The sequence below is a fragment of the Chenopodium album genome, chromosome 27 (genome assembly GCF_948465745.1).
Source record: "Chenopodium album chromosome 27, dcCheAlbu1.1, whole genome shotgun sequence".
Lineage (NCBI taxonomy): Eukaryota > Viridiplantae > Streptophyta > Magnoliopsida > Caryophyllales > Amaranthaceae > Chenopodium > Chenopodium album.
Window position 1 is genome coordinate 22211066 of NC_137860.1, and position 60948 is coordinate 22272013.

The 60948-nt window shown below is 37.0% G+C and overlaps 3 protein-coding genes across 4 annotated transcripts; 2 read left to right on the forward strand and 1 right to left on the reverse strand.

Moving 5' to 3' along the window:
• The first annotated feature begins 28291 nt into the window (after positions 1-28291).
• LOC145619399 (G-type lectin S-receptor-like serine/threonine-protein kinase At1g11330) lies at positions 28292-31578 on the forward strand. Of its 2 annotated transcripts, XM_081674083.1 has the most exons (7): positions 28292-29604; positions 29685-29795; positions 29876-30030; positions 30118-30328; positions 30538-30775; positions 30855-31002; positions 31102-31578. In XM_081674083.1, exons 1-7 carry the CDS (start codon positions 28329-28331, stop codon positions 31531-31533), a joined length of 2571 nt encoding a protein of 856 aa, XP_081530209.1. In that variant the 5' UTR covers positions 28292-28328; the 3' UTR covers positions 31534-31578. The 2 variants fall into 2 exon arrangements, with proteins under 2 accessions (XP_081530209.1, XP_081530210.1); XM_081674084.1 differs by lacking the exon at positions 29685-29795.
• A 1719-nt stretch (positions 31579-33297) lies between these two features.
• On the reverse strand, positions 33298-39704 carry LOC145620273 (uncharacterized). The gene is made up of 3 exons (XM_081674918.1): positions 39627-39704; positions 38758-39000; positions 33298-33847 (listed from the first exon to the last, which is right to left on the reverse strand). The coding sequence occupies exons 1-3, from the start codon at positions 39693-39695 to the stop codon at positions 33587-33589; spliced, it is 573 nt and encodes a 190-aa protein (XP_081531044.1). The 5' UTR covers positions 39696-39704; the 3' UTR covers positions 33298-33586.
• Positions 39705-45218: 5514 nt separating this feature from the next.
• On the forward strand, positions 45219-47391 carry LOC145619785 (uncharacterized). Its single transcript, XM_081674479.1, is given in 6 exon segments — positions 45219-45434; positions 45525-45750; positions 45833-45913; positions 45916-46277; positions 46466-46471; positions 46678-47391. Coding segments are annotated over 6 exon segments (1605 nt in total).
• The last annotated feature ends 13557 nt before the right edge of the window (positions 47392-60948 follow it).

Here is a 60948-nt window from a genome sequence, read left to right on the forward strand (position 1 = left end):
AAAGGACGGAGAGAGTACAACCAAACTACTTTAATGTACAAACTTTTTTTTATTACTAGGGCAGCTAACGCGCGCGATGCGCACGTTATAGCTAGCCATATCTTGAAGGTTTTTTTGGTTTGGCTTTTAAATTACAAAATTAGTTAAATTAACATAAGAGAAATTTTTCCTAAAAAAAAAACAAAAAGGGAAAATATTAATCAACTATATGTAGGTGGTATAAATATTCAAGACAACTAACATTTATGAAAGCATAAAAGTACATAAATATTTTAGAGGGTATAGTTGTCTAAACACTATTCAACACTATTCATTAAAATAGCATCTACATATTAATGAGGGTATGTATGTAAATACACATTTTGAAGGGTATAATCGGCATTACACTATTCATAAGAGTATGTTTCTACTTTTTATAAGGTAGGGAAGTCTTAAAACTTAATATGACTTATGCCACGTCTTTCCATATTAGCAAATACTTACCTCCATGTTTTTTAGTTGACACTTATTTCATTTTAGAAAGTTTATTTTTAGTTGACACATTTTCTTTTTTGGCAAGTTTTATACCTTGTATTTCCTAATATATGTCACTTGTTTTATCAATTTCTCTCCTCTTCTTAATAATTGTCTAAATTAAACGCGTCAATTAAGGGTATGTTCACATTTACCAAACTGAGATGAATTGAACTGAGCTAAATTGAACTGATTGAAACTGAATTGAACTAATTGGAGCTCAACTGAACTGAACTGAGCTGAATTAAATACTTAATGAGAGAAGGAAATTAGGAGCTAAACTAAACGGAACTGAACTGATTGGAGCTTAATTAACTGAACTGAACTGAAATTAAATAAATGTGAACAAGCCCTAAATTAAAAAATGGAAGAAATATAAATCTAAAGGTCAAGGGTTAATCAACTTGATGATGCACGTCCGTACAATGCGTTAAATTGGTCAGATAAGGCAACTAGAGTGTTGCCAGCAAGAGACGTGGAGTTGTGACTTGTGAGTCGTGAGTGGTGACGTTAGCAACCCATGTGATTATCCTTTTCCTACGGAGTATAACAAATTCTAGCAATCCATGTGATTATTAATTATATTATTGGAATCTCTCAACAAATTATTTTGCTAGAAATTGATTTTATGTCTCTTCCCAAACAGTATTTAATCGCCAACAAATAAGCAGCGTAATTGACTAATCTAATCTAGTATATCAATACGCCGGTTTCAGAAACTTCGTGCTTGAGACGGATAATATTAAGCTTTACCACCATTTGAAGAAAGGAGTCACGCCAAAGAATGCTTTTGGCAAAGTGGTGAAAGACATTCTTCATCTCTCTATTGATTGTCTTTCGATCTCTTTCTCTTTTGTTAAGAGGAAGGAAAATTTTGTTGCTCATAGCTTAGCTTCTTTAAGTAATTCTTTTAGTGAGTTTCGTGTTTGGTTAGAGGAGTACCCCCAGAAATTCATGGGGTGGTTTGTAATGACATTGATCTTTTGATTTAATAAATGCTAAGCTTGGAGTTGTGTCAAAAAAAAAAAAAAAAAAAAAAAAAAAAAAAAAAAAAGTAATCCCCATAGTTATCCCCTAAGTTCACGTGTCATCACCATATAAAAAATTTTCCCGCCAAAATATTTTGTTACTTTATTTTTTATTTTTATTTTTATTTTTTTTATTTTTGTTATTGATATAAGTTTGTTACTAAATCTAAAGGAGAAGTTTTTGCCTTAAATTTAGGGAGTGATATCAAACAATAATAATTTAAATAAAATTAAAAATATAGTGGTATTGAATGAAATGTTAGGTAAAATTATAAAATACGAGTACTATAAGGATATCATCAAAAAGTTTTTTTTTTTGGTTATCAACCAGAATAACATGAAAAATTAGTACTTTTTTCCCTACCTTATAAAAAGTAGAAACTTACTCTTATGAATAGTGTAATGCCAATTATACCCCTTTAAAATGTGCATTTACATATATACCCTCATTAATATGTACAATTTTTTTTAATGAATAGTGTTTGGACAATTATACCCTAATTACGTACTTATTTGCTTTCATGCATTAATGTTAGTTGTCTTGGATATTTATACTCATAAACATAGTTGTGTACATATTTTTTTGTCACTAATTTTGCCAATAAATAAATTTGTGATTTTAAGACCAAGCCGAAAGAGTAACTAGATATGACTAGCTATGCGCGCTCATCGCTCGCGTTAGCTGCCCTAGTATTAAGAAAAGAGTAGCTTTCATATTACGAATACTAAAATCTAATTAATTCTTCCGTCTCAGAATGAGATTAATCTTATGGTATTTCACAATGTTTATTGTACATTTTTATACAACGTTTTTTTTTTTTTTTTGTACTTCTAATGATTCGTTTTGTACAGTTTCTAATAAACAAATACTCCCTCCGTGTTTTTTTAAGTGACACACTTTCCTTAAACGGCCGTGTTTTTTTAAGTGACACACTTCCTCTTTTAGAAATTCCTTACATTTTAATAATATATCTTCACCCCACTATATTTTACTTTATCATTTCTCACTCCTTTCATGGTCCCCACTTCCTCTCACATTCTTTTACTTTATTATTTCTCACTCCTTCGACCTACCCTACTAAAATCTTATTTTATTAAAGTCAATAAAATCTCTTAAAACTACGTGCCGGTCAAACTGTGTCACTTAAAAAAAACACGGAGGGAGTAGTAAAATATTATTGTAAAATAGTGCATAGCACGGGTTTTGAACTAGTCATATAACTAATACTACCTCCGTAAATAGTTTTTGCAACAAAGGGGTCTACGCGGACTCCTAGACAAAAGTTTTTAAGTATGATTATTAAAAAAAAAAAGGATATATGCTTAAGGCCTTAAGTATTAATCCTACTACTACTACCAAAAAAAAAAAAAAAAAAAAAAAAATTAAACACAGTTACCCAAAAACCCAGAACCACCTAACCCAAAACCACCAACTACCAGAACCACCAAAGAAATCGAAACCCAGAACCCAAAACCACCACCGGAATCCAACCACGAACCCAGAATAACCACCGACGAACCCCTTAAACTCTTCGACGATCCATCAAAGCTACCCCCACCGAAACCTTTTAACGACCCACCAAAAACCATCCCTGACTGCTTCCCTTTGATGAACCACCAAAACCACCCCCCACAAACCACCAAAATCAACGAAGAACCACCGAAACCCTTTGACTACCACCAAAACCAACCCCACGAACTCAGTGAACCCACCCGCAAACCCAACCACGAAAATCACCCCTACGAACCACAAACCCAGATCCCAAACCCGCAAAACCAAGATCATTTTTCCAGATCTTAATTGAGTGTGTTTCTTCTCCAATTCATGAAAAGTGGTTGATGGAGGACAGAGAAAGTTAATGTTGAAGAGGATAAAGATGGAGATATTAGATTATGGAGAGGAAGAAGATGATGAAGGAGGAAAGAGAAAGATAATGGGGAAGATGATGAAGAGACGAATATGAATTGATGATTATTGAAAGATAAAATAAGCTTAATTAGATTAGATTAGTTTTTAATCAATTATTTTTTAAGTATGTAATTGATGTTATAAAGTTTTAAGTAAGGTTGTTTTTGTAATTTCATCTAAAAAAGATTTCTGAAAATGGAAAGATTTGGGAATGTTGCAAATAATAGTTAGCACCCTTTTTAGTAAATTTTGCAAATAACCGTTAACGGAGGTAGTATATAAAGCTATAATCAGGTCACGAGACAATGACACTTGGCGTTTTAATTTTTTGCCAAGTGTCGTGCGATGTTGGATAAATCTAGATAGGCTATGATCATGAAGTTGGTTTAGAATTCTATTTGCAATCAAATTTGGATAGAATTTTAAGATAAAATTGTTAAATTAGAGTTTTATTTTCGATAAAATACCAATATTTAATATGTACAATTGAATTATAATTTTATTCAAAAAAAATATACTTCTCCGTTTCTTTATAGTTGCAACACACACTTTATTACAATGTTTAAGAAAAGTGGACCTCATATGTTATAGTACACTTAAAATGGGGTTAAAAGATTGTTAGGAGTTTAATCAAGTGAGCCATGTGCTTTGATTAAAGGTAATAATACAATTTTCACCATAGAAACCTTCCTTTTATGGTGTGTTGCAACTATTGTGACATTTTCATTTTAGAGAAGTTTTAAAGCTATAAAAAAACGGAGGAAGTATTAGATTTCAACTCTCAATAATAATCATATAAATTTAGTTTTTGTTTAGGGTAAAAATACCCCAAGTACGTGGCCCAATCTCATAGTGACACGTGGCCCAATAAGAAGGCGACACGTGCCCCTATGAGAGGGTGACACGTGTCCTCCTGACAGGGTGACACATGTCAGCTACCTTTAAATACACAATACAACATCAGAAAAGAGAAAAAGGCCTTGATTACATCAGGCCCAAATCCCGAGAAAACCTTGAATGCCGTAAAACGGCGCCCCCCATGACACGTGGCGACCCCTGATTGCACAGCCAATCACGTCACGAAATTCTAGGGTATAAACCCTAGAAGGGCACATGTTCCCACCCCTATAAATACCTCAATCATTTATGATGGGAGGGGTGGATTGTGACATAACATAAAAATAGAGCATTAAATAGCTCCAACTTCTCTCTACTTTCTCTCTCTAGCTTTTCCGATTTCCGATCTCTAACTTGATCGTCGGAGGTGAATATTCCGATAAACGAAATATTCGTTGTTTTGCAGGTGTCCACGTCTCATTGCCAGGAGAACGCGACCAGTATCCAAGGAGTTCACAAAAAACCCCGAAACATTTGGCGCCGTCTGTGGGGATACTCGTCCGTTATGGCAATAGATGATCAGACACCTAATACTGGTCCTCGCCCAGGCGAGGACGGATATGTAGAAGACATACGTACTACCATACATTCAAGCAATCCTTTGACTGCCTCATTTCAAGAGGCCGAACAACCTCCTGTTACCCCAGCTACCCTAATGGCCGAGCTGACTAAGCTCCGCAAAGAGTTGGCCTCCAACCAATCTTTCTCTCAATACACCAACACGGTCGTCTCCAGCAGAAGTCAAGCCGCTCATACCATTACTCCCAGACCAATTCAGCCATCACAATATCAGCCCCCTCAAGTACTCAATGGGTTGATACAACCAACTCCCCAAGTCTTTGGGCAATATGGGTTGTATGGCCAGGTGTTCGGTCAGGCTCCCTACTTGGCTGGAACGTCCGCGCAGCCTCAGCCCATCGATTGGCAGATGCGTTTGTTGAATTTGGGATATAAACCGCCTCCGTTTTCGCAAGAGATACTAACGTCCTCTCAACCAGCAAAAGTGAAGAGTGTATTAGTGGGTGCCTATGATGGTACGGGCAACCCAGAGGAACATATTACCTCGTACAGGAATTTGATGTACTTGCAAAGTGTAGATGATGCTACATGGTGCAGATGCTTCCCGGCCACTCTTAAGGGGGTGGCCCAGGATTGGTTTAACAGCCTTCCGGCCGGATGCATAAATTGCTTTACTACCCTCAGTTTGTTGTTTGTGGGAAATTTCTCATACAACATCCCACCAAGAAAGACAAGTCTCAACTTGGCAACAATTGTCCAAGGAAAGAATGAAGGACTACGCTCGTACGTCCAAAGATTTAACCAAGAAAAAGCCTAAATTCATAATCTTCCGGATGAAATGGCATACTCAGAATTTCTCCGGGGATTAAGGCATAATGGTTTTAAGTTTGATTTGGTAAGGAAAAAGATTCGGTCATACGGAGGTGTATTGCGGGAAGCCGAAGCCTATATTGAGGCCGCGGACTTTTGTTCGCTCACCAAATCAGAACAGCCGGCCAAGGGGGCTGAGAAGAAGCAATCTTCTCAGCAAGACTCGGCCGGCCGAAAGAGAGAAGGAGGCAAAAGAAAAGAAATCTGGGTAGCCGATGACAAGCAACCCAAGTCAAAGAAAAGCAAGACGTACGAGCCTCAGTATGAGTTCAACAAGGATGGCTACTCCATTTTGATGGAGATAAAAGACAAGTTTGAGTTTGAGAAGCCTCAGCCTTTGAGAGGCTCGGCCCAGTACAGAAACAAGAACAAGTATTGTCATTACCACAAGGATGTAGGTCATGACACGAACGATTGTATCAATCTGAAGAGGCTGTTGGATAAGTTGGCTGACAAGGGTCTGCTGAAACCCTATGTGACCAAGTCCAAGTTCACCTACAAACGGACAGACAACACGTCCGAGAAAAAGCAACAAAGTGATAAGAAAAGTGACAAGGAAGATGATGGGAATAACACTGATTCAGGTTTTGTGGTCGTGATATCAGGAGGCTTTGCTTCAGGCGGCCCTACCATGAAAGGAATCAAGCAGGACGCTCAAAATTTGTCAAATGTGATGCAAACGGACGCCGTTAAGGCCGAGCCATTTCCTGAAGTGATCATAAGTGAGGCTGACCGTGGAGAGGTCAGGGCTTTGCACAATGATCCCATGGTCTTTGTCATGAAGATAGCAAATTTGAAGGTGGGACGAATATTGATTGATACGGGCAGTTCGGCCGACATCATCACCCTGTCCGCCCTAAAGAATTTAAGATTCCCAGAAGATGCTCTCCAGGACATCACCCACCCCTTGGTAGGATTTGGGGGGAATATCATTCATCCTGTCGGACGGATCGATCTTCCGATCCGTTTCGGGCAAAAGGGAGAGGGAAGAGACATGGTCGTCTGCTTCCTTGTTGTCAAAGAGTTGACCGGGTACAACGTCATCCTTGACCGCCCCACTCTGAATGCAGCCAAGGCGGTCATAGTGCCCCACTTAATGTTGTTGAAGTTTGAAAGGTCGGACGGAAAAATTGGAACAATTCAAGGAAGTCAGAAAATGGCTAAGGAATGTAATCAGCTGGCTGTGAAGCCAACAGCGCGCGGCCCAAAATTGTCCGAGCCAAAGGAAGAAGGAACCTCACTCCTAGCATACCAGGTCGGCCAGAAGCGTAAGGCGACCAGGGCAGAAGAAGCCTAGCAATTAATGACTGTCGGTCGGCCAGATGAGTTGAGGCCCCAGCCGGCCGGCAGCCACCAGGATAAAGTGCTTGACTCCAACCACCCAGAACGGACAGTTAGTGTTGGCACTATAGCTTTGGGATTGCTTGGGGATGAGTTAGTTCAGCTGCTAAGAGAATTCAAAGATGTGTTTGCATTTGAAGTTGGTGAAGTGCCAGGGATAAGTCCTGGCCTGGCCGTGCACAAGTTGGCCGTGAACCCTTTGATAAAGCCTGTCCGCCAGAAGAAGAGGAATCACGGAGAAGAGAGGAATCAGGCGGCCGCAACAGAGGTGAAAAAGCTGCTAGACGCCGGTTTCATTCGGCAATGCTTCTACCCAGATTGGGTGGCTAATGTAGTTCTTGTGAAAAAGCCGAATGGGACTTGGAGGATGTGCGTGGACTACACGGACGAACAAGGCGTGTCCTAAGGATAGCTTCCCCTTGCCTAAGATTGGCCGTTTGGTTGACTCTACGGCCGGACACGCCCTAATGAGCTTTATGGACGCATACTCCGGATTCCATCAAATTCCTTTGTGGGAAGAAGATCAAGAAAAGACAGCATTTGTGACCGAGCAGGGGCTGTACTGTTACAAAGTCATGCCATTCGGCCTCAAGAATGCCCCTGCCACATTTCAGAGGCTTGTTAACACAGTCTTTAGAGACCAGCTCGGCCGGAACATGGAGGCGTACATTGATGACATGATTGTCAAGTCAAAAGAGTCGGCCGACCATCTCAAGGATCTTCGAGAAACGTTCACCGAACTCAGGCGGCATAAGATGATGTTAAATCCAAAGAAGTGTGTATTTGGTGTTGAGTCCGGCAAGTTTCTCGGATTTTTGATTGATCAACATGGAATTGAGGCCAACCCTGAAAAAATTCAAGCCGTCCTTGACATGAAGTCTCCAAGAACAATTAAGGAGGTGCAAAGACTGACCGGCTGTTTAGTAGCCCTTGGAAGATTTTTGTCAAGGTCAGAGGATAAGTGCCGTTACTTTTTTCAAACCATTAAGAAGAAAGCCATGTTCGAGTGGACAGAGGAGGCCGAGGAAGCATTCGTACAGTTGAAAAGTCACTTGCATACATTGCCTCGTCTCGTCAGTCCGCTCAGGAATGAGAAGCTATATATCTATCTTGCCATCTCTGAACATTCCCTAAGTACCGTCCTCCTTGCTGAGAGGGACGACCATCAGGTCCCGGTGTATTTTATCAGCCATGTACTTCACAATGCTGAGCTTAAGTACCCCCATAAGATGATGTTAAATCCAAAGAAGTGTGTATTTGGTGTTGAGTCCGGCAAGTTTCTCGGATTTTTGATTGATCAACGTGGAATTGAGGCCAACCCTGAAAAAATTCAAGCCGCCCTTGACATGAAGTCTCCAAGAACAATTAAGGAGGTGCAAAGACTGACCGGCTGTTTAGCAGCCCTTGGAAGATTTTTGTCAAGGTCAGGGGATAAGTGCCGTTACTTTTTTCAAACCATTAAGAAGAAAGCCATGTTCGAGTGGACAGAGGAGGCCGAGGAAGCATTCGTACAGTTGAAAAGTCACTTGCATACATTGCCTCGCCTCGTCAGTCCGCTCAGGAATGAGAAGCTATATATCTATCTTGCCATCTCTGAACATTCCCTAAGTGCCGTCCTCCTTGCTGAGAGGGACGGCCATCAGGTCCCGGTGTATTTTATTAGCCATGTACTTCACAATGCTGAGCTTAAGTACCCCCCAATTGAAAAATTTGGCTTGGCCTTGTACATGGCATCAAAGAAGCTGCGGCCGTACTTTTTGGCACATTCAATTGTGGTCTACACAGACCAACCCTTGAAGAAGTCGTTCTCAACGTTAGAAGCAAGTGGCCGCATGCTCAAGTGGGCCTTGGAACTCAGGGGCTTTGACCTTGTGTTTGAACCAAGGAAGGCAATCAAGGGGCAAGCTTTTGCGGATTTCTTGGCTGAAATGACACAGCCTGATCTTCAGCCGGCCGGGGACCAAGTCTGGAAAGTGTTTGTGGATGGTAGTGCAACAGCGACCGGGTGTGGTGCTGGTATTATATGTGAGTCTCCTGAGGGAGACAAGTATGAGTACGCATTGAGATTTCAGTTCCAAGCGTCAAACAATGAAGCTGAGTACGAAGCATTGTTGGCTGGCCTAAGGATGTGTAAAGCGGCCGGGGCAACCAAAGTTGAAGTATGCTCGGACTCCCGGCTAATAGTCCACCAAGTCAATGGTGGCTTCGAAGCCAGGGAGCTGGCCATGATGAAGTACATGCAGCCAGTGAAGGATGAGGCCGAGTGCCTAGAACATTTCTCTCTCAGACAAGTTCCTCGTTCAGAAAATCATCAAGCGGACGCGCTCTCCAAATTGGCTTCCTCGGCATCATGTGATACTCCAAGATCAGTGTTTTGGGAAGTAAAGGAGAAAAGGAGTATTGATGCCGAGCCCGTTCAGATAATAGATAGAAGTTCAACCTGGATGGACGGAATTATTTCCTATCTGAGGGATGGAATACTTCCGGACGACCCAAAAGAGAGTTGGCTAATGAAGAGGAGGGCGGCCTGGTTCGAGATGAAGGATGGGGAGCTATTCAAAAAAGCCTTTGTGAAGCCTTACCTTAAATGTATAACTCCTGAAAGAGGGCATGATGTGTTGGACGACCTCCATCAGGGACATTGTGGCTCACATATTGGAGGACGAGCCTTAGCTGAAAAAGCGACACATTTGGGATATTACTGGCCGAGCTTGAATACGGACGCCATGCAAATGGTGAAAAAATGTGACAAGTGCCAGAGGTTTTCAACCCTTATTCATCGTCCAGCAAATAGTCTATCAGCCATCAGTAGTCCGCTTCCTTTTGCTAAATGGGGCATGGACATTTTGGGGCCGTATACTCCTGCATCCGGCCAGAGACGATATGTACTAGTGGCAGTAGACTACTTTACTAAATGGGTTGAAGCTGAGGCCGTCCGGGGCATCAAATGGACGGATGTGTAAGCCTTCATTTGGAAGAGCATAATCACTCGGTATGGGGTACCTCAGTCAATGGTGTTCGACAATGGACCTCAGTTTGAGACGCGCCAACTCAAGGAATGGTTGGGGGACCAAGGCATAATTCATTGTTTTGCCTCAGTCGGCCGACCAGAAGCCAATGGCCAAGTTGAGGCCTATAACAAGTTGATTTCAAATGGGATCAAGCGCAAGCTTGAAAAGGCAGGCGGCCTATGGGCAGATGAGTTGGTTAATGTGCTATGGTCCATACGGACAACAGCAAAGAGTTCAACAGGGAAGACTCCATTCTTTTTGGTCTATGGAGCTGAGGCTGTACTTCCAATTGAAATGTACGGGCCCACTTTGCGAGTAATGCTCTATGATGAATCAGCCAATTGGGAGGCCATGAAGACCGCTCTAGACTTTCTTCAAGAAGCTAGGGGCAATGCGGCGCTTAGGCATGAAATTTATCGCTTAAGGATGGCAAGGGCATATAACCGCCGAGTGTCTAAGCGGCCACTCAAAATGGGGGATCTAGTGTTGAGGAAAATGGAAGCTGTTGGCCGTGCCAATGAGGACGGCAAGTTGACCCCAAACTGGGAGGGGCCGTACCGAATCAGGGAAGAAGTCCGAGACGGCACATATCGCCTCGAAGCAATTGATGGCCGTCAGATCCCACGGACTTGGAACACTGACAATCTGAAGAAATATCATGTCTAAGTTTTTATTTCTCTAAGTACTTAGCCAAAAAGCTGTGTATACAGCTAGGTCTACTGACCAAGCCATGTAATCAAAGCCATACGGCCGCAACAATGTACTTTTGACAAAATTAAGAAAAGTCAAGCATTGTTAAACTATTTTGCTGTTCTACTTATATTTATTTGCATATTATGATTTGTGATTAAAGGCCGAGTGAAATGACTTACTAAGTTGCTTCTAATATAGCAACACGGCTTATCAGAGTCTTACTGAGTGGCCGAAGTAAAAAGGAAGCAAGATTGCTTCCAATGGAGCAATTCGGCCATAAAAAAAAAAAAAAAAAAAAAAAAAAAAAAAAAAAAAAACTAATTCAATTCAGAAAACAATGCGTCCGCACCAATTCAAGGCGGACGATTGAGGCAAGGTATTCTAAACTTGTTTAAAAAGCAAGTGTCCTTTACAAATAGGGCAAGGGCATACCTAGGCGTTTAGCCCGGCCGAGCCAGGAATCTCTAAGTTGAGATAATACTTGGGATTTCTAGAGTACGTCCGAGCGATAGATTCAACGAACTACTCGTACAAAGATAGCTGAATGGCCAATTAAATTGATTCGGTGCTTCACCTAGTCCAAGGGAAATCATTACTATGATTTGATTAACTTGCTAGTTGTCATACCCTTTAAGGCATAAAAGCTACCAAGTTAATCAAACCCCCTAGAGTATGGACTAGGCGAACACCGAATAAAGGGGCATACCCCTAGGATCGTACGAAAGAGCATAATATTGAGACGTACGAAAAGTATTCAAAAAAGACAACATTGCAAAAGTATGAAACATAATTAAAAGAACCGCTCAACGGGCGGACAAAATTTCCATTAAACTGACCGCGCAAAAGGCGGCCGAAATGTTTACAAAACCACTCAAATAGGCGGCCTCAAAATAAGAACAAAAAAAAAGAGTACAATATAAGCTAAGTAAAAAGAAAGCTGCATATAGAAAAAGAAGGAAAGCTTGAAAGCTGAGCAGACGGCTGCTGGAGGACTTGAGCTCTACTTAGCCGTATCATCTTTGGCAGGCTCCTCCGCGCTTTTGGCGTCCTTGACCGGGGCAGCCTTGTCGTCCTCCTCCTCCTCATCATCATCTCCTTCTCCCTCGTCCTCTCCGGACTCGGGATAAGTAACTACCAGCTCTAGAGGAGGCTGGCCGGCCTTCTTCGCCTCTTCTCTGAGGCAGACATAGTTCAGCCGCTTCTTAAAGCGTTCTTCATAGTTAGTGGCCTCACCATCATCCACCATCAGCTCGAAGGCATCGAAGAAGTATGCCTTAAGCTTGTCTTCGGCGTTCTGCTCAATGCGGACAATCTCTTCCGCGCTGGGTGGCCGAGGAGCTTTTAGCTGCTCAGCATAGTCCGCAACGGACTTCTTCAAGGTCTCAACCTCGACCTTCAGCGCGTCCGCTTCGTCCAAAGAAGACTTAAGGTTGGCTTGGGCCAACTTCAGCTCACTCTTCAAGGCCTCAGACGCCTCGAAGCCCAGCCTCCACTTTTCCTTCTCTAGGACGGCCTCGTCCCTTTCGACCCTCATGGCCTTCCTGGCCAAGGACTCTTGTTCGAGTGCCTTGCCCAATTTGACCAGGTCCTCTGTTTGCCGCGCCGCTTTGTCGGACAACGCGGTTATCTAGGTCTCGAAATGCACCCTTTGGACGGCGGCCGTCCCAGTCACAGCATCCTCGGCCTTTCTAATTTCTAGCCAAGCTTGCTTCAACCGCTCATTCTCTTTATCCTTCCAGTCAAGGAAGGCGTTTAAGCGGAGGAAAAGCTGCGGACAAAAGAAAGAAAATTAGTCAAATAACAAGAAAATACGCTAAGTGTTGGAAAGGAAAAAGTAATGAAACAGAAGCGTACCTCGGCACTACAGTTAAGCATGGGGCCGAGGAACCCCTCATTTATTCTCCGTAGCTTGTCTCGCTGCGCTTGGGGAACTGCGCGGACCATGGCCTCGCGCATTGCCTTTCTGTCCGCACCCGTAAGTGACTGGCCGGGCAGTCTCATCTGCAACTCCTCTGAGATATCTGCGGACGACCGTGCAAAAATTTCCCGAAGGAGGGGCGTTGCGAATAGGCAGGTCGGACGGTTCCCTAATAGAGATACCCGTCCTAGGTCTGTCCACTCTGCCCAGTTGGAGCGGAGGTTGAGAGGAAGAGGGGACAGACGAACCAGCAGCGTCCGCCCCAGATTGAATAGGATGGTCTTGACAGGCTACCAGCTCGGCCTCATCCATGACAGAGCTGGCAAATTGAGGGAACCTAAGTTCCGGGATTGGAGCGGACGAGGCGCCCTGAGCTCGTTGGCGCTCCTCGAACGAAGAAGTAACCTCCACGGCCAAATGATGGGAGCCAGTGGAGGCGGTTGTTGTTTGAGTGGTGGAGGTAGTCTCCACCTCCATTGTATTGGGGTTGTTCGGGTCATAAGGGACCCTAGGGTGAACCAGACTTCCGTCTGGGTTCCTGGCCGCATGAAGTTCACGCGTACGCATTGTCCTTGCCATTGCCTGTGGGGACAAAGAAGAATAAGTGGGGGTGAGTACGTACGCACTAGACATAGACTCACTCCAAGGAGGAGAAAACTCTTCTCCGTCCACTCTAGACTCCTCAGTCCCAGGCGAACGGCCGGCCTCATGAGGAGAGTCGGACGAAGCCGAGTATGGATCCAGAATTGAAATGAAAGAAAAAATACAAGTAAAGAAAAGAGAAAAAATGTAGACGGCCTACCTTTGTACGTTCTGAAAACTCTGAAGGTGTTCTTGGAGTTCTTGAAGATTGACCGGAAAACTCAAACTCACGGCGGCGCTCTTGAAGATTAAGGGAAAAATTACTTTCTCTCACTAGAACGCTCTGACTTCTCTCTAGAATTCACAATTGGGTAAAGTGTGAAAATGCGAATTCACTTCCCATATTTATAGAATGAACTTATGGGGGCAAAATGGTAAAACCACCTTTCCCGCCTAAACATTCAAACGGTAATTTTTTGAGAAATTACTCGAAGAAAGGGACAGAATGACGTTAGGGTTCTGTTAACTTATGAAGAAATCAGACGGACGATTGACGGCACGTCTAAGTGAGTTGAATCACAAATTCAAGAGATTTGCACCTTCAACACTTAGTCTCCAGAACTTAAAAATATCTAAGAGGAAAATGCGTCCGCCCGGTTCCCAGACGTTTAGTCCAAAGGGGAGAGTTCAGACGTACGCAGCATGATGAAAGAAACAGAGAGTATGCCTGAAAACAAGGAAGCCCAATCCATTTCAAACACAGTGGACGCTCTGGGTAGCTAGGAAACAAGCTCCTCCCAGAGTATCAGAACGTCCAGACCAAAATAGGAGGACGTCCAGTCCCACTGCTGTGGCCGCTCTGGGTGGCTGGGAGATAAGCTCCTCCCAGAGTACGAGAGCGTCCAGACTAAAAAGCAAGGATGTTCATTTTAAATGCTGTGGGCGCTCTGGGTAGTTAGGAGATAAGCTCCTCCCAGAGTATGAGGACGTCCAGTCCAAAATATGCGGACGTCCCGATGAGCTAGGAGATAAGCTCCTCCCAGAGTATGAAGACGTCCAGTCCAAAGTATGTGGACGTCCAAATGAACCAGGGGTTAAGCCTCTCTCAGAGTACGAGAACGTCCAGTACAAAGTATGGACGTCCAAATGAGCAAGAAGACAAGCTCACTCCAGACTACGAGGACGTTCAGAACAAAATATACGGACGTCCAGGTAGCAAAAAGAGCTTTGAGTCCAAAGTATATGGACGTCCAGGGCAGATGGGAGGTAAACCCAACCCAGAGTACATGGACGTCCAGAATGGAAGATCAGAGGAGGCGGCCAGTAAGTGTACAAGCCACCCCCTCTGAGGGGCAAATGTTTAGGGTAAAAATACCCCAAGTACGTGGCCCAATCTCATAGTGACACGTGGCCCAATAAGAAGGCTACACGTGGCCCTATGAGAGGGTGACACGTGTCCTCCTGACAGGGTGACACATGTCAGCTACCTTTAAATACACAATACAACATCAGAAAAGAGAAAAAGGCCTTGATTACATCAGGCTCAAATCCCGAGAAAACCTTGAATGCCGTAAAACGGCGCCCCCCATGACACGTGGCGACCCCTGATTGCACATCCAATCACGTCACGAAATTCTAGGGTATAAACCCTAGAATGGCACATGTTCCCACCCCTATAAATACCCCAATCATTTATGATGGGAGGGGTGGATTGTGACATAACATAAAAATAGAGCATTAAATAGCTCCAACTTCTCTCTACTTTCTCTCTCTAGCTTTTCCGATTTCCGATCTCTAACTTGATCGTCGGAGGCGAATATTCCGATAAACGGAATATTCGTTGTTTTGCAGGTGTCCACGTCTCGTTGCCAGGAGAACGCGACTATTATCCAAGGAGTTCACAAAAAACCCCGAAACAGTTTTTATATAGAATATTTTTTAGAGCGAATGGAGTAGTTCAAAATGTATAACATCTATTTATAATATATTCTAATCGATTTTTTTAGTATACTTCACAATTAGGCCTGTCAATTAGGTACGGTCACGAGTCATTTCGGATCGGGTCATTTCAGGTGACAAATCAAGATATGTTCAACCCTATCCCAAAGTTTTAGATTGAGTCAACCCAATGGGATTAGAACAATTTTTTATAGAATTTATTTTTGGCTAATTTTTTTTTAAAAAAAATTCATATATTTCATGCTTATTTTGTTTTTTTTATATGTATTTAATCAAACACTTTCACCAATATTATTATTAGTCATTACATGCCTACTATATAGTTTAAATAGTCATAAAAGCACATCAATTCCTAACTAATTTTGTATCAATGATATGTTTTAAAATTTTACATATAGATTAAAAATTCTTAGATTTCAATAAACAACCCGGGCATCGCACGAGCACAAAACTAATAACTAAGGGTCTGTTCACATTTACTGAAGTGAGCTGAACTGAACTGAACTGAACTGAACTGATTATTGGAGCTGAACTGAACTGAATAGAGCTGAAATGAATATTTTATGAGAGAAGGAAATTAGGAACTGAAATAAACTGAACTGAACTGATTGGAGCTTAACTGAACTGAACTGAAATGAACTGAACTGAACTAATTGGAGCTGAACTGAACTGAAATTAAGGTGAAGTGAAAATGCCCTAATATATAAAGCTAAACTTTTAGCCAGGTCACGAAACAACGACACTTGACATTCCAATTTTTCTCCAAGTGTCGCGCCACGTAGGAGACAAATTAGCTTGAATGCGACACCTATGATGTTAGATAAGCAAATTTAAGATAGAAATTTTAAGATAAGAAATTTATTTTAGAGTTTTATCTATGATAGGACTTCTAATACTGTATAAAATAGATTATAACTTTTAAAAATAGGAAAAATTGCCCAGAATAATCCCACCTTTCGCCCGTCCGCTAAAAATAATCCCACCTTTGGATTATTTTTAAATAATCCCACCTTTATACCCACTCCGCTATAAATGGTCCCAACCGGTTAAATAACTTGTTATAACAAGTTGCTTCCATGTGTCGATTTATGATTCGTTAAAAAAAAATAAAAATAAAATAAAATAAATTTAAAAATAAGTTAAAATTTTTTTTAAAGAAAAAAAATAAATAAATCAATAATTATATAAAAACACCACCAGCCCAAGCTTTCCCGCCGCCCCAGCACCGTGGCTCCGGCAGCTCAGACCCCAACACCAGTGCCGGCATTAGCGGCGCGCCTGAAACCCCTCCCCTGAACCAACTCCGTCCCTCACGAAACCAAGCGCGCAACCACCGTCGAACCCCCTCCCCAGCTCCCCTGGCCCTCCACACCCAACCCGGCCTGCCTGCCTCCCTCCCCGGCATCGACGCGCCAAGATCCCATCCCCAAACCTTGCTCCGGCGCGCGACTTACCCCCTCCCCCTCCCCTGAACCACCAACCCTCTCCTCACTCCTTCCCCGCGAAAGCCCATGCGAGCCACCACGATTTAACTCCCTTAAACACAGCTCCGGCGCGCCGACCTCCTCCATCCCCAGATCTGTCCGCGTCGATCTCCACCGTCCACCGTTTCCAGCCGCGTCGTCGAACTCCCCTGCCCCGATTTGCTTGGGATAATCGAGCTTTGGGTTGGGTTAAATGGCTAATGGGGTTAAAGGGTTGGTTAATGGGTAATTGGGGTTGGGTTGGGTTGGCTTGGTGGGATTCCGGTCACCGGTGCAGTGGTTTCAGCTTTCAGGTGTGGGTGGGATGGTGGTTTAAGGGTTTAGGTTGGCTGGTGGTGGTGGTTTTTTACTACTTTTTTATTTTTATTTTTTTGACTAATCAAGAAGCGACACGTGTTAATTCAACTTAAAAAAAAAAAATTACCTGCTCAACCGATTTCAAGTAAAATGGGACCATTTATAGCAGAGTGGGTATAAAGGCGGGATTATTTAAAAATAATCCAAAGGTGGGATTATTTTTAGCGGACGGGCCAAAGGTGGGATTATTCCGGGCAATTTTTCCTTAAAAAAATATATCTTATATATGTTATTTTTATATCATAAATTTCGTTTTAAAAAGTTGTGCTAAACAAATCCATTTATGATATATTAATCAGCTAATATGATACATTATTGAAATTTCACATTTAAGCTTTTATTGTCCATCATGTAGACTATGAGCATCATACATACCGCTTATGTACAAAGTGTAAGACTTCCTCATATATAAACGGAGTAAGTTGTCAAAAAAAAAAAAAAGTTTAACACTTAAAAACGGCTCTAAAAGAAAAGTACGTGTACCATTTATTTAAAGGATGTATTAAGTGAAAAAAAAACATTTCATATGAATAAATTATTTTTTGCTAACCCAAACTCTTTCCTTAAATCACTCATATCTTAATGAGCAATAGTACGATATATATTTTTTATTTTATTTTACAAGTATGATTTTCAAGTGATTTCCATGAGTAAAAATTCAAATAACGTAGAAGATATTTTACATGAAAAGTTTTATCTTAAAATTTAATAAACTACCCGGGCATCGCATGGGGCACAAAACTAGTCTAATATATACAAATAAAGTAGGTATTTTTCGAGAGCATTTGCGGCGTCACATAAGCAAAGGTAATTATTTCGACCAATGAAAAATTAGATTTGTTTTTTATTTTAGATTTAAAAAATTCACTTGCCACGTAAGCAAAAGTGACGAATAAGATTTAAGAATTTTCCCATGTAGATAAATAACGAATAGTAATTTATTAGGATTAATTTATATAAAAAAAACTAAATGTATCTTTTTAAAAGAGGTAAAAATATATTTAGATATTAAAATTTATATTATTTTTTAAATAAATTAATGATAAAATTTTATCAACATTTTAAATTCACCAATTTTCAATTCTATATAAATTAATCTATCTGATATCTCAGTATCTCACACAAATCTAATATATATATATAAAGGGGAGTTTTTTCCCGAGTTTTTAGAGAGCCACGTAGGATCTAATTTTCTTAGCGCGCCACGTAGGATTATAAATCTTAGTAATAGTCAATTAAATAAGAGATTATTAATTTCTTTTAGAATTAAATAATTCAAATGTCACGTAAGCAAAATTTGCGAATGGGATTTTTAAGTTTAAAATAATTAAATATTATCTTTTAATATTAGGAATTTTATCTAAATATATAACAAATTTTAGCTAATAAATACAAAAAAAAAAAAAAAAAAAAAAAAAAATCAAACAAACCATGCATCGCACGGGCTTCATCTAGTAAATGTATAAATTTTGTACTTTGGTAGGCAAAGAAACGTTTATAAGTTCAACATCTTGAATTGAAATTCTTGAATGCGATGAACAACGGTGATCAAGTCAGTCAAAGGATAGTGGAAGGTCGATCATGTTTTTCATCGTGTATTCAATTTGAAAAAAGTTAGGTTCACATAGTTTATTTTCTTTCTATTTTTTCTATAAGAATTGGTTTGTTTTGTTTTTTAAAAGAAAATTTTACAAAATATGTAGGGCTTATATGTGCTAATTTTAATTGTATAAGATTAATAAAAATTGAATATTAAATGTTAAATTTAAATAATTAATAGAGATTGTGCATCGCACATGCTTAATTTGGTATATATGAGATTTAAGAATTTAAATTCAATTGTCAAGTAGTTAAATAACAAAGAATAGTGTTTGAGAATTCAAATAATTAAAAAAAAAATTATCTTTTGAAATTAGAGACTTTAACTTATCTAAATATTTGATAAATATAATGTAGAAACTAATACTTTAATTACAAAAAAATCTTGGGAATTTCTCAATGGTAGCTATAAAGAATTGCACATTTTCTACGGTAGTATTTTTTTTTTAAATCTCTTAAATAGAATTAGTAATCTAATTGCTCTCTAATATAGCATTATCTTACTAAATCTGACATAAGTAAGTTGAATTGACTAACCATGGTTACATATTTGAAATTGACTAAACTACCACCTTTTAAATTTTATAAATGCACCCCCATTGATCATTCATTAAAGGCGCATTCAATTGAAGACGTTCGAACTTCTGCTGCTGCGTTGATGAACTTCGAGGATCGCTAAAACAATAATCATCAATCTATGAATTTCGATCCAAATCTCCCCAAGGTGCTGAATTTCGACTTTTGCAAGGTATTTTATCCTATCTTAACCCTAAATTTCCTATTTTTCGAATTTAAATGGATTGTTGTTATGATTGCCTCGTTTTTTGAATGGATGATTGTTTGAATAATCGGGGGTTTAATGTGCTGAAATTTTTAATCTTTCATGAAATGTAGGGTCTATTTTATTGTTAATTGGTGTGTGGTTTGTTTTGGGTTTGTAAATGTAAATGCAAATGCGTGTTGTTGTAATGGAGAAATTCTTGTGTTTTTCTAGGGTTGTTAGTTTTGAGAGAATAAGTTGAATGTTACGAATTTATTGACTTAATGTTGCAAGTTGAATTGAGATGTGTATTTGGTATTTAATTGCAGAATGGGTGATGAGATTTTGTTGAAGTTTCAATTTAGAAGTGGTAATGTTGATGTAGTTGTAGAGGTTGATAAGATAAGCCTTATTGATGTGATCATTGATTACTAGGATAATTCATAAACATTGCACCAAATAAAAGAAAAAATATTCAATCATAAAACCTATACAAAACCCATGCATTATTGCGCACACACATTTGCCAATACATATCACTGAATTGCTAATGTTGGAAATTGCCAAGCCCATCAAGCCTTGTTCAATACAGCCATAAGCCCAATACAGCCATAAGCCCAAAACAACCATAATAGTGTTCAAACTTATAAGTACTTGGCCTCAAAAAGTAGACGGCATCCATGCCATCTAAGTTTTTTTCCAAATTTATAAAATAAAAAAATAAAAATAAAAATAAAAATAAATAAAAAGGACCACATATCCGAGTATTAAAGTATAGGATGAGTTCATTTCTTCGTGAGTCCATCCACTAAAATATATATATATGTCCAATAACTTGTACTCCGTATGAAATATTCAAAAACTTATACGCTTATGAATTTATATCTAGTTTTAATAGTCGAGATGTTCAAACATTTACTTGGACTTTATTTGTCTCACCGTGAGTTTGGACTCACACAATACCTTTACTCACACAATATAAACCATTGACCAATTGATTTAGCTTATGTGCAAATGCTACCTTATTATATTCTATATAATTGACACAATTTTTCTTTTTACACTATTCATGTACTAACCTTAACTATAGATTTTGCTAATGTGTTAAAAATAATTATTATCAATGACAATGTTATCAAATAGTAAGCTGTAAGACCAGTCTTAATGTAAAATGAGAAAATTCATTCGCTTGATTTTCAATTGCACGAACTGAGTAAATTGGTCAAGTATATATACGTAATAAATGCAAAACGAAATCATTCATGCAAATAAGCAAAACTAATTGGCTCATTCGTGCTAATAAGTAATAGGTCAAGTATATACGTAATAAATGCAAAACGAAATCATTCATGCAAATAAGCAAAACTAATTGGCTCATTCGTGCTAATAAGTAATAAGCTAAATGGGCAATTGGTTGTAGCTTATAAGGCACAACTAAATATACAGTATACAGTGGCGGAACCAGAATTTTTAGGTGAGGGGAGCCAAGATATATCTATGTATATATGTGTAATTTTGCAACTATTATTGAATTCGTTGATTACATTCACTAAATTCAAAAAAAAAAAATGTTAGTTTTAAGATTTGAACTCTTGATCTCTTGTCCACTATCATATAACAAAAATCAACTCCTCTACACTAAAACTTATAATAAGGGTCTGTTCTCTTACGTTGAAATTCAGTTCATTTCAGTTCAGTTCAGTTCAGCTGAGTTCAGTTCAGTTCAATTCAGTTCAGTTCAGTTCAGCTCCTAATTTCCTTCTCTTATAAAATATTCATTTCAGTTCAGTTCAGTTCAATTCAGTTCAGTTCAGTTCAGCTGAGTTCAGTTCAGTTCAGTCAATGAGAACAGGCCCTAAGTATAAGAAAATTTAATATATATCTTGAGCCAAGGGGGTGGCCATTAGGGGTGATCACGGATCGGATATCCGATCCGAAATTGGATTTCGGATCGGATATCCGAATCCTAAAATTCCTAAATCCAATATCCGTATCCGATCCGAAATTTTCGGATATCCGAGATCCGGATATCCGAAAGTTTTCGGATCGGATAGTTCGGATATCAAATACCCAATCATTTTTTAAAAGGTAGTAACAATGAACAAGATTAATTGAGAGTTGAGACCAAGAAAATACAGTAGGAATAATAATAAAAATAAATTAATAATAAGTCAATGTTACATTATCATTAAACATTCAAACCAAAATTAAAACGACAGTTCTTAAGCCGATTAGAACGGCCAACTGCTCATCAACTTATTTACAAATTCAACCAAAAAGCAATCCCAACTTTTAAGTAAAATCAAAACACAACAAAATTACAACCAGCAATAATAAATTTACAATGATACACTAAAATCTCTAAAGTAGATTAATTGGAAAAAAAAAAAAAAAAAAAAAAAAAAAAAAAAACTACTACTCAAAAAGTTCGAGAAATGTAAACTGATTGAAGCCCCGCTCGTAATTTGCTATGAGGAGGAGAGAGGGAAGCTGCCGTGAGGAGATCTGAGAGGAGAGAGTCGATTGTCAGTGAGGAGGGAAGCCGCCGTGAGGAGATCTGACAGAAGGACTACCCGTGAGTATGAGCTCTGAAATGAGGAGAGAGAGTTAGAGAGATATGGAAAGGAACAAGGAAGAGTGAAAGAAAGTGGCTGAATGAGAGTGAATTGTTTTGTTTATATTTTAGGGTTTGGGTGGGTATTGGGCCTATTGGGCTGTTGGGCATTAAGTATGTGTTACGAAGTAATTAATAAAGCAGTTGTATATTTCGGATTTCGGATCGGATATCCGATCCGATATCCGATATCCGAATTTTTTTCGGATATTCGGATATCCGAAATCAGAAATTCCGATATCCGATATCCGATCCGATATCCGAAATTTACGGATCGGATATCCGATCCGAAAATTATTTCGGATCGGTTACCCCAAAATTTTCGGATCGGATGCGGATCGGATTATCGGATTTTCGGATTATCAGATAGTTTTGCTCAGCCCTAGTGGCCATGGCCCACCCTAGCCCCCCCTTGACTCCGCCCCTGACGGTATAGATTTATGTATTCCACAAGGTTTTTCACGTCTAACCTTTATATATACAATTAATGTACTCCATTTGTTGTAAAATAATGTCCCAATTTGACAGAAATATTTGCCAACATCATACTTTGACTGACATAACGATACCTAAATACTACTCACGCAAGGGTTAATCCATTAGTATGTATTACTCAGCATTTAGGTATCTTTGTACCAAGAGGTGATCACGCACCTGGAATTTTCCCCAAAATTTGGTGCATTTTGGGCCAAGTCGTCAAGTGCACAATAAATTTTAAAATGTTCCTAATTCGCAAAATTGATGGTGCATTCGAGTGCACAATGCTTATAGTACACCTATGTGCTATTTGGGTTTTGAAATTTATGTTCGTACTTGTTCTTTTCAATAAAGTCTTGTTCTTTTGATTATGAGTTATTTGTATTAAACATTATTGAAAATTAAGGAGAAAATCCTCGTTCACAAGCCATATGAACGAATTTCGTTTATAAGAGGCTATTCGTGTCATTTTGCCAGGTATAGTAAGGGTAAAGTCGTCCAAATGAAATTTGTCTCTTAACTTCAAACTAGCGCCATTAGTGAACGTCAGTTTTGGAAATATAACATCCCGTTATTGGAGAATTATGATCCCGTAGCTCACCCCATCCTACTTCAGTAAGCTTTAGCAAGCTTCTGCAACTGAGGGGACTGTCAATTGGAGTTTGTCTGAAATTTCTTGGCCTTTACACATGTGTTGTATACGGATGATAAAGTGTGGAGGAGGTGGTGGCGACGCGTCGACTTGGCGGCGACTATAATCCCATTAATAAATGCATTTAAGTTGACCGCGAATGAGGAATGTATACTGAATTCCAATTACAAGAAGTTCAAGCAATAAAAACCCCAATTAACCCCATCAAGCAATTGCCTTTTCCAGTTATTTTGAATAAAATTCAATAAAAACAACTTCAATTCAACCAAACAATAACCCTTTACATGCATATATTTACCAATTGCAACAAATGAGATCACCAATTTCACAAATTAACACCAATTAAACGAATTGAGGTTTTTATTGCTGATCAATGGTTTTTACTTCTGGAAGAGGGAAGAAAGATAAGTTCATGGTGGAAGCTTCTAGAAAGCTTGATACTACTAAAACTCGTCTTGCTATTATTGAAAATGAAGCTTGATTCTAAACCTGCTTATCTTGAAAGTGTCGCCATTGGTGTTACATCTGCTGTTGCCTTTCGCGGTGTGGCTGTTGTTTGGCCTCAGCTTGTTTCTGCTGCTTTAAGTCTTTGGAACTCTGTTAGATGCAAAGGACATCAATTCGGAATCTCGCTATCTTCAAACCTTGAAAAAAATGGAGTGCAGAAGTAGAGAAGCCAGCTTGATGATCGTATTCTCCAAAGTCTAGACGACTGGTGAGGCAGAGCTTAGCCAAAAAGAAGACAAAACGGGATAGGATTGGAGAATTGTTAACCATGCTCTAACGACCAAGTTAAGTGCCATGTCAGCTAAAAAGAACGAAAACAATAAAATAATGAAAGATGTTTCAATATTTTCGAAAATGCCATCTTATGAACGAATTTCGTTCATAACTTCATATGGTTTATGAACTGGGGGAAGCCCAAAATTAAGGTTAGGTCAATGTTGTTCTCTATTATCTAGGAATGGCAACGGATCGGATTCGGGTCGGATGTGGCTAAATCCGAATCCGATCCATTTAGTAAACGGACCCTGGACTTGGATCCGAATCCGAGTCCGAATCCGAAAAATCCGAGTCCGAATCCGATCCGACTCGTAATTTTCGGATCCGAATCCGGTCCGTTTATTCGGACCTCCGAAATGGTCCGAATTTTTTTTTTTTTTTTTTTTTTTTTTTTTTTTGTAATGTCATATACCTATAATTGCTTGTATTGTCATACCAATTAAAGTATAAACATAACATATTTAAATTATAAACTAAGTTACATAACAAAATTTTGCTACAAAACAAGCAAATAATTGTCCCAAGTTATAGAGCATATGCTTATACTCTCGGATTCGGACTCGGATCGGACTCCGTCGGACTTTGCGTAGGGTCCAAGTCCGATCCACCTCCTATTCGGATTCGGATCTATTTTATCGGATTCGGATTCGGACTAATTTTAAACGGATTCGAATCGGATTTTTTCCTTCGGATCGGATCGGATTCGAATCGAACTCGGATTAAATTGCCATCCCTACTATTATCGTTCAAATATAATCAAGGTGCCATGTGTCACTATCCCTCCATGTCATCCATATCCTTTTGATCTCATCATGACCTCAAAAATACACAAATTACGTCAAATTCTTAACTATTAAGCTTTTCAATATTTCATGTTATTCGTACAATTGTACGTCAAATTCTTAACTATTAAGCTTTTCAATATTTCATGTTATTCGTACAATCGTACATATAAAATAGTTGTACTTGTATAGTTGTATAGTACTTCATATTAATAAGTGAATACAAAAACATGTTAACCCATGGAAATGCATGGACCTATAAACTATTTCTAAATTAATTGGTGTGGCAAGTTTCATTTAAAATGAATGCAGATAAGTTAGTGAAGAATGGGACCAACCTTAGCTTGCTGCAAATACTAGAGGCCATGTAACAGTAAAGTCAAAGCAGAGGTGAATGAGATTCATACCATATGCTAGCTCCTCTAATGGTCTAACAGACGGCCCTCAATGCTTGGTTATATGCAATTAGGATTGGAAGATTCTCCAAATTTATGGATGGTTAAAATTGGACTTTTCAACATGCCTTGTACGTTGTTATCTTGAAAGAAATCTCAAAGTTTACATGCATCATCATCATCAATGTTTAAGAAAACTAGCACCTAGTGTTTAAACTTTAATGCCACATTAAATCTCTCTATAAAATTGATTGCATTTTTTTTAATTGTATACATTATAAGAAATACAGTTTCATCTCCGCATGTTCTTACTGTTTTGACTTTATCCAACCTATTACTTTGACTTATAGAGCCAAAGGACGATAAGGTTAAATAACATTACATAATCCTAAAATAATACTATGTATATATAACCATTTTAAAAAATCAAAAGAACCATGTTTCAAACAATAGGTTGTAAGTAAACAACATTTATTCACAGTATAAGAATAATTTTTTATTTTCCTTCAAGTTTGGACAAAATTACAATTATTTTAGAAATTTCAAAAGGAAATAGATAGACAGCTCCTATATGGTACCAAGAGACAGCGGTTCAAATCTCATTCACTTCATTTTTAAGTGAATATTTACACTGGGTATAAAAGCCTCATGTTGCATGTGAGGAGGTGTGATATAATATATACTTCGCATATACAAATTTACGAAAAATATCATGTTATATGCACTATTCATCATATTAATAATTTATGATAGAAAATCAATATCACCAAACTGTCCACAATGATTAAGTACTTTATATTCTGAAAGGCAAATGATTAAATACTTGAGACTATTTGAATTGAAGCCTAAGTGGGCATGTTGTCACGTGCTAACTTATTTGCCTAAGTCCCCTTGCACACGGTCCACTAGTCGACAACACCCGTTAGTCTCCTAGTCAGGACTCCCCTTGTTTTGCTAGGCTAAGTGTGCTACGAATTTGGCTAAGTAAGATAAGTATGTTGCTCACAAGAGAATTCAAAGGAAAGCTTTGATTACTTGAGAGAACTTTAATTACACTTGTGTTGGCTGAAATGTACAAATGAATGGGATGGCCTATTTATAGGCATTCAAGCTAACCCCTAAATTTCTAGAGAGTTCCTAACCTCCTCAAATGGAGGGTTCTAGACTACCACTCTCTACACTACTCTAGAACGTTCCCACCTCCAAAGGAACACAGATACAAGGAGGTTTCTACATCCTTCCCTAGCTAGAATGTTCAAGACCACCCTAGAACATTCTAGAACACTACAACTTTTATGTACATACAAGAAGACCCTAGATCCTTCTACTATGTACATGATGACCCTTGAATATTCTAGAGACATCTCCTCTAGAATACTCCATCAAAAGACTTCTCTAGACAAGCCCGGAACCTTCTAGAAGCATCTCACGTATTCTGGGCTGCCCGCTGCCCAAACTCATACTTCGGGACCTCCATTTGGAAAACCGACACCTCCATGGTCTTCCTTGGCCCAAAATATGGTGGACCCCAAAATTTGAGCCCATTAGCCCGTCCAAATGACCCATTATTGTGTTACTGTCAAGTGGGTGTTCATTAAGATTTTAAGCAAGGTAGTATATAAAGCTCTATAGGGGGGGTGCTTAGCTGAGCACCAAGGCAAGCCCCCTAGCCCCGATTGTTGCCTTGTTGCCTAGTGACCCTCTTGACGCCCATCCTTGGTGTGGGAGACGACCCGTGACAATGTGCTTCACCCTACCAAAAACATAATTGTAAATTTGTAAGTATGTGACAAAATAAAATAAAAAATCCATAAAAAAATTATAAAAAATAAAAATAAATAAATAAAAAACCCCACTAATTTAATGCCACTAGATATTTGATTGGGAAAAAGGTGGCTCTCAGTCGGACTTATGGGGCAACTACACGCTTAGATTGCATTCAAACAAGGTTGCTGAGTGTACTACTTCGCTAAGCCAATATGACAGCCCATTGTACTAGGAAATTCATAACAATTTCCAACAAACTTCTAAATATAAACAAAAAACACGAATAGAAATATAGAATGCTTTGAAGGGTCCAAAATTAGTCATGAAATGAGGAAAATTATGTGAGAACAAAAGGTCAACTGGTCAACTATAATTAACTTATTTTGCATTGGGTGGGAAGTGGGAACACTAGGAATTAATCAGCAACAAGAATTTAGTCTTAAATCATAATTCAGGATGATTATGACTTTTTGTAAGTTTTTAGTTTTTTTACTACTTATGTTTAGAGGTGTTAAATATGACCGGACTGACTCGACTTAAAATCGGCCCAAAAAATATCCGATTTAGATATCGACTTGTATAGACACAATTAATTTAACATGACTTAAGTTTAAAAATAAACCTAAACCGAAGCCACCTTACCAAACCCGACTCCAACACCCGAATTGACACCCCTACTTTCTAGAATAGGAATACTTTTTTTTGTTAACGGTTTTTTGTTTTAACTAGTTAATGGGGATACTTACGTGATTGTTTTCGTTGTTGTAGTCAATTATTCTAAATTTCTTTTCTCTAAAAAAAATTATCCTAAATTTCTAATAATTTTTTTGGGTAACAATGCGATCAAACCGATTGTGATAATGGTTACAATGGTTATTTGGAGAGAGAGAAAAAAAATTACAAAAACAAAAAACAAAACAAAAAATTGTCGAACATAACGTTAAAACACGTATAAGCATTTTATAGGTAGTTCAAATTTTCATTTTAGAGTCTTTTCTGATAACTGATCTGAATTGAAATGATTGGAGCTGAACTAAATGAATTGTTTATGAAAGAAGGAAATTGGAAACTAGACTAAAGTGAACTGAATGGAGCTGAACTGAACTGAAATTAAGCTGAAGAGAACAGCCCTTAGTTTTGATTTCATATCAAAGAAAGGTAAAATTTATACATAACCATAACCTTAAGAGCAATAGTTAGTGTTTTCCATCAAAGAAAGAAACTGGGGCGAAATCTAGGAAGTAGGGCTGCCCATCAATTTCATTATTGACTCCAATAATAATAAAGAATGTACCTATTGTCAACATCAGACTTAATCACTGAGACTAATTAAAGGAATAATGTTTATGAATGATCATATAAAATCATACAAATCCATGAATTAGGTAAAAAGAACTGAGCTACCAAAAGCATCTTCAATGGCTTCTCTTAGTTGGCTTTTTTTCTTTGTTCTACACTATTTTTGCTGTCATTTTTGCTCTGCTGTCGACAATCACAGCATCACCACCACTCAATTTCTGCAGGATTCTCAATCTTTAGTATCAAGAAATGGTACTTTCAAGCTTGGGTTTTTCAGCCCTCCGAATTCGGCAAATCATTATGTTGGTATATGGTTTAACCAAGTTCCTGATAGGACTGTTGTTTGGGTGGCAAATCGCGATAACCCCATCAGTGATTCATCCGGTGTACTGCAGATTTCTGACGATGGAAATCTTCAGCTGATAAATGGTCAGAAAAAGATCATTTGGTCTACAAATGTAACAGGATTAGCCATTAAGAATTCAACTGCAGAACTTCTGGATTCAGGGAACCTGGTTTTACAGCAGTCTAACTCTACTGATGCACCGGCAACAGTATGGAAAAGCTTTGATCATCCTACAGATACGTTCTTACCTGGTATGAGACCAACAGTTTTAAGTACTCCTAACAAGAATAATATCATTTTCCGATCATGGAAAAGCCCCTCGGATCCATCTGTGGGGAGTATCTCAGTTGGTATAGGCACCCCAAACGGCCTTGCCCAAATCTTTATGTGGAAAGATGGTGCCAACTACTGGCGAAGTGGTCCGTTTGATGGAAACAATTTAATTGGACTCCCAAATGCTGATAATACTTTGAAGGATGGATTTGTTCTTGAGGAGAACGATGGGAATGGAACATATGACATGTCGTTTGAGCCTGAAGACACCTCTCTCTTGTTCAATTATCAGTTAAAGTCTAATGGTACTATTATAGAACAATATTGGGATGGTGCAAACTGGGTTGCAGGGTGGGTAGCTCCATCAGCAGCGTGTGAGGTGTATGGAACGTGTGGGGCTTTCGGCTCCTGTATTCATGACTCTGCGACTTGCAAATGCTTGCAGGGTTTTAAACCGAAATTTGAGCAGGAATGGAAAAAGGGAAATACGAGCAGTGGGTGTGTAAGACGGAAAAAACTTCAGTGTGGCATCCAAGGAGGCACTGAAGATGTGTTTTTAAAGCTACAGACAACGAAAGTGCCAGACAAAGCAGTGCCGATATCAGCTTTTAGTCAGGATGGTTGTAGAAGCAAGTGTGTGACCAACTGTTCGTGTTTAGCTTATGCATATCATTTGAATATTGGATGCATGATATGGAATGAAGACTTGATTGATACTCAGAGTTTTTCCGCTAGTGGGGTGGATCTTTACATCCGTCTAGCAGCATCAGAGCTAGGTAAAACAAAACTCATTCCTCCTTAGTATAGTACTGGTGCATAATCATGAAATGATAATTGATGCATACTTTACTTTCAGATAGAAGTAAAAGTCACAAAAAGACTGCAATTATTACATCAGTAACAATCTTAAGTGCAATATTAGCTGCAATATTCATATACTTTCTGAGAAGGCGGATGAAGCAGAAAGGTAACATATATGTTCTTAATGTTACTAGTGTTGGTCATATTAGCATTCCAAAATTTCTCATATTGACTCAAATAAATTAGGAAAGAGACAGCAATCAAACAGATACAATTTTGAAGTTGGCCAACTTGAACTACATGAGCCACCACTTTATACATACGATTTGCTGAGAAATGCTACAAACAATTTTGATGAAAGTAACAAACTTGGAGAAGGCGGATTTGGTCCAGTGTACAAGGTAACACTTGTTTGATCAATCTGGAATGTGAGTTATGTGACACCAACAAAGAATTGTATTTATTTTTATGTTCTATATATACTTCAGGGAATATTGGAAAATGGACAGGAAATAGCAGTGAAAAGACTTTCAAAATCTTCTGGACAAGGCCTAGAAGAGTTCATGACAGAAGTGAAGGTGATTTCAAAACTTCAGCACAGAAATCTTGTCAGACTTCTGGGATGTTGCATTGAAGGAGAGGAGAAAATGTTAGTTTATGAATACATGCCTAATAAAAGCTTGGATAGTTTTCTCTTTCGTAAGTATTATGTTATGTTGCTTCATTTCTTGCAATGTTTATACAGATCATTACATATCTTTTTCCTTTAATCTCTTTTTCTCTCTTTAAAGAATTTACATTCCATTCTATTTTCCAACCCCTAAAAAATAACAAAGAGAGTAAAAAATAGCTAACCTGTCTGTCAAAAAAAAAACTAAACTAACCTGGCTGGTTTTGCTTGTAAACAGATTCCCTGCATCAAGAACATCTATCATGGGAGAAACGCTTCAATATTATAGAGGGCATATGTCGTGGTCTCCTCTACCTTCACAGGGATTCAAGATTAAGAATTGTTCATAGGGATCTAAAACCAAGTAATATTTTGTTGGATGAAGATCTCAACCCTAAAATTTCTGATTTTGGCATGGCACGGATATTTGGGGGTAACCAAGATCAAGCAAACACTAAAAGAGTGGTCGGAACCTAGTAAGTAAGCTTTAGTTTTTTACTGAGAAACTGAAGACCAATAAATCTCAGAACTTGCCTGACATTTTTCGTATGGCAGCGGTTACATGTCTCCTGAATACACAATGGGGCACTTCTCTGAAAAATCAGATATCTACAGCTTAGGAGTTATACTATTAGAAATCATCAGTGGAAGAAAAAACTCCACCTTTCACCGCGATGAGCAATCTCTGACGCTGATGGGATCTGTAAGTGATCAAACTTTACACTTCCTTGCATATAAGATGAAACAATATTGCAGAATTTGCAGTCACTATCTAACAAGTGTCTTGGCCTTTTGTTTTCAGGCATGGAAATTGTGGAACGAGGGGAATATGATTACATTCATTGATCCTGCGATTCTTGAGCCATGTTCGGAGAAAAGCATTCTTAAGTGCATACAGATTGGACTATTGTGTGTCCAGGAACTTTCTAAAGATAGGCCAAACATATCAACAGTTATATCCATGCTTGAAACTGATGCAGAACACCTACCACATCCCAAAAAACCTCCGTTCACAGAATGGGAGATTTCTTCGGAGGATCAGCAAAGTAGTTCCTCCTCAGCAGTTCTACTAACACTTATTCCACAACAATTATACAGGGTCGATAACATGAGCTCTCAACATATAGCAGTCAGAGCCTCAGAGGTACAGTTTATCAACGGCCTGTTTGGAAGTCCAACACTCCAACAGGCAACAGTAGTCGAAAAGTGTGATACTCTTATTGAACTGAATTGATTCCAATAAAACAAAAAAGCAGTAAAATGATGCTATACATGTGCATTTTCTCCTGAATAACTTTACAGTATGAATTGAATTGGACGTTGATGATTGGCGTTTGCTACATATTATGCTTAGACATCAGTATACATAACTGCAGTTCATTGGTTAAACTATCAAATTTCTTTTTTGTGATGTTTCAAAAAAAAATTCTGTAATGTTTCTTAAATGGAGGTAATATCTCTTGCACCCTTTTAAAGTAAAGGTGAACAAGAATTATAACTCTGATAGACATGCTTAAGGTTACATAGTCATCAATTACCATTAAGCTCGGGCAAAATGTGTAAAAACCAAAACACGTAAATTATACTTGTAGTAAACTTCACTAAACTCGTCATAGATACAAATTACTTAACCTAATAAGGGACAGTAGCAATAAGAAATGAGAATTTTGAAATACAATTAATAGGATGAATTTGATAAGGTTACATAGTAAAACTATGCACGCGTTCAGGATTCAAGAAAATGGGGATTTAACTCGTCATCTACAGAAAAAGATAGTATTTGGGCAGTAGGGCAATATTACGAAGTAGATACTATCTTATTTAAGTACTTGACCACTCGGACATGCTATAGACATTTAATACTTCATTTTATCCGAAAAATGTAAGAAAATAAAAAAAAATAAATAAAAATTAAAACTAAAGAATGGTTGAGTCCAACACTTTAATATATTACTCATACATCAGACATGTATGTGAGGTTAATTAACATACAGCAGATAAATTGGTTCTTTTGATCGAACTCTGCTGCTAGGACCTATTGTAGTTAGCCACTGATACTGTTCGAAATCAATGTAGAGATGTAGTTCTCGCAAACAAGTATAACCGCCGGAGAACATTACGAGCATAGTTCAAGTAAGTATGACAGGAGCTTAAGACTGTCAAGATCTGACAAAGAAAGAACTCACAGCAAATAATTCCTTATTCACATCACACATATACAAATTCCAACATCACCTGCTAGAAATTCTGAAATTCACTCTTACTTGCTACTTGCACAACCGTCGATATCAATAGTAAAAGGGTTGGCATCTTTTATCAAATCCCATGGTTATAAAGAGAGTATACTGAATGTCATCTTTACAACGGAAATCACACATAGATTGGTTCAAGTTTTAAGAATGATATAAATGTGCAAGGCATTTTAAGCAAATACCCGGGAGAAAATGGCTTGTCCATAACAATCAGAGACAGGAAGCTCAGAAGCTGCAGTAGAAAGAAAGAGAACAGAGAACAGAAAAGGCAAAAACAAGCTACAGTCTAGAAGAGGAGAGGACATCACACGAGCCAAAGAGAAAAGAGAACATAGGAAAATAGAGGTACCTCGTATATATGATATATCACAGAAACGCTTTAACTAAATCATTGGAAGGCTTTACTTAGAAGTATATCACTAGACCTTAATTGTATTACTCCATATTTGTTAACTTAGTAGTATCCTGCACATACATTGCAATCAAAAGCAAAAACATACCAACAAAAAAATCAGCTGGTATTTTTTTAGCAAAATGCCATAGTGTGTAATGAGTATGATTAAATACATACCGTGTAGGCAATAATACTAACTCGCAAATGCACCTTTTAATGAACCATTTTATTAGTGATGATTAAGAGATGCCCCCAGGCCACCTAGCTGCAGAGAATAGAAGCTTTCAACAAGCACATAAACAAAAAAACAACGCTGAACTGCAATTTGGATGGGTACAGTATACAGCAATCATAAGTAAGGGAATTGTAATAAAATCCCCCCACAAAATTCTTAATATTGAAGTAAAGAGGATTAAAAACTACGGGTTTATAGCTATTACTTGTAGTTTAGGATAAATGTACAATATCTTAATGCTAAAAAGGGAAGGAAAAAAAAAAGAGTACAAATACGTAAAACAGTAAATCAATCTAGACACCCATCAATAGTGACTTGGTGAGTTGCATATGCACTCTGCAAAAAGTTATTACCCGCAAACTGCAAGAACAGGAAATTACATGGGAATTGCAATATCCGATGATCCTTAACCATCTTGCTTCTCTGGCTCTTCATCATCCTCATCATCATCTTCAACCTCATCCCCATCTCTATCATCATATATGCTAGGCGATGTGAATTTGTATAGTTCACTTCTTGAATCTTCATTACCCGGGTAGTGAAAACCAAATTGTGTGTCTCGATGTTTTACAAGGAGCCATCGTAGTAGCCGGTCTTCTTTGTTCAAGTAATGAAGCTCCTTGTTTATATTGGGAGTTGCCATCATGGTCATCTGCATTAGATTTCCCTACGCAAATAAAACAGAGATTTCACATGTCAGTAAATGGCAAGACTATTATCCTTGTCTACAAAGAAAGCCCAATTCCCGGCATATAGCACAGCTATAGTATGATTTCACAAAATGGAACATAAAATAAAATAAATCTAAGCTGGATGATGGAATCTAGAGGGTTTAAGCTAAGTCGGAGTAAGACTGAATATTTGGTATGTCGTTTTGGCACTCAGAGGGGGACAAGCAATGAAGTGGTGAGTTTGGATGGAAAGGATTTGACCATGAGTGAATGTTTTAAGTACCTAGGGTCGATCATCCAGAAGAATGGTGACATTGATCAAGACGTGACCCACAGGATTAAGTCAGGGTGGCTTAAATGGAGAGCGGCCACGGGAGTGTTATGCGACCGCAGCATTCCCTTAAAGTTGAAGGGAAAATTCTACAGGACTGCCATAAGACCAGTGTTGCTCTATGGTACAGAATGTTGGGCTTCTAAGAAAGAGCATATTAAAAAGATGGAGGTTACGGAAATGCGCATGTTAAGGTGGATGTGTGGAAACACTTTAAGAGATAGAATCAGAAATGAGGTTATTCGCAAGAAAGTAGGTGTGGCGGGCATTGTAGATAAATTAAGGGAAAATCGTCTGCGTTGGTTTGGACATGTAAGACGGAGACCCGAGGGTGCACCGGTGCGAAGAGTGGAAGAGTGGGACCATGGAGGGATTAAACGAGGAAGAGGGAGACCAAAGATGACTTGGTTGGAAGGAGTGAGGAAGGATATGAAGTGCATGGATTTACGTGAGGATGAAGTTTTGGATCGTAAGGGATGGAGGAGAAAGATTTATGTTGATGACTACACGGAATAATCAAATTTGGTTCATGTTAGCCGACCCCACTTTTGGGATTAAGGCTTTGATTGATTGATTGATTGATTGATAAGCTGGATGATGGACAGGAAATCAGCACATGAACAAACAGTCCAAATTAAGTCATGCCTGAGAAAAGAACCTCAATTCTGAGAACAGCAGGGTTTATATAACTTGAACTAGATAATGGTAAATCACTTTCGAAAGAAGAGCAATATACTAAGAAATCATATTTACTTCAACAAAAACTCCACTAGTGTTACTAAAAAGACAATCGAAATAAATAAATTAATTAAAAAAAAAAAAAGGATTCCCTAGCTAATTTACCTTGATAAACCATCAAACTAGTACATCAACCAAAACTTCCCCAAAGACCTCCAACCTTTGTGGGAAGTGAGTGCTTCTGAGTTTGGTATCCTTTAAAAATTTCTCCCACATCACAAGGGATGTTCGTCATGGTTTTGAGAAATAAAAATATATGTATGATCAAACTTCTATATGTTTATTAAAATTAGTCCCTAGATATTTATCCCATACTCTTCACAAAAGCCTCACAAAGCCACCCTCTAACTGAATCACAGGGTGCGACTGACCAGCTATCTGTCAGTGTCTGCAACTCTGTAAGGTCCAACATACCAGTGTAAATGCTCAAAATAAACCAACTAAGTAATATTAAAAGGTCTCAGAACTGTAGTATCCAAATGGATTTATGCTCCCATCAATAACTAAATACTAAAACTGACACCGGGAGTGACACATGTCACATCCTGGTGCTGTTTTTTCCCTCTAAAACCGTCCTTTCCTTTTTAACTTTTTTTTTTTTTTTTTTTTTTTGTGAATATTTGATACAATTATAATTATATCATTCTAAAACTTTTATATTATTTTATGACAAATATATTCGGTTTTATTTGGTGTTTATTATTCTTCCATAAACATTTACCTAAAATATTATTCCAACTCCTTTTTAATTGTTTGATAAACAAAGTAATATTAGATTTTGCCAGAAAAAGTAGTATTAATAAAAATTTATTTATATAATTGATATTAAAAATAACTATTACTTTAAAGCATCACTTTCATTTGTTAGATATAATAATTTTAGTTTTTTACACAAAAAAAAAAAAAAAAAAAAAAAAAAAAAAAAAAAGACTTACCGTGCATGGCACGGAGCCTAAGCTAGTATGATATGAAAAGAAAGTCCATAACCTGAAGATGAAGGGACTAGATGACCCTTAATTCTGACATCTCTCCCTTATTGTCATCTAACCAAAACATGCATCCCCCATACTTGTTTCTAACCTTCAATGGATTCTGTAATAAACTAACTTTAGGAGGGGCACTTTGGGAAGTCTAGTATTATTAGGTTAATAGTCTGTATCCTTAGATAAATAGAGAGAGAGGAGAAAGGAGAAGGTAGGCAGAATTTTGGAGTGAATCCTTTTGAGAGTTCTAACCTCAAGTCACTAATATGAGCTTTGTGGCTAAACCTACTATTCTGTTGTAAGAAACCATTAGCAAGTTTAATATAATTTCAAGCTTTCAATCTTAAATTTCTGCTTATTTATATAAATACACAAATCAGATTGCTAGTTCATTACAGATTCCTCTCAGAGTTTAAAAAAGGGTGCTGAGGTTTTAGCAAAGCGAATTCAATGAAGAACGCCTTAGGCACATCCCCTGAGGCGCACAACATTTTCTTTCTCAAAATCTTTTACTGTTTAATAGGTGTGAAACACACCGATACTCACCTGAGGCACAAGAACTCCAAATCACCTTAGTGCACCTTGAGTTTTATAAATTGGTTCTCCAATTTGACTTCATATATTTCTTTTAATGAAACTAACATAACTATTTGACTCATACAGCTCAATATCAATCACTTGTACTTAATGCAGGTATTCTGGATGATACAATTATGTCAAATGAAGCAAGAATTGTTTGAAACAGCCCTCGAGGCCTCAAACCTTTGTTGGCTAATGAGCTTAAGCAATAGGGCCTCTAACCTTAGTTGGCTTAACGAGCTTAGAGCAATGGAGTATGCATGATAGGCAAGTGAGCAGTTCTGTCAGAGGTGTATGAATAGTGCAATAAGTCAATCTTATTAGGTTTCTGGGTCTGATGTAGATTTAAGAAGATAAGGACTAGATTTTACTAAGAAACTGCTTATATTAAACCTAGACTAACTTTGTTCAGAGTCAGCTACATCTTAGAGATATTAGCCATCGGGAAACATATACTAACCATGCATAACATTTGCAACACAAGTACAATAGCCCACTTGCCTAACATGCTTACTCAATTGAGCCTTAAATTTGCAAAATATTTGATTAATGATAGAAATTAATTTCAATGACCCCAAATCATTTTGGGGCTAAGGCTTGTTTTATTGTTATGTGCTTCAAGAAACATCTTGACAATCCTAATCAACTCATCTTAATGATAATATGTAGTTTATGGACAGTTCAAGAATCCATATAAAGCTATTCTAAATTTCTAATAGCCACATGACCTTACCTTAGAAGAGCAGACTCAAAAATGGGCTGAGCATCGTCCTAAAATTAATTGCAATTCACTACGTCTCCAATTCAACTAAATTGACTTTAATATGCTTGTTAGACCAAATGCATTTGATGTTGTCAAATTAATACTTGGTTATGATCGATTGAACTCCTGAACTGCTGTCCATCAGAATCTTTCAAATTACAATTCTTGTACATCAGCTTGACGGCCAGATTAAGCTAATTGTACTTTTATTTTCGCGTAAGCCTCTATCTTTCTCTCCTTTTTAGCCATTGCTACCCATAAAAGCTGATGCATAGCTTCTAGCCTTCTAACAACCTTCTCCTTGGTCATCGATGCCACTGGCATGCTATATATAGCTATAAAACCGTCAAGGACAACATTAATGTCTTTCCTATGATAGAAAAATGCTGATAAATGACTGAGCTGTGGTACATTAATTTTATGTGAACTTCATATCTGAAGTAGGAGAACTACAATAATAGATTCGAATTACTTTTGTGGTTTGTTGAGGGCAAGCAGGTAGCATAAAGGTAATTCCTAATAGGAAAAATAATGGGCGTTTTAGGGTCTAATATAAGGGCCTAAAGGCTTTAAATTGTAAAAGATGTGACTTGAATGAAAAAATCGAGGGCTTTTTGTTTTTTTAATTTCTTGTCATCACTATCACCCCCCCCCCCTCTCCGGATGAAAGCATTGAGTAGTATGAAAGCATTGATATCAATCTAATACTCCAGATATGCATTGATACTACTCAATAGCAAAGAATTATACCTCCGACAATAAATAGAACCAAATAAACCGCGAAAAATAGCCCTTTATAAGATTAAATAATAAGATTATTTGGGATGAAAGCATTGATAATACTCAATAATAAGATTATAAAGACATCAGAATCTTCAACGACAAAGATGACTTCCCAAATAACCTTATTAATAAGTAGTATCAATGCAAATTTGGAGAAGTTAAACAGAAAATATTCATTGCGGAGAAACGCAAACCAAGCACAGAACTGTCCAGTGATATGCCTAACAAAAATCGTTGTACCTAACAGTCAATTACTTCCACAGCACAACTCATTGCTAGTAAAGGAGGTATGTGCTCTGCCAACAACAAAAGATATTCCTATTCAAATTCCAGGGATAAAGATAACAAACTGCAAAAAGTCTGCTCACTTAGGTCCCAGCATACAGATATTGATATACCCTATATTATAAATTCTAGGTCAGCCCATACAAATAAATTCTAGGTCACCCCAAAAGTCCAAACAAGAATTGTTAGATATTAAAACATTTTGACCCTTAGTTCTATGAATAACTCTGTCTCATATTGAATCATCTTCTTAGCCCCAACAAGTAAACAATACATTAGTGATTTGAAATCTGAGAAGTGGGTATGTGTTCCTAAACAATAGATATAGCATATAGCCATGAATAAAGCTTGAGACGATGTGCTAACTTCAGCAAAAACTGATACTTAAAATCATACACAATTGCTACAAAAAGTAGAAAGATAAAGGAAGGTCTAAGCTATTACCTTATAGTATTTTCCATCAAGCTTCTTTATACCATACCCCAGATGAACAATTCCAAATTTCTTTATCTCTGTAAGCACACCATTTCGAGCATAAACATGTTTCCCCACCCTAGCAACCAAATCCATCAAGGTTTCCGGCGACACATGGGGTTTCAGTAATAGCACACAGTCATAAAGTGGCATCTTTAATTGCTTGATAAGCTTGTCCTGCACTCCTACCCTCACTACCGAGATAGTTCCAGTCTGCACAAGTATAGATTAACATTTTAATCAATTGTAATCATAACAAACTTTTAACTATACATTTAATACAATATCATCATTCTTTGACATCCTCCCCCCTCCTTAGTCTTTTAAAAAATTAGTTCTTAGGCTATGCTTTCTTTCAGGCCTCTTGAGATTCAATAATTATTCTATAGATCGAGATAGGCACAACTGCACATGAATATTTGAGGCTCAACTAGGAGCCACCACATCAATTTTGCAGGTACCCCTAGAATAGAAAGCCATCTCAAACAGGAGTCAAGCATGAGTCACTTGAATGTAGACACTGACTATCCTTGCTTTTACCAACTTAGGGACAAAAGTATGCTATAACGAGCCACAAATCATTACGTAGTACTTAATTACACATGCTCAAAAATTTAATGTTTCGAAAAGAAACTAAGTTCCAAAAGTCTCCCGCAAACAACAACAGTCTATGAATGCTAACACATACACAATGTGCATACTATAGCATCATTGGCTATCAGCGGCAAATGAGCATAAAGGGTCTAGCTGCATCAACGTAACAAGCATCAAACACAGCAAACATCGCATAAAATCCTTTCGATTTATCAGCATTTCACAAATAACTTTTGAATGAGCACCAGGTCCGTCCCTGAGCCAGGGCAAACGAGTCGGCTTCCCTCACCCGGGAAGAAAAGGTCCATTTTCATAGTTCCGTCCTACAATTAAGGATTTTAAACAACAGCATCCAACACATTAGCAACCAAATTCAACTCAATTATCAAATTAGGCTCTAAAAATCACATTAAATCCTACTCAGTTTAGAATATCAACGTAAATAGCACATAGCAAAATTCTACCATAAAAACCCATTGTTAAAATCTTTCATAGCTTCAGAAATATAACCAATTGTTCAATAATCAACTGAACCCTAACTTAACTGTAATGACGAATATTTTAGTATATTAATAGATAAATTAAGATAAACCCTAGATTGTGAAATTGATATTCGATGACTATAAATAAAAATTATTAAAATTAATAAAAAAAAATAAAGTAAGAAAATTAAAAATAAAAATAAAAAAATAAAAAATAAAAAAAAAAAACTCTTACCTTAGAGGTTGTTTCAATGGAGGACAAAAAGCTCAGAAGCACTTCAATGGAGGATTTAGTGTACACGTACCAATGGAGGAGAGAGAGAGCAGTGTAAATAAATCAGTATGTTAAAAAGTTAGACAATGAGAAAGAATTACAGTTATTTAAAAAAAAAAAAAAATGTACGAGGCAGATTAATGACACGTATATTCGGATTGATGGTTATCGTCGGATCTGATAACTTATTATTTCATCTAAACTAAATTATAGTGTAAAAACTCGTATATACAATCAATACAGTACTATATACTAAAAGACACACCAGCAATGACCTTAGTTTTAAGAGGCGCAAGGCGCACCGAGGCGCACTATGTCCCCGGAGCCTAGGCGCAAGGCGCAAGGCGAAGGCGCACGCCTTGAGGTGGTGAGGCGCACTAAATTTTCTAAAACTTTCATTTTTGAAAACTAGATCATATATAATATTCAAAATAACATATAATCATATTATAAATGCATAAATGACATAATAAAGCATAGTTCATATTAAAAAAGACGGTAATAGTCTAAAACATGACATAATGAAAAGAAAAGAGGGTAAGAAATGCAAACTTGGTCCTCCAAGCTCTTCTTTTTTTGCCCTAAGCCCCTAAGTACTAGAATAATCCTAATAACCTAATCCAAATCATACTCATCACCCTCATTATACTCATTGTCATCCTAAATTGTGCCTTTTTCATCATAAATTGTTGGATTTCTTCCCTCACCGCTTGTGGACATGCATTGCACTTTCTGGCATTGCGAAAACCTCCAACCAAGTGTTTCTTCATACGATAGACCCCTCCCTTAAACGTTCCATTACAAAACTTACATGTCCAATTGTTATGATGGTTAGGATCCGGTGTTGCATATTTCCTTGCCGGATCCATAGTATCCGACCCCGATGATGTATTTCCATCCATCAATAATCTGAAAATATGTGCAATATACTCATACTGTAAGTAATAATACGCACACATAAGCTACTGACATAAGTAGCTTTTAAGTACTAAGCTACTGACATTATAAGCAAATAATTACTCAGATTATTGAAGAAAAGAAAAGACTTTTAAACTTTGACATCAAAAATATTGAAGAAAAGAAGAATAGAAAGAAAAGAGGGAGAAAAAAAAACGTGAAACAGAGAAGAAGTGCAGAAGCTAAGAACAGTAAAAAGAAGAGGGAAAAAAGAAAGGAAAAAAAAAAGAGAGAAGGAAAAAGAAGAGAAACTTACCGGTGATAGGTGGCGGCAGAAGCTCCGGCAGATCGCTGGCGAGTGGAGATGGCAGCCAAGGTAGGGTTTGCTTCTCAAGTTCTCTGACTTCTCTCTCTTCTTTCAAATGTCGATCTAATTCCCTTCTTCTATCTTCTTTTACTTTCTATTTTTTATTTTAATTATTATTTCTATCTTCTTCTATAAGTTTCTATCTTCTTCTTCTATATATCACGTGACCTTTTTTTTTTTTTTTGAATTTTAAAACTGACTTGCGCCTCAAGTCATTAAAGCGCGCCTTAGCTGCGCCTTGCGCCTGGCAAAAAAGCGCACAAAAGCGCGCCTTTGGAGTGCCTTCCAGGGGACCCTGTGCCTCGCCTGGAAAAAGCCCACAAACTGGCGCCTAGCTGCGCCTTGCGCCTAGGCGCGCCTCAGGCGCGCTTTTTTAAACTAAGGCAATGACACGTGTCATCTCCTTGTGTGTCATTAGTTATTTTTTTTTTCTTTTTACTAAAAAAAAAATATTTCAAGGAAACAAATCACTTACAAAAATCATATTATTTATTTTATTTTTTTTTAACATATTCCATATTAACATATACTCGTAGTAATTATTATATTTAAAATAAAAGATTTATTCACAAATCTTTCTAAAAAAATAATCAATTATATACCAAAAATCAAAATTTTAAAATAATCTTACAATAAGAAAAAATATTGTTCAGATTTTTTGCCTACTTTTGTTTTAGTTGTGTATTGGAAGCTACAATTAAATTTGCAAATACCAGATTAACATATTTCATACTTTTATTATTTCTCGACTAATTTATGATTATACTGAGTACAGTAATACTTCTCAATCAATACTATATAACTATATATATAACTAAAGATCACCGTGCATGGCACGGGATCTAACCTAATTTGAATATATATTTCAGGAAATTTCTGAACAATTGAATACGTTTATTTTTTGGTGCAAAGAACACTAGATTTTGAATATTAGTGTTAAGGAATTAAGAAGAGGGAATGATATATAGATTTTAAATCAAAAGAAAGGAATACAATTGCTATTTTATTTACTATACTCTAATTTTCTAGATTAAAGTTATTGAAAGAATTTACTTAGCTTGTTTACAAAATATCACTTTCAAAAAAAAAACCTTTCAAAAAAAATGTATCACAAAAAATGAAATCATCAATGGTTTTAGGCGGGAAATTTTTTTTTGTAAAAAAGTAACACATATACTTTCTTGAGAAGAGATGATGTCAGCAATGTTTTGCTTTAGTATTAGTTAACAGAATAGATAACGAGAAAATACAAGTTTATCTCATAATTAAAAAAATTAGTGGTAAATTATAGATAAATTAATAACTTTTGTTATATATAGGTCTCATAATTTTGATTTATTTTACGAAAATGTCATGTTTATTGTGCATTTTAATTGATTAATTTATGATTTTTAATTTTTTTATTAGAGAGATAATTGGGACATCCTCATAAATAATATAAACGGTCATAATCATTTTTCATATATGGAGTACGTGATAGACGTACTAAGGAAAATAAATAAAAGCAATATAGTAGGAAGTACAAGATGTATTGGTGTCTTGTCTAATACAAATTAATGAGAGTTTTAAGTTGGAATATTCAAGGTGGAAAAAGGTTCAGCTTTTGTTGAGTTGGTCATCTCAAATATGAAATACTCATATAATTAAGTAGACCAAATATTGTTTGTGTCTTAGAAACTTAAACTAACTCAATAAAGCAAAAAAAATTGATAACAAATTTATTATTGAACCAAGCAATCATGCAAGTGAAATTAGGGTAATTTGATGGCAATATAATTATTTGGCATATGAAATATAATTATTTAAAGATGGATGTGCTCATCTACATATTACTTAAAAACCTATAAATTAAGATTTACTTAATTCGGCCTATTTATGAAAGTGACAAGGACATCCTTTGAGAATATTTGAATTTCTTTTTTTAAATTAGGGCAGCTAATGTGTGCGATGCGCATTGTGTGCGCCATAACTCACCGTATCAGAATCTATTTCGATTTAGCTTTACAACACAAATTAATAAGAGAAAATAGGTAAACAAATTTAATTTGTTTAGGGATATAAATGTTCACACAATATTTAAGAGTTAAAAAAAAGGGTAATTATCATTAATGAGGGTAAATAACAAAATAAACATTTTAGAGGGTGTAATTGTCCAAACACTATATATTAAAAACAATGTGTACATATTAATTGTCCAAACACTATATATGCAAATACACATTTTAAAGGATATAGTTGGCAGCACACTATTTATAAGAGTAATATTGTACTTTTTATAAAGTAAGGAAGGGAAACATTCAACTACTTTGAATGCTTATTTGTTTTTTTGGTGTTTTACCCAGTTCACCCTTTGGGCTAATCCTCATTCGGGGATCAGTGTGGGTGATTAGGTCTCACTCCCCGCCCAATTGTAGTTGCGGGGGATAGAACATAGGTCCTCCGTACCAAGTGTAATCACAATCACCACTACACCAACATCCAATTGGTTGAATGCTTATCTGGGACTTTAATCAAATGCTTAATTACGATGGTAAATTAGGAGGTCGCTTTTTTGCAAGCTACCAACTAAAAAAAGTACCTCGTTTCCTAAATGTAACAATTGCTAACACATTTAGGGGGTGTTTGGTATGGGTTTTTGGTAGAGTTGGAAACAGAATCAGTTCCCGTTTCCCTTACTTTGTGTTTGTTTAATCGCTAAAGAAACGAAAACCGTTTCCTGGCTCTAACCGTTTCCATTACTTTGTTTCCAGAGAAAAATTAGGAGAAACAAATAACGTTTCCAGAGTAAAATAAAGGGAAACAAATTTTCTCTCTCCTCTCTCCTCTCGTTCAACCATTCTAGCGACAATTCTCAACTTCGCTCGATAATTTTTCTGAAAATTCTCCAAAGAAAACTGCAATTCTCCTGATTTCACTCCAAAATTTTTAGTTTTCTACCTAAAATCTACAGATTTCTTCAATCTCAAGTACGGTAAATTCTTCACTTTTGCTTGTTCAATTTTTAGGGTTTATATGATATCAATTTCGCATTCTGATTTGAATTATTTACTTTCTTGTTTGATCGAAGTATTTTTTTTCTCTTTTTGTTGATATTATGTTGAATTTGATGGTATATATTGCTATTATTGCATGTAATTTGTTGTTATTTTGTGTTTTCCCCCAAATTTTGATTTAAGCTTAAATTAGATGGTATAATTTGCTATTATTATTTGGTTTCTTTTATCAGTGTTGATGAAATAATACTTACTGATGTTTTATTCTGCAAATTTCGATTTTATGCTATTATAATTTGCTATTATTATTTGGCTTCTTTTCCCCCAAATTTCGAGTTAATGCTTAATAGTAATACTTACTGATTTTGTTCTGCAAATCAGCTTTGTTTAGCAAAAGTCAAAGGCAGATTGGGTCTCTAATTTTTGTTACTTGATTGCTATTGTTTTGCTTATGGTTTGTGATACTAGTGTATATTGATGCTAGTGTACATTTTTTGGACTGATTTTTCAAGGTTTCTACAATGCCTCGACTTATGCGTTCCATAAGGAAGAAAAAGCTAAAACAAATACAACTAGTTATTTCAATGGTTATTATTATTTTGATGATGTATTGGATGTGGCATATGATGTGTGTTGTTACGATAAGGGGTCTTCAAATAAAAGAAAGGAAAAGAAATAAAAAATTGTTACGAATGTTAGTATTGAGAGGGCTTTATAGGGAGAGTGATGTGAAATGCAAGAGTGAGCTTCGCGTTAATAGAAGAACTTTCAATATTATTTGTGAGATGCTTAGAGATATTGGGGGTTTGAGTGGAACAAAAAACATGTCACTTCAAGTAATAGTAGCCATGTTTTTATACACGTTGGCTCATCATAAGAAGAATAGGTCTATTAGACAATACTTCTTTAGAAGTGGAGAAACCGTGAGCCGACAATTTCACCTTTGTCTAAGGGCTTTTCTCAAGTTGCATGAAGTACTACTTTACAATCCCACACCAATATCGGATGATTCTGAAGATGAAAGATGGAAATCTTTCAAGGTATTGGTATTTTCAAAGCCCCTACGTTTTGCTAGGATTTTCTTATTTTTGCTTGTTTGTAAGTAATATTTTTTTTTCCTATTTTTGTAGAATTATTTAGGGGCATCAGATGGGACTTACATTAATGTAAATGTGCCTTCACAAGAACGGCCAAAGTATAGAACAAGAAAAGGAACAATTGTTATGAATGTATTGGGTGTTTGTGCACCTAATATGCAATTTATTTATGTTCTTCCTGGTTGGGAAGGTTCGGCCCATGATATGCGTGTACTTCGAAATGCTCTTTCTAGACCAAACGGTTTAAGGGTACCTCGAGGTAAGTGAAGGTCTTTTTTTTGTGAGTATATATGTTTTGTTAGTTTTGGTAGGTAGTAACATTTTGTTTAATAACTTTGAAGGTAATTATTATTTGGCTGATGCGGGGTATACGAATTGTGAGGATTTTCTTGCTCCATATAGAGGTCAAAGATACCATTTAAAAAATGGACGGATTGACAACCCGAAAGTGCCGAGGAATTCTATAACATGAAACATGCTAGGGCACGAAATGCGATTGAGAGATGTTTTGGCCTACTTAAAGGAAGATGGAGTATACTTAGAAGTCCTTCGTTTTTCCCTATTCGAACTCATGGACGCATCGTGATGGCTTTTTGCTTATTACATAATCTAATTAGAAAATTCATGCCTACGGATGATATAAAAGAAGCTGAATTGAGTGAATCCGATGATGATTCCGAGAGTGATTCTGATGATGAGAGGGAATTTATTACAAGTGTTGCTACTTCGAATCATTGGACCAATTTTAGAAATGAATTAGCCCAAGATATGTTTAATGATTGGAGGGCGAGAGGTAGACATGGTCAATAACACAAAATGTATGATATGCCTTATAATGTATTATGTTTAGTTATGTCTAATATAATTTGTTATATATGTCTAATGTATGATATGTTCTGTTAATTCTATTATAATCAGCCTTGTGGTTTGTTTTGTTGAGTTCTAATATGCCTTAAAATCTGCAATTTTTTCAGATGGAGGTTAGTCAAGCTAAGGGAGAGGCAAGCAGTCGAGGAAGAGGTAAAAATAAAAGGTATTGGACGTATGAAGAAGATGCGGTTCTAATAAGCTAAGGGTTTTCTTTAGGAATGCTGCTGTGTTTGATATCTAAATATCTGAATATATAGTATATGCATAAAAAAATACTAATTTAATTGTTTTATCTCTTATATGGCAAACTCATAAGAAAGCTAAGGGGTTGTTTGGAGTTCCATTCATTCACTATGAAACTCTTGCGGAGATATACGCAAAAGACAAAGCTACCGGAGATGCAAGTGAGTTGTTTGTTGATGCTATAGAAGATATGGATCAAGAGATTGATAAGCAACCATTGAATGTTGAGAGTGATGAAGAAGATGATGTGAATTCTACTCATTCGGACACTTATTCTTCTACAAGTCAATCAAGAAAACGTCCCATGAAGATAGAGGATGATCATTCAACTCCTTCAAAAATGGCAAAAGTGAAGGTTTCTACGATTCATTCTTCCGCAAGTGATTCCACTACTCAATCCGGAAAACGTTCTACAAAAGCAAAGGAGGCTAAGGTAAAGGGAAATAACAAAGTAGATTTGAAGAGTTTGTGTAGGAATGATGATGATGATTTAGTGGCCTCCCTCCATGATGTTTCTAACAATTTTTGGAAGATATTTGAAAATATCAATGTCAATCTTGGGACTATGGCTAGTGCATGGTCTAAAGCGGAAGAAAGAGAGCAAATAATGGATGAAAAAGTGAACAAGGTTTTGGATGAGGTGATGAAGTTAGATGGAATTTCTCCATCCAAAGCTTTGGAGGTTGCTACAATTCTCATGGCGGAAGAACATAAGCTTCGTATCTTCTATCAAGCGCCAACTAATATGAAGAAACAATATGCAATTGATCTTCTTAAGAAGAAGTAGAAAGTTTTGTCCTAAGTTGTTATTGGAGTTAATGTTTCAATGGTTTTGGAATGCTTTTTTATTTTATTTAGGATTTTTTGACTTTTACCACCAAAAAAAATCAAAAAAATGTTTTTTACCACCAAAACTTCTAAAACTTTTATTTTACCACCAAATAAAAAATTAAAAATTGTTTTTTACCACCTGTCGTCAAAAACCTAACGGAATTTTTTAAATTCTTCGATTTTCGTGTCAAACACATGCTCTTTAGGGGTTTTGGGGGGCTCTTTGGCCCTATGGGTCCAATTTGAGGTTAGAATTGACAAAAAATGATCGGAAATGCCTCATTTTGCGTGTTTAAAAAAACCTCAATTTGCGTGAACACGCAAAACGAGGCATTTCCGATCATTTTTTGTCAATTTTGACCTCAAATTGGACCCATAGGACCAAAGTGCCCCCCTAAACCCATGAAAAACATATTTTGCGCACGAAATTCGAAGGAAATTTTTTTTAAGCCGTTAGATTTAACGGTTTTCTTGCCGTTTGGTGGTAAAAAACAATTTTTAGAAATTTTTTTGGTGGTAAAATAAAAGTTTTAGAAGTTTTGGTGGTAAAAAACAATTTTTTGATTTTTTTTGGTGGTAAAAGTCAAAATTTCCTTTTATTTATTTTTTTTTTTTTTAGAATACTAGAATTTCAATGCTTTTGTAATCAACAATTTATGTGACTTTGCCTATATCTAGCATATGATATATTATGGTAATCGGTTCAAAAAATATATATATGTATATTATGGTAATTAGTGTTGCTCTACATTGTATAATAATTAGCAAAAGTTAGCCAAGATAACAAAAAATAGAAGGAAAGGTATTTGTTTCCAAGTTATTTATGTCAAACAAGAAGAAAGGGATTGGTTATCACTGTTTACGTTTCCTTAGTAATACCAAACAACTAGTAAGGGTAACACTTAGAGGTGGCCAGTGGGCCGGGTTGGACCCAGCCCACCCTGACTCGCACGGCTTGTGGGTCAAATGGGCCCAACCCGGATCCGACTCGGCACAACCCGTCTGCAAAGGTGGTTGTGCCGTGGGTCTAAAAATTGTAGCCCAACCCATTTTGACCCAGCCCATTTCGACCCATGTGATTCGGCCCAACTCGTTCAACCTACTTTGACCCACATGATTTGACCCACCCAACCCACGAACCCACCCAATTCGACCCATCAAGCACGACCCACCCAACCCGCACAACCCACAAGCCCACCCAACCCACCAACCCGCATAAACCTACCAGCCCACCCGACCCACCAACCCGCATAACCTGCCAACCCAACCTGCCCAACCCACCTAATCCAAGTCCAACGGCTACTTTGTTCTAACGGCTAATTTGTGTATTTGTGTAAAAATTCAAAGATGGCAACTTTTATGAAAACTAACGGTAACTTATATATGTACTGGCTAGTTTTTTGGGTTTATTTTTTTTTTTTTTTTTTGTTTTTTTTTAAAAAAAAAGGCTAGTATTTTTTCTTATAAATACCAATTCCTTTTCACTCAATTTTCCACACAACTCAAGCTTTCTTTCTCTCTAACTCAAAATTAATTGTTTTCAAAATCTCAAGTGTTATTTAGTGTTATATAGTGTTTATTTTTAATAGTAGTTTAATTATAGTTTAGTGTCCTAAAAAAAAAAGAAGTTATTTTAGTTTCCAATTTTATATAATTTACAATCACCATGAAAAATGCGTTTAAATTACTATAATTAAAATATTTTAAATTTAAAAGTGTATTTTCATAAATAGCGTTAAAAATTAATTTCAATAATTTGATTTATGAAAGGTGGTGGCGGTGAAAGTAAAGGTCGAGGACAAACTTCTTGGGTGTGGAAACATTTTGAACGAGTGGAAGTTACACCCCCGGGATGGCAACCCGGTCAACCAAAGAGGTTCACGTGTACATGCCTAGTTTGCAAGGCGCTAGGTGCAAATGTCAAGTCATATAATTGGAAAACGGGAGATGGAATCGGAACCTTGACTCGGCATTTGCAAAATAAACACGAGTTGTTCGAAAATGGCCCCCGTACTTCGGGGGATGGGATGCCCGTCCAAACACAATTGGGTGGATACATGAGCCATCTACCAGGCGGAGGTACACCTTTTCATTATGATAAAGATAGAATGATTGATGAAATGAGTACTTTAGTTATTGCTAATGAGTACCCTTTTAGTTATGGTGAAAATGCAAATGTTGAGCATTTTAATAAAGTTGCATTACAGCCTGCATTTACTCGTGTCCCCCGAAATACCCTAAGACGTTATACACAAACTTCTTATTATAAGTATAGGAGTGGTTTGATTGAATTATTTCGTACTTTTGATGGTCGTGTTAGTTTTACAAGTGATACATGGACATCTAGTATGGGCGAACCTTTTCTTTGCATTACTGCTCATTGGGTGGATGATGATTGGTTTATTCAAAAACGTATACTATGTTTTCAAGCTATGGAAGAAAGGCATACCGGTTTTAACATCAAAGTTCATATTTTGGATTGTTTAAAAGAATTTCACTTGAATAATAAAGTTTTTTCTTTGTCTCTTGATAATGCAACTGCAAACACAAAGTGTATTGACTATTTGAAAAATGACTTCGAGTTGCATTTATTGTTGGGTGGTAGTCTCTTGCATGTTAGATGTTGTGCTCATATTTTGAATTTGTCTGTTCAAGAGGGTCTCGCTGAGTTGCAACCATTGCTAAACCCAATTAGAACAGTTATAAAATGGATTAGGATAACTCAGTCAGTTAGACGAAAGTACATAGCTATGTGTAAATAAAGAGGTCTTAAGAAAAGACAATGGTCTATTGATACCCCTACCCGTTGGAATTCTACTTTTAATTTGTTGAATGATGCTATAAAGTATCGTGATATTTTGACCCAACTTTACAATGAGACTCGTGTTGATCCTACTGAGTTATTAACCGAAAGTCAATGGACTAATGCTTCTTTTGCTTGTGATGTTTTAAATGCTTTTGATAGTGCAACTCATATTTTCTCTTATATCTATGAGCCTAACATTCATTTAGTAGTAATTGAGTGTGTTAAAGTTGTTCACACCATCGAAGAGCATACGAAGATTGATGAACTTCGTCCCGTTCTTGATAGCATGAAGCGTAAGTGGCATACTTATTTTAGTGAATTTCCAATTATTTATGGAATTGCTGCTATTCTTGACCCCGGTGTCAAAGCTGAAGGTTTGGAAAATCTTTTAGAATTTTATTATACAAGTTTTGGAATCGATTATGATGTTAGTGAATATATTAACAAATGCAAATCTGTTTTGGGAGACCTTTATGATCATTATGCATCTATTTATGGTTTTGATTTAGCTACACCAACTAATACTAGTACTTCCGATTCTAGATTTGGTTTTCTTGATAAAGTTATGAAAAAAAAAAACACAAAGCATCGACATCATTCTCATCATCATCTTCTTCAACACTTGCTATTAATGATTATTTGTCATATCAACATGAGACTAACAACAGCTTTCAAATTATAAAATGGTGGCAAGAACATCAAAAAAGTTTTCCTATATTAGCGAGAATTGCAAAAGATATACATGCAGTTCCCGCTTCATCTGTTGCTTCCGAGTCTGCTTTTAGTGCAGGTAGAAGAGTGTTAGATGAAAAAAGATCTCACTTAACTCCGGAAAGCATTCAAATTTGTGTTTGTAAGAAAGATTGGGATCAAGCTGAAAGAAGAACTCAAGGTTTAAAGCAAGACAAAGACGATGAAGATGATCCTGTGATGATATTGGAGTCGTCAACGGATGATGCAGCTTCCGGGGATGATGATGCAACAAACATGGGTGGCTAGAAAAGTCTTAATCAGGTACGCTAAGAACTACGTGGGCTTTGATTCTTTCGGGATACGTAGGCAACTTATTTTTCGAAAATTAGAATTTAATTGCAAAATTAAATTTTAATTTACTAAAGATAGGTCCAAGCCCCCCCCCCACCTCCCCCAAATTCCAAAATAAGTACAGTATAAGAACTACGTTGGCTTTGATTCCTCATTTTGTGATATAAGGATACGTAGGCATCTTAATTAAGAGCAAGCCATCAAATTGTTAATTTTGTAAAAATTAAAACATCACACACCCCATTTAGCCGTTTCGCCCACCCAACCCTAACACACGAACCCACCCGACCCTAACACACTAACCTAACTCAACCCAAACCCACCCTTTGACCCACCCTAACCCACGAACCCACCTCGACCCACCCTTTGACCCACCCTAACCCACAAACCCACCTCGACCCACCCACGACCCGTCTAACCCACGAACCCAGCTCGACCCACCCACGAACCTAACCCTGGTGTGTCCAACTTCTCCGACCCAGCCCACGACCCGGCCCACCCTACCTAACGTGTGTCGTGTCGTGTGTCATGAAACCCCAACCCGCGACCCACCTAACCCTAATTTAACCCAGCTCGCACGACTCGCACGGTGGACACCTGACACTATATATTACCCTTTCCCCTCCTAATTTGTTTCCATTCCCTTATATTTACTAATTTGATACCAAGCACCCCCTTATTTGGAAACAACACAATCTACAAATAAAAGGCTTGATAAAGTATGTAATACGAACTTATAAATCTATGAAAACATTTCCTAATACATAGCAGTAGAGCTTCTTTGGGTACATTATCGTATCTAATCACACTTATTTTTTTTTTATTCACATTTCAATCAGCAACATTATGACCCTCGTTTAAGTTGCTTTTAAAACTTTTGGAAGCTATAAGAAAATTTTCACTCAATTGTGAAGGAAGTTTGGCGTACTCCTATTACAAGTTTATTGTTGTACATAATTCAACAAAAAAAGATGTAAAGGGTTAAGACTCGTTAGAAACAATGAATAAAAATGAGATTTTAAATCAATAACAATAACCTAATAGCACAAGGGGAGGATATAAATAAAATAAAGGAAAAATTGAGAAAAATAATCCCAACTTTGTCGCATCCACTCAAAATAATCCCAACTTTGGATTATTTTTTAATAATCTGAACTTTGATATGAATTTGCTCCAAATGGTCCCAAGTGACTGGTAACCTATTGAGTAGGTAATTTTTTTTTAAGATTTTAATTTACACGTGTCATTACGTGATTAGTCAAAAATAAGATCTAATTTAAACTTTATTTACAAAACATGATTATTTATCACTAATTAACACTTAATTATTTCCTCAAAAAAAAAATTAGCACTAAATTATTGTTCAAAAAAATTTAACACTTTCTTCAAAAAAAAGTAACATTTACTCCCTCCGTTTTTAAATACTTGCTCCACTTTCCATTTGCGGCCGTTTTTAAATACTTGCTCCATTTCCTTATTTGGAAAGCTTTTACAATATTTTATTAATTTCTCTCACCTAGTGGACCCAACATATATTCTCTCTCCTCCAATTCTCTCCAGTACTTTTGCTTTTTACAATTTTTTATTCTTCCACCAACCCCACTACCTCCATATTTTATTACTTTCTGTAGTTTCTCCTAAAACTCCGCGTATGGAGAAATGGAGCAAGTATTTAAAAACGGAGAGAGTATTAACTAATTTAAAACTAAATAATAATAATAATAAAAAATCAAACCACACCAGCCACCATCACGACACCACCATCGACCTAGCCCCCTCCACTACCATACTTCCCCTGAGCCACCAGCACCAACCCAATCACCTCCACCACTTAACCTCCCCAGCTTAACACCCACCTCTACCACAACAACCGTAACCAAAACCCGATGGATTATTGGCTCCCAAACCACATGCCACTGTCACAAAAGCCCAATAACAAGAGCCATAAAATCATCAGCGATCTCCTCGGACAGCGGCGGCTCGATGGAGTGGAGAATGTTGGGGATTTTACTAAAACAAGGGTCACAAAGATGAAGGAAATTAACAACAATCGATAACCTTCGAGGCGTGAACGATATCACTTTCCCAAAAGTAATATTTCGACCCTATACTACAACCGGGTATCACGAAATTACTTTGGAGATACAACGAAGACAATTGCAATTACAGTAGTATAAAAGCAATCACAAAGTAAGCAAGTGGTTTTGTTTTTGTAATAATGAAAAGTTTAGAAACATGCAAAGGATTTAATGATATATCACGTAGAAGTTAAAAACCCATTTCATATATATCATACTTTCATCATATACTAATTAAGTATATATAAGAGCAAGTGGCGTTTGACAAAATCCATCAAATCAATGCTTATCCAAAATCATGTATGATCAAGAATTAGGCACCGATTAAATTTTACAAAAATCATCAAATCAATGCATATCCAAGATCATGCCCAATCAAGATATAGGCACCGATTGATTTTTAATAAACTGTCAATTATACTCAAGGTAAATTCCATCGTACCCGTTCGTAAGTAGTGTTTCACTTTTGTCCTTGCTCTAATAACTGTTTGCATAATTAGCGACACCTTAATCAAGCTAATTATATCAAACACCATGAAAATTGTCTTCATACTCTAAATTATTCTACATTCCTCCCCCATTTAGAGTATTAAAAAGACTTATTGCAAAATAACATCATCATCACAAATTCAATCTTATGCATAAATGAAAGTGTACAAAGACTTGAACTTCCACTTAGTATAATATACAGTTCAAGAATCGGTATCCAATTGGTATCGTTAAACGTTTGAACCAATAGCAATACATATTAGAAACTTGAAGATATTACACACACTAGATCAAATAACTTGAATACATTCTATACTTGACACTTTGTAGCCATATGTCCATATCTATTCATAAGTACATCAAAGCTATGCCCAAATAACTTATTGAAACGGCCAAACCTCGTACTTATATAGGTATATCTTTCATTAACATGCTCCTGTGACAAAGCACAATGTCAAAAAATCTATTAAGATAAACAACCTCTTTTCATCACAGTAAAACTGGAACTTACCTAAGATGAATATCAAGTTCCCAATCATCAGATAAGGAAATTAATCTTATTGAACTTAAGACCCAACGTCTTACTGGGCGTTAAGTTAAGATTTCCTCATTCGTGATTATTATAAGGCTCCAATCCCAAATTGATTGCCATCCTTTTATTAACATTTCTTGCCAATGCTTTTGTGAAACAATCGGCTAGATTAAACCTCGTTCGAACATAGTCAATAGTGAACACACTATCTTTGATAAGTCCTTGGATGTAACTATGCCTTACACCAATGTGCCTTGACTTACCATTATACACTTGGCTATATGCCTTAGCCAAAGTTGCATTGTTATCACAATGTATCACTATTGGTGATATTGGTTTTGGCAACAAAGGTATCTCATACATGAGATCCTTCAACCATTCAGCTTCTTTACCAGCCGAATGTAAAGCAATGAACTCCGATGTCATTGTGGAATTCGCAATGCAAGTTTGTTTCTTAGAAGCCCATGAAATAGCACCTCCACCATATAGGAAAACTCATCCACTCGTAGAGGAGTGATCTTTATTAGAGATCCAACTTGCATCCGAATATCCTTCTATGACCGAGGGATATCCATTATAAGATAAACCATAATCCATGGTTTTCTTCAAGTACTTCAACAAACGTCGAATTGCTTGCCAATGTAGCATACTAGGATTACTAGTATACCGACTTAGTTGACCAACTGCATAAGCAATATCCGGTCTAGTACTTGTCATGGCATACATCAAACAACCTATTACTCTTGCGTAATCTAGTTGTGAAACTGCATTACCTTCATTAGGTATCAACTTTACGCTAGGATCCATAGGTGTTGAATAAAGAGAAGTCGAAACATCATTAACATTGAATTTCTTAAGCACTTTCTCAATGTAATGAGATTGTGATAAAATTAACTTTCCTTTTTCTCTCTTTATTCTTATGCCCAAGATGAGATCTGCTTCTCCCATGTCTTTCATGGAAAACTGTGAACTAAGGAAGGACTTTGTCATTTCAACTTGTGACAAATCCGTTCCAAAGATCAACATGTCATCTACATATAGACAAATTATGACACCTTGACCGTTGCCATCAAATTTGCTATATATACACTTGTCTGAATTATTTAGCTTGAATCCATTAGACAACACAACCTCATCAAATTTTTGATGCCATTGCTTAGGTGCTTGCTTAAGCCCATACAAAGATTTAATCAACTTGCAAACTTTTCCTTCTTGACCTTCTACAACAAACCTTTCCGGTTGTCGCATGTAAACCTCTTCTTCTAGATCTCCATTCAAGAACGCTGTCTTGACATCCATTTGATGGATCACAAGATTATGGATAGCTGCAAGTGCTATCAACAACCTAATAGTTGAAATTCTAGCAACCGGTGCATATGTATCAAAATAATCGATACCAGGCTTTTGCGTAAAACCTTGTGCCACTAATCGAGCTTTGAACTTTTCAACCGTTCCATCCATCCTCAATTTCTTTTTGAAGATCCATTTGCACCCTATTGGTTTACATTTTGGTGGGAAATTAGCTAACACCCAAGTATTATTTCCCATGATGGATTCTATCTCATCATGAATAGCTTCTTTCCAAAATGGAGCATCACGAGACCTCATAGCCTCATCATAGGTCAAAGGATCATCTTCCACATTAAAAATGTATGGAAATTGTGTCGTAACAGAATTCCTTAATCCCTCAACTAAGTGCACATGAAAGTCCGGGCCAAAAGATTTTTCTTTCCTAGCCCTCTTACTTCTCCTAGGTTGAGATGATGATGTAGATGCCTCATCAAAATGATCTTGGTCATCTATTACTTGATCAAATTCAATTTGGTCAAAACTTTGAGCATCGGTATTTGAAGTTACATCCTTTGGTCTAGGAATTGATGAATATCTATCTTCATCAAACAATGCATCTCTAGACTCAATGGTGGTATGAACCGACCAATAGTCATTTTGTTCAATCACATAGAACCTATAGGATTAGCTATATTCCGCAAATGCATTCCACTCCTCTTTCACCTAATTTTTTACGTTTAGGTTCTGGCACTTTTACTATTGCCCTACAACCCCAAACTTTGAGATGACTCAAATTTGGTTTCCTTTTATACCATAGCTCATATGGGGTTACCTCATTCCTTTTCATTGGAACTCGGTTTAAAATGTAACAAGCGGTTAATACTGCTTCTCCCCACAATCCATCACTCAAATCCGAATAGGATAATATGGAATTAACCATTTCTTCTAAAGTCCTATTCTTCCTTTCCACTACACCATTTTGTTGTGGTGTATATGCTGCGATTGTTTCATGTACTAATCCTATAGATTGAAAATAACTTGGATTATAGTATTCACCACCTTTATCAGTTCTTAACCTTTTAATCTTTTCATTAGTTTGCAATTCTACTTCATTCTTGTAGATTTTAAATTTGGCAAGGGCTTCATCCTTAGAAAACAATAAGTAAACATAGCAAAATCTTGAAAAATCATCAATAAAAGTTGCTAAATATTTCTTATTTCCCAAGGAAGGAGTGTTATGAAAATCACATAAATCACTATGCACTAATTCAAGCAATGAAGTATTCTTTTCTACATTGTTAGGAAATGGTTTCCTTGTAATTTTTGTTAGCATGCATGTTCTACACTTCTCTATCCTTGGATCAAACAATGGAATTAAATCATGCTTAAACGTAAAGTAAAGTTTCTTATAATTAACATGTCCAAGTCTAACATGCCATAGAGAAGAATTATCATTTACAACATACACATTGTCCCTAACATTATTACAAATACTTAATTTAAACATTCCATCATACAAATAACCAAGTCCTACAAACATACCACCTTTAGATAAAACAAATTTGTCCGACTCAAATACCATCTTAAAACCTAAATGATTCAAGGTAGCACCGGATACAAGATTTCTCCTAAGTTCGGGAGCATACAACACATCCCTAAGAATTAGAGATTTGCCCGAACTAAATATTAATTCTACTTGTCCCTTGCCTAAGACCTTTGCGGTTGAATCATTCCCCATGTAAAGAATCTCTTCATTGGTAACTTCAACAAAATATTTGAACAAAGAACGATCCTTGCAAACATGTCTCGATGCTCCTGAATTGATGTACCATGATGTATCACCATGTACACAAAGAATTTCATAAATCACATACAAATAACTCATTAAAGAATTAAATGAAACTTGTGTACAAGATTTACCTTGCTTGTCATGGGATTGGCTTGACTCGCCTTTCCCACCTTGAGCCTTCCTTTTGCTCATCTTTTTCTTCCAAATTGTGCAATCTTTTTTGAAATGATCGGGCTTGCCACACACCCAACAAGCACGAGACTTTGGTGCATCACCATCAACCTTAGGTTTCTTGCCTTTGCCTTTGTCTGAGTCTTTACCCCTCTTTTTGTCATTTGACTTTGAGTCCTCCACCACATTAATGGTAGAAGTCGGATTTGCATCCTTTTGTCCATCATGAAATCGGATTCCCTCTTCAATCCGAATATGGGAAGCCAATTCATCGACATTTATTTCATCCTTCTTATGCTTTAAAGTATTTCTAAAGTCTTTCTATGAAGGTGGTAATTTATCAATGATAGAAGACACAACAAAAGTATCATCCATACTAATGTCATGTTGTTTAAAACTTCCTAAAATTCTTTGTAATTCATGAAATTGTTCCATAATTGGCCTACTATCAACCATCTTATAATTATTAAAATTACTAACAAGAAATTTCTTACTCGAAGCATCTTCGGCCATATACTTTGATTCTAAATCATCCCAAAGAATTTTAGCAAACTCATAAAATTGATAGACATCAAACAAGTCATCAGACATACCGTTGAGAATGTGTCCTCGGCATATGTAATCATTGTTTTCCCATTTGTTCCTCTTTCTAGTGTTTCCTATTGTCTCATTTTCTTCCTCTAAAGGCTTCGGGGTAGTGAGGACATAGGCCACACCAAGAGATGTCAGTAGGAAGTGCATTTTCTTTTGCCATCTTTGAAAACCTACGCCCTCAAACTTATCCAATTTTTGGAAATTTGATGTCAATTCCTTAATGGTGGCCATCTTTGTAAGTATATTACTTTTGGATTGTTGGGGATTTTACTAAAACAAGGGTCACAAAGATGAAGGAAATTAACAACAATCGATAACCTTCGAGGCGTGAACGATATCACTTTCCCAAAAGTAATATTTCGACCCTATACTACAACCGGGTATTACGAAATTACTTTGGAGATATAACGAAGACAATTGCAATTACAGTAGTGTAAAAGCAATCACAAAGTAAGCAAGTGGTTTTGTTTTTGTAATAATGAAAAGTTTAGAAACATGCAAAGGATTTAATGATATATCACGTAGAAGTTAAGAACCCATTTCATATATATCATACTTTCATCATATACTAATTAAGTATATATAAGAGCAAGTGGCGTTTGACAAAAGCCATCAAATCAATGCTTATCCAAAATCATGTATGATCAAGAATTAGGCACCGATTAAATTTTACAAAAATCATCAAATCAATGCATATCCAAGATCATGCCCAATCAAGATATAGGCACCGATTGATTTTTAATAAACTGTCAATTATACTTAAGGTAAATTGCATCGTACCCGTTCGTAAGTAGTGTTTCACTTTTGTCCTTGCTCTAATAACTGTTTGCATAATTAGCGACACCTTAACTGTCTTTGTCTTCATACTCTAAATTATTCTACATAGAAGAACAGCTGCGGATCGATGGAATTAACTGACTTTGGGCGGCGCGTGGCAAGAAAGTGAGGGAGTAGAGAAGAAACACGGCGGCTAACTCGATAGTGGGTCGTTGATTTTAAAGGGTTTCGTGAGGGAGGAGGGTTGGTGGTTCAGAGGGAGGGCAGCGCGGCGCGGCATCGGCGAGGGTGGAGGGACTACGTGCGCTGCCGGAGTTTGGGGCAGGGGACGGGCAACTTGGGCTGGGTAACGGTGAAGGTGGTTGGGGCTGGTGGCTTGTTGGGATGGTTTTCTTAATTTTTTTTTCTTATCATTTTTCTTTAAAAAAATGACTTTTTTATTTTTATTTTTTCAACCAATAAGGAACCGACACATAGTTAGATTACCGGTTGGGACCATTAGGAGCAAATTGATATCAAAGTTCGAATTATTAAAAAATAATCTTAAGTTGGGATTATTTTGAGCGAATGAGACAAAGTTGGGATTATTCTTGTCAATTTTTCCTAAAATAAAAGACTCAAAAATAGTGTTCATGTACAACTGTTTAATCTAATTCTTGTTAGTCACATAGACATGATGATTAGACAACGAAAATATGGAAATATTAAAAACAAAGTTGGAATAGGCTTCAAACACAAAACATTTAGAACATTCAGATTGAGGTAATAATCTATTAGTCATCAACCCAATAAAAATCATTTTGGGTAGTTGCTTGATCAAGGTCGAGTATATTATTGAATTGAAAACACTCGTTATCTCTCACTTAGTTTCACGATTGGAAACACTAAGTAAATTGGATTGCTAATTCATGTCATTTAGAATTTGATTGTGTATGGATATTAATGTTTGTATAACTCTAGTTTACTTGGTATTTTCTTATAGTAACATATTAGGAATTCTCCTTATATGCCTTCTTAAAAGATTATTTTCCATACCATTTTAAAAATTATAAAGCGTAATTAAAAAAAGTACAACATGTGTTGTAAAGTAAGGATGTCAATGGATCAAATTTGGATTGAGTCGAGCTTTACCAACATCCGCCACATTTTCATCCACTCCGCGTCACATGTGATTTGGGTAAAAATACCCTGGCCAGTTGGCCCAATCAGAGTCCGCCACGTGTCACTGGAAGGGGCGCCACTTTGGACCTCCCATAGCACGACACGTGGCAGGCAGATAAAAAGGACCTGGGATTGGCGGCTTTCAGGCCCAAATCCCAAGGCCTGCAAAAAGCTGCGTGACATTCCCTAGGGCACGAAACCCTAGGGAGTGCACACTTTTCTAGGAGCCTATAAATAGGAGACAACCTCCTCATTTAAGGGCTATGTTTTTACGTTCACGTTTTCACACCTCACGAGGAATATTCAGTGATTACCAATCATTGTCAGAACCGTCACTCTCAAGAGAACAGTACACCCGAGCTCGGAATCTGAGCAGATAACCCTTTCCTTCCGCACATTACTCTTCGGACCTTTACTAACTTAGGCTTCGGAGGCGGACCACCGACCATTCGGTGCTCCGTTGTTTTGCAAGTACAGGCGTCCAAGTGAGCATCCAGTCTTAGTGTTGTAACTCTCCCGAGGGACACAAAAAACCCCGAAACATTTGGCGCCGTCTGTGGGGAGAGTACCTCTAAGATGGCCTCTTTGGAAACTGTACCAATTCCTGAAACCAATCGGCCTCCGGAGACAAGACAGCCACCAGAGACCAATCGGTCCCTGGAAGAAGTGTTGTTCCAAACGAACCATGACTCAGGTGACGACGGTGACGTCGAAACCTATACTGCCAGAGATGGGTCTCTCATCTCCAGGCGCATCCGCAGCAAGGAAAAGCGGGAGCGCCC

What these genes read in the sequence shown, in the direction of transcription:
- LOC145619399 (XM_081674083.1), top strand. Translation starts at nt 28,329, where the DNA reads ATGGCTTCTCTTAGTTGGCTTTTTTTCTTTGTTCTACACTATTTTTGC. An exon ending in CTTGGATAGTTTTCTCTTTC is followed by an intron (nt 30,329 to 30,537) that starts GTAAGTATTATG and finishes GCTTGTAAACAG; the next exon opens with ATTCCCTGCATCAAGAACAT. An exon ending in AAAAGAGTGGTCGGAACCTA is followed by an intron (nt 30,776 to 30,854) that starts GTAAGTAAGCTT and finishes TTCGTATGGCAG; the next exon opens with CGGTTACATGTCTCCTGAAT.
- LOC145620273 (XM_081674918.1), bottom strand. Translation starts at nt 39,695, where the DNA reads ATGAAAATGGACCTTTTCTTCCCGGGTGAGGGAAGCCGACTCGTTTGC. An exon ending in CTGGCTCAGGGACGGACCTG is followed by an intron (nt 39,001 to 39,626) that starts GTGCTCATTCAA and finishes ATACTTGTGCAG; the next exon opens with ACTGGAACTATCTCGGTAGT. An exon ending in TTGATGGAAAATACTATAAG is followed by an intron (nt 33,848 to 38,757) that starts GTAATAGCTTAG and finishes TTATTTGCGTAG; the next exon opens with GGAAATCTAATGCAGATGAC.